Below are 72089 nucleotides of genomic sequence, written 5' to 3' on the forward strand. Positions count from 1 at the left end.
TGCTCTCTGAGAACTAGTCTCTTGCAATTTCCTGAATATGCCTTATTCTCTCTCACATTCAGGATTTAAATGTGCTTCTTGTTTTCCTTCTTTGTGTCCCCTGCTCCCCTTACAGGGCTAATTCCCACTTACACTCAGGGATTTAAATTGAATTACTCTTTCTGGAAGCCCTTCTTAACTCCCCACCATCTTCCTTCCCCCACCCCGCCACACCTGCACCTTACCTTCCTAGTCTGTGCAGGTATCTGCTTTCCTCTAGCAACCTTTATATCTTGGTCCTATAATTGTCTTCCTCATCCACTAGGCCAATGAGAACTGTTTGAGGGCAAAGGTTGTCTTTGTATACTCTGACTGGATCATAACGGGTCCAAGGCAAGGTTTATTCAGTGCTTGCCTAGATTTGACTAGCAGAAGGAGCTCGTTTCTACTTCCGGTAAAGATCAGCTACTGGCTGAGGGTCCAGCCAGAGAATAAAATGATTCACTAGGAGCCAAATTGCCACTGTCTCCTTGAATGTACACTGCTTGCTGCTGTGTTCTGCCTGCTTGATGATAGCCTGAGCTGAGTCCAAGCTTGGCCTCCTTCAGGCACTGTGATTTAGCTTACCTCAGTAAAGGAGTTAGTTTTACTATTTCTCATATTTTCTCCTGGTGAGTGGGGCTCTGAATGTCTTTTCCTAACTTGCCTATTAGTTGAGACAGTTTTATAGCATGTCTCCTTACTAAATTGTAAACTATGGGGAGTACTGTATTTGGAATTAGGAAAAACTGGGTTTGGTTTAAGTTTGTGGGCTTTGTGATTTTGATGTCATTTTAACCTCCTTCCCTGAGCCTGTATCTCATCTGTAAAAAGGGGATGGCTCTGACCTATCTCACACGGTGGCTATGAGGACAAAATAAGACTGCATGTAAAAGTGCCTTGAAAACCTGTAAAATCAATTGCAAACGGAATTTTGTGTTAGCCCTGTATTCCTTCACGACATCTAGCAGCACCATGCCTTGCCCAAAGTATTAGTTGCTCAATACATTTTTGGTGAATGACCAAATGAATTGGCAAGAGAAATAACGCTATTGGTGGAAAAAAAGAACGTTTAATGGAATCAGGAAAAACAGATCACTTGGCAATAGAAACATCCATATGGTGAATGATAATTTAGAAGTTGGGCATTTATGAATAGTTTCAACCAAACCTGCAATCCTAATGTCTGATCTTTGTTTTGCTTATTTAAATTATTTTAGTTTTTAACATGATTTTGTCAGGTAAAACAAGCAGTTAAATCTGACTAGATGTTAAATATTTATTTCACAAAGCTGGATTTGCCCCAGGCAATACTGTGAGGTCGGCAAAAATGTACTCTGAAATCTTTCCTTCTTTGATGGTAACTTTACACCCCCAGCACTCCCCTCCTCCCACTGCAAAACCTACTCCTTGTTCTGTTTACCTCCAGGCACTTAGGACTTTATTATTCTTAGTTCCCAAGAAGCATTCTCCTTAAAGATGCCCTGGCTAATTTGCACTTGAAGAAAGGAATTCCTAGAGAAGTAGGCTACTTTTTTAATTGAAAGGAATTAATAAATAATTGTGATTTCGGGCATTAAATGGAGTACAAAGGCTTATCAGCCTCATTCAAATCACAGTGGTAGTTACTTCCCCTTCAGTTGTGGTCTCAACCCCGGAGGTATGTAGAAATGTCCAGAAAGCTTCTTAAGAATACTGAAAGCTGAGCCCCTACTCACAGATTCTAATTTAGTTGGACTAGGTTCAAACCTGAGCAAAGGTGTTTTTGTAAAAGCTCCCCAGGCAATTCTGTTGTGCAGTCTGAGTGGGGAAACCGCTGATTTAACCCTACATTGGCCCTGCCTTGACTGGTGTGGCCCAGTTGGTTGGGCTTCCTCTTGCAAAGCTTAGGGAAAGGTCTCGGATGGGGGCACGTGCCTGGGTTGTGGGTTTAGTCCCAGTTTAGGGCGGTTACGAGGGACAACCAACCAATTGATGCTTCTCTCTCACATTGATGTTTCTCTCCCTCTCTTTCTCCCTCCCTTCCCCTCTCTCTAAAAATAAATTAAAAAAAAACAAAAACCCTACATTGGCCCTGCTCTTGAGAAAAAGAAAAGCTGAATGCCATTTGAAGAATAAACCCTAAAGCAGGACCAGGGTGGAAGGACTATAAGAATCATTGATAAAGTGAACAGAAGGCTAAAAGTAGGCCAAGCAATTCCATAATAAACAAGTGCTTGGCAACACCAAAAGAAAAAGTAATATGTGGCTGATTTAGTCCCCACTCTCAAACGTCCAGGGCAAATGGCCTGGCCCTATTAGTGTTTAAATGTGCTTTCCAGATGGTTCCTGGGTATGACAGTAGATAAAAATCTCTGAGCTACCTCCAAATAGTTGTTGACTACCCAAGTCAGTAATTCTTCAGTAGATAACTTTACATAGAAGATGAATGATTTTATTACAAATGAGATGTGTCATGTATTTACATTTTACTGAGCACCTGGAGTTAAGCATTTGTTACTAAGTTGTTTGTTTTACAGAGCAACACCAGAATGGACAAAGGGTGAGTTCACATTGTGTAGCTGGATCATCTTTGCTTAAGCTTTGGCCTCCTCAGTCATCCCAGAGCAGCCCTTGCTGTTGATAACACAACAAAGTCCTTATTATAATATAATGTTTCTAATCACTGCTTGGTTTGCCTTTGTTGTATTTCCCTGCTTCAAAGGTGGTCCTTCAGAAAAGTGGATAGAGAACATGGGCCACCTTTTACCCAGCAGTTGTTTTTTTTCTGAACACATTCTTAAAACAAAACGTGCTGCAGAAACATCTTTGGTGTTCTGAGCAAGCAGTGTCTCCTATTTTTAGGGAAAATCGCACCCATGGATAGCAAGGCTTCCAAGAGTGTCTATCTATTGACAAGCCCCTGCTCTGAGATGTCTGGAGAAAAAAAATCAAGGACTTAGGGGAATCCCTTTGATCAAAGAAATGGAAACAGGTCACACTCTGCCATTTTAGAGAAATAGGGAAATGGAATTTAGAAAAACCAGTCCTCATTGTTTGTATTTCTTCCTTATGCACATATGTACCTTTATAAATACCTACAAATTTATTTACTTGATTAAAAGAAGGCCAATCATAATTATACCTCACTCGGCAGCATTGTAAAGTTTAACTAGGTTTCTAGTGTATGAATTGAACTCACAAGATGAAAGATTCTAATACAGCATATGGAATATGTGCTGAGTGCCCAATCTAGTTTAGTCTGATAATGGCCATAACTCTATAGTGCCCTACACTGAGTGTCTCAATTGTGGTTTCAGTGAATTCAACCTTGAAAAATGTATTTTTATGCTGAGAATGTGTTTAACATTTGAGTGTGTAGAATATATGCTTATGCTCTAGCTGGCCCCAATTACTTGATTCTTGATGTAAATGATGTTTACAAAGCAATATGGGAGTTTTTTCTTCTTTTAAATCGGTCCGAGGGGCCAAGAAGACACAAAGTTATCGTCCTCACACATCATATAATAATATTTAAGTTGGTTTGTGCCACAAAATGTAAATGTTAAATTAAAAAATCACTATTAAAATCACATATCCATATTAAGATGTGCTATTTGGTGAGGATTGACCTGGAACAAAGTAAAATGAGATTGTAAAATGTCAACAGGAAGATTATTGTTAATCAATGAAATATATATATATATTCCAATATAACTCACTTGAGGATATTTCACAGAAAAGTTAAATAGTAGATTGGACCACTGGTCCATTGAAAGTGAGCTAGAGCTCAAGAGCCAAGGGTCTGTGCTTTTAGAACTAACAAGTCTCAAGAGAGTGAGGGGCCTATTAGATAACCATGTCAGATGAGGGATTATTATTACTAGAACATAGTTGAATATTAACATGACTTGGCTATCCTTTATGTTACTTCTAAAAGTTTAACTTTATGTAGCAAAACATTGCCTTTCAGCTGCACTAATATTTGTAATTTAAAAAATAGCTAGTACTTCTAAGGAATATTATTCACGAATTAGAACACGGCCCACTTTTTTTCTGTTTTGAGAAGTCCTTGATTAAAATGCAAATCTTCCCAGAAGAGGTACTTTGGGGCCATTATTAGCTGGTCCATCCATACACCCTTCTTAGGAATATAACTGCATGCATTAGAACAACCTTGTTCATAACCCTGAAAAGTAGCCAGTTAATCCTCCCTTGTAAAGATAAGGCATTATTTTATTTGTATTCAATGAAATATTCAATTCAGTAAGTATTTACTCTGCATTTACACATCTTGTGAAATGTGAGACATAGTAAAGGAGAGTTTAATGTTTTAGGATACCTTTCCTGGTCTTAAAAGAGTTTATAGTCTCATATCAGGCAGCAAGGACAATATGGTACATTCAAACAGACAGGAGTCCATCTTCCCACTTTCAGGTCTCTATCTCCCTTTTTTGTGGCCCTGGAGCCTAGTTTCCACTAGAGCCTTGCTCTTAGCTGGCTCATCAAACATCACAAAGCTGATAGTGTCCCAAGATGGTACGTTTTCTAGGAGGATTTGCATTTTAACCAAGTACTTTTCAAGACAAAAACAAAGTTAGCTTGTGTAAACAAAATTAGAAAATTGATTTATTCTTAGGGTTCTTACTGGTCTATCTTAAATTATAGGATACAAACTGCTTTTACTCCACCCACAGTCCTGTCACTCCTCTGCTTTCCTTTCCTTTTTATTGAATTTATTGGGGTGACACTGGTTAACAAAATTAAATAGGTTTCAGGTGCACAATTCCACAACACATTATCTATACACTGTATCGTGTGTTCACCACTTCAAGTTTCTGTCCATCACCATTTATACTCTGGTTTCTCTTCAGAGTGTACAGATCTTTTGCCTTTCACTCCCCTGCTTTGAAAAGCCCAGCTTGCTTGCTGGTTTCCATGCTGTCTATCCTAGCTTACAGGGTAGACTGCAAAATTTTTGACTTTTTGTGCCAGGCACTCTTGAGCCTCATCTTCCTTACTTCCAACCAGACATCCTACTTTCCAGCTCCACTGCACTTTCCATATTTCTATAAACAGGCCAGGCCCTCTCACAGCTCTCTTTTTCCTTGTTTCTACTTCTCAGAATGACCTTTACCCTCTCTCCTCTTGTCTTTTTGGCCACTCCCACTTTGAAACTCAGTATAAACTTCAATTCCTTTGTAAAATTCTATTACAAATTTGCCCCAAATTTCTTGTTTCACCTGTTTCCACAGCACTTTGTACATCGGTTGATAGTACTGTTATGGAAATTAGTTTTGCAACTATCTTCCCCCACTGGCTTCTCAATGGCAGGGACTTTAAATAGTTTCTGGCATATAAAGTCTTTCAATATGTGCTTGTTGAACGTTTCTGCGGTTAGAGTGATCAACAGGTTGGCAAATTTAGTTTTATTTGACATCGTGTTCTCTGCATCCCCCGCAATGCCCAACGGGATGTTTCCAAGGTTAATTGTTGCTAATTTAACCAGATTTAGAGGTTTGTTCTCATGAGAAATCCATTTTAAAATTTTCGCTCATGGAATACATTGGTAGAAAACATTGACTTTTGCCTATAATCTCCTAAAAATTTTTCTTTGAGCTGAGATTTGGTAAAATAAGTGGCTTTCAGTCTGTAACCTACTAGGTTAATGATGATGGAATTGGAGTTGGTCCTGGGAATTGTGTTGTATATGTGTGTGTGTGTGTGTGTGTGTGTGTGTGTGTGTGTGTGTGTTGGGGGGGTTGTTATCTTCCTGTTTCTTGGCCTTAGAATGGGCCCTTAACTCTGGTCAGTCATCTTAGAAAATATTCCTGGTAGGAAGTTAAAACGGTTTGTAGCTACATTACTGAGAAAGGGATCACAACTCAGGCTCTATCCAGTATTGGGTCACTGGTGTCCTTGACATAAAAGAGAAACAATTTATAGCTCAACCGAATAAAAAGCTCCTTTTCTTGCTATCTAAACTATTTCTTTTCCTTTCCTATCTTAACCTCGTGACATTCCTCCCTAGCAGTACACATAATGGCATGATTATGTTTTTCTACACTTCAGGTTACTCCCTCCCTGGCCTTGCAACCCCTCCTTATTCCTTTATCTCTTTCAAAGTTTCCATTCTCCCTTCTCTTACTTTTTATTTCCTCCCTTTCTCCATCCCCCTCTCCCTCCTCCCCTATTTTCCCAGCTAGCTCACCCCGCCCCTCACAGTCACCACCTTCCCTCCCCTTCAGGCTCCTTCCCGCTCCATCTCTCATCACCTTTCTCCCCCCGCCTCCACCCACGCCGGCCTCGCGTTCATAAAGCTCCAATCAGGAGCTCCGAAGGTGTCTCAAGGGCCCGCCCCTCCTCCTGGTCCACTTCTCTTACCCCCCTGTCCCCCCTCCCCCCCAGTCCTGCGGACCTGGGGGCTTCAGGATCTGGGCGCTATGAAAAGTGTCTCCTCAGACACTTCCGGTAAGGGCGCTGCGGCGCGAAGCTTCCCGCGGGACCGTAAAGGAGAGGGTGGGAGTTATCCGTGGGACGGGGGAGGACAGCGCTCCCTGGGAAACGGGGCGGCAGAGCGAGAGCAGAAATCGAGCGACAGCCCAGGAGCCGGAGCATCTCCGGCTCCTCTGCCACCGCTTTCCCGCCGCCTCGCTGCCAACCAGCTCCCCTAACCCCTGGAGCCCGCAGTGCCTCTCTCCACCCCACTCCTACCCTCCCGACAGGCACCGCCCCGCCCTCACTGCCGCGTGACCGGAAGTGGCGCCATCTTTAGCTTCTTGTGCTATTGACAATAACAAGCCTTGGCTCTCTTCCCCCTCCCCCCAACCACGGCATCTCCCCTCCCAAAGAGAGGGAGAAAAGGAGGAGGAGCTGCAGCCTCAGAGACTCACTGAGTCGCCCCAGCAGAAAGGGGGGGGGGAGAGACCTAAAAGCAGTAAAGGGGGACGGCACGGCCGTTTACCTGTCTGCTTTCTCATTCGCTCTCCCCCCTTGTTCGGCTCACTCCTGGTGTCAGCCTATCCGCCTTCCCAAACCCTCCCATTCCCCCGGTGTAGCCCCCCCTTCACTTTCCTCTCGTCCTCTGTGTTTCTCCTCTTCTTTTTTCCCTTCCCCCTCTACCATTGCCACCTTCTCTCATACACGCACGCAGGCATATAAACGAAGGTTTTTGATGCTCCTCTGCCTGTTGACCCCGCTATTTTCATGTTTCCAACAGGTTTTTCTTCCCCCAATCCCTCAGCTGCTGCTGCTGCTCAGGAGGTCAGATCTGCCACTGATGGTAATACCAGCACCACTCCGCCCACCTCTGCCAAGAAGAGAAAGTTAAACAGCAGCAGCAGTAGCGGCAGTAACAGTAGTAACGAGAGAGAAGACTTTGATTCCACCTCTCCCTCTTCTTCCACTCCTCCTTTGCAACCTAGGGATTCGGCATCCCCTTCAACCTCGTCTTTCTGCGTGGGGGTTTCGTTGGCTGCTTCCAGCCACGTTCCGATACCGAAGAAGCTGCGTTTTGAAGACACCCTGGAGTTTGTAGGGTTTGATGCGAAGATGGCTGAGGAATCCTCCTCGTCCTCCTCCTCATCTTCACCAACTGCTGCAACATCTCAGCAGCAGCAACTTAAAAATAAGAGTATATTCATCTCTTCTGTGGCTTCGGTGCACCACGCAAATGGCCTGGCTAAATCTTCTACCACCGTCTCTAGCTTTGCTAACAGCAAGCCTGGCTCTGCTAAGAAGTTAGTGATCAAGAACTTTAAAGGTAACCAAGGCCAAAATCCGTAATCACCTACTAAGGATTTGACACTTGAGCGGTCACGTGCTCTATTTATGTTAATATATTAAAAGTATAGAGGTGGCCTAATGTTTTATGCATAATCAATGAGGTGGAGGGAGGTCCCTTTTTGGGTGGAGGGTTCATTTTCCGGGGGTGGTTGGTATCCTTGTGCTGAAGCATACAGCGAGTGCTTCTGTGCAGGATTTTGAGGTCTGTCTCAGCCTATTGTATCTAATCTGTTACTCCTTACAACATTGACAATCGGTATGAGTGATCCGGATTTTACAGGTGAGAAATTTGTATTTTAAAGAGCTTTATTTATTTCAGGTGCATAGTTAGTCTTGGCACTGCTGGGATTTTTATTTTTATGCTTCAGTAGGCCACATTCTCCAGTCCCTAGAAATGCAGGTAGTGATGATGATCTTTTCATACTCAAAGATTTATAGTTAGATTTATGATGTTGAATACTATGTTCTTGAAACTAATTGTGAAACAATATTTGGAGAAAAATATTTATGATCTCTGCGTTTCTTTCCAAAGGTAGGGTTTGGAAGTGAAAAATACTGTGTGTACACGAAAGTAGTAACTCTGTGTACCACTACTCAAGATAGGAACAATTACTATATCTGTATTTCACCATTAAAATGGGTTTTAAAGTACTGACTGCACGTTTTCGGAAAATTTGTTCATTTTTGTGTTTAAGATATGATATTGAGGGTATTATGGATGCAACATTTTATATTGATACAAATATAAAATTAGCAATTTAAAAGATGTCAACCTGAGCTGAATTACTTTGCATCTGTTGACTGTGTTTGTATTTTCCTGACTTTTTCAACACTTAACTGGCAGGTAATAGATGCTAAACTGTTTCTTAAATGGAGAAGTAAATGAATGAACTAAAATAACATTTACCAGATAAGTGCCTTGTGACTAAATGTCAGTATTGAGAAAATTAAATTTTTCATGCTTATGTTTTCAACATTAGTGTGGAAATCAGGAATATACTCTATTTTGTCTCAAGCAGAAGTTTATAATGTTGTTTATTTTTAACCTTTTCTCTATTACTCCTCTCCCATTCCCAGGCTCTCAAGAGTGTTGTAATCTTCCTGATTTAATAGTAGACCTTTCTGAAGTAACTATAAGTTGCAATTGACTAATGTCTTCACTGTTTCACTTAAAATATATTGATTTAACAGCCGAGAATTTTTAAAGAGATGAGAGCTATGATCCTAATTGCATTTGCGTACTGGTTTCAGAGATTTGTTTGGATTTTTTTTCTCTCCCTCTTAAACTAAACACACATTATTAAGACATTTGGATGGTTTACTTTTTAAAAAATACTCGTTCCTGGTACAGAAAATTTAAAGCCATTCTGAAAATGCTACATAGGTTCTGGAATCACTTGGGTGTTTTAATTTTTTTTTTAAATTTCACTATGCTCATAAATGTAGTTTAAATTCAAACCTGAATTAAAAATGATTCTCTCTATTTCTATAGATGCTGCATAAATGTGGGGGTTAAACAGACTTAGAATAGGACCCCAATTTTGCCACTGACTGGCTATGGTGACCTTGGACAAACCTTACTAAATAAATCTTCCAGCCTCAGTTTTCTCAGTTGCAAAACAGGGATAATACCTTGCTCGGGGCATTATTAGGAAAATTAAAATGCTTATAAAGTACCTTGTACATAATAGGTACTCAGTATTTTAAATCTCAAGTACAAAATTCATGTTGACTGACTTGAGTTTTATACATGATGAAATAAGATAAGGATTGCTATATTTTATCTTCCATTCTTGAATTTTTATTTTTTGAAGCAATATAGTCAATAGGAGACAGGAAACCTCACCTTCAATTTTAATAAGTGAGTCAAAATGACTTAAATAATATTCTGGCATTTCAAATTTTATTCTTTATACTAAGCCTAAATACAGTGGTTACTTTAATATTTAAGCATAACAATTATAAATATCACAATTTACCCTTAAAAGTAGTAATATTATTGTATTTTATGGATCTTTCTGTTGCTCTATTCTACATATTATTCTCATATCAACCTTTTATATACTATCTAGATAAGCCTAAATTACCAGAAAACTACACAGATGAAACATGGCAGAAATTAAAAGAAGCAGTGGAAGCCATCCAGAATAGTACTTCAATTAAGTACAATTTAGAAGAACTCTATCAGGTACGTATTAATGCGGATAACCAGATTTGGTGAGCATAAATGGAGGTGGATATATGTGGCTTTTACTTTCTTTTTTAACAATTTTTAATTTTTTAACTTTTTCAATTATAGGTTATATTTAACATTATTTTGCATTAGTTTCAGGTATATACATAGTGGTTAGAAAGTCATATACTTTATAAAGTGTTCCTCCTGATACGGGTTCTTATGTCACCTTTTGGTTCCCTAATTACGATTTCTTAATTAATTTATGCATACTTTAATAAACTATGGGTACAGTCATATTGGTATAAATTGGGCTTATTTTGGACCCTTCTGATTAGGATTTACAATTAGGAGTATTTTGGTGTAATAGAGATTTTATCTATGCCTGAATCTCAAAGATGATCTCGAGTGACATATTCTGTTGTGGTTCTTCTTGCTAAGTTGTGTTACTTATCAATAGGAAAGGCTTCAAGAAATGCAGATATTCTCCATGTATGTACTTTTTCCTACCTCTTACCTATTAGCCTTTTGCTATTTCTTCTTTTTATGTTTGTCTTACCTCCTGGGCTACAAGACACACGTTAGCCAAAAAATGAGCTGCAGGTTGTAGCCCCCAATTTGGTGTGAGGTTCAGTTTTGTTTCTGTTGCTTAACAAATGGGTCTGTACTTGAAGTATATAATTTAAATCTATTAAGAACAATTACTGATTTACACTTCTTGCTACCAAGATATCTTACCTTACTATATTTTTGACAACCAATTCAAGAAGTTTCTTTCCATTATAGCATCTATAGTTTTGTATAAAAAAATATTTCAGAGTCTAGTAGCTTTGAGTTTTTTTTTAATCCTTACCAAGGCTGAGGTATATATTTGTTGGTTTTAGAGAGAAAGGAAGGTAGAGAGAGTAAAACAGAAAGAAAAAAAGAAAAACATCGATTGGTTGCCTCCCATATGCTCCCCGACTAGGGATGGAACCTGCAACCTAGGTACGTGCCCTGACTGGAAATTGAACCTCCAACCCTTTGGTACATGGGGATGATGCTCCAACCTAACTGAGCCACCTGGTCAGGGCAGTAGCTTGAGTTTTGTATGAATGAGTACCTTATAAGAATTTATGTTTAGTTTATCAGAATTCGTAATTTTCATCTATTTTAGTTGCGAGGTAGTACGGTGATGGATAAACCCTGGATTAGGAGTAAGAAGATAGGCGTTTGGGATCTAGTTTTGACTGCTATTACCCTTGTGATCTTGGGCAAGGAACTAAGCCTCCCTCAGCTTCATTTTTCTCCTCTGTAAAATAGGGGAAAGAATGCCTGTCCTGTTTACCTCATGGGGTTGCTTATAAGAATCCAATAAAATGAAAAACACCTTGATATGCACTATGATATAGAAGTATAAGTCAAACTTTTCCATAAGCCACAGTGTGGCTTTTTCATTTATAATTGTCAATTGAGACCGCCAATTTCTGTTGCTGTAAAAATTAAATGAGTCAATGCATGCAAAACATTCAGAACAATGCCCAACGTGGTAATAATGCTATGTAATACCATAAGCATTATGCGCCCAAAGTCATATGTTGCCAGAGCAGGGGACTCAAACTAAGATGCCCAAGTTTCTAGTTCAGTGCACTTTCCCTACCATGCTACCTCGCTAATATACCACAGCACTTCAAATACCTCTGTAGTGCAGTGTTTAAAGAAAATAAATAGTTTTACTGTAGGAGGAAAAAACTCTTGTCATCAAATAAGTTTATTTTTTTATTTGTGCATATGTAGGGTGTTTATTTGGATACACTGTGTAGACTGTCTTTAATTTCAATAATGTGTTAAGTTGTATAGTTCATATTTATGACGTATTGATTGTGGTTGTTAATTTACTTTGTTACTTTACCTTGACTATTTTTCTAGAGCTTTCAGAATCAAAAGTATTTTTCCTGATAAATTGATTCTGTTAAATGCATTTGTGTTTCAAGAGCGCATAGCTTATATTTTTTTGTTTTTTTTCTTTCTTGTACTTCAGAATTGTTACCTGCTGTTGTTCAGTTGCATTTCTCTAGCCTACAATCAGTGTTGTAACTTTTCAATATTTGCATTTTGCATAGTAATTTACTACATCTGCTATAATAAATTCAAAAGCATTTGTGTCTAGCTCTTTGTTGTTTTTGATCATAATTTATAAATGTTCCTTTGGATTCTCATAACGATTATTTTGAGATGTTAAAGATCAAAAACAAGGATAAAGGGATAAAGGGAGTAAAATTATTTCATACCATCTGGATTTCAGGTGTTTGATTTTGACTGGTTGAAATGTAATTTAAAAGTACTCTTCTAAAATTGAAACAATATACAAGTATGTAGTATACCAAACAAAAGTTCTCCAGACCTTATTTCCCATCCCATCCTCTTTTCTGTCCCTGATATAACCATTTATTTGGCATATATTTATGCAGAACTTTTTTTCTGTCTATGCAAAACCATTTTTCTTTAAAGCTTAAGCATGAAAGTCCCTGGTGTGAATTGCATGCACTGCTTCCTAAGTTTTTAATTTCTGGAAAAAAACGTGCTCTTCTGAGTGCATTTTCAGTAAGCAAAGGTTTAAAATTGTTTTTTAAATGAGAATTATACCTGAGTATAAAAATTGTCTTTCCTTGACAACTCTGAACCCTGCAAGAGTGAGACAGTGGTTAATATTGTTTTGGTTTGGATTTTTTTTTTGTTTGCTTGCTTGTTTTTAATCAACTACAGATAAGAGTATGGTTAAATGCACAGCTTTAGAGTTGATCAGCCCACTTTAAATTAGATCTGCCACTCATGATAACTTTGGGAGAGTTACTTCTCTTAAGCCTTGGTTTCCTCATTTGCAAAATGGGGGAAATTAACACAACCTATATGGCATGGTTGTTTAATTACAAATAGAAGTACTGGATAAAAGTACATCATCATTGATGATGATGGTGATGATGATGATGATGAATATTTGTCTTTTAAAAATATATCTTTATCTTAGATTACATTTTATTATACAGCTCTAAAGCCACACATTTTCAGATTGTAAATCCACACTGAGCCAGAACAGCTGGCTGCTACATAGTTTATATTCTAAATATGTGTTAGTAGAGACCATTAGCCAAATTGAAAAAATAAAAGAAAAAGAGAGGAGCTCTCTAGGAACAGTGTCCCTCTGCACTTTCTCAAGAACGCATCTTGGCCCTGGCCGGGTGGCTTAGTTGGTTGGAGCATCGTCTTGTGCACTGAAAGGTTGCAGGTTCGATTCCTGGTCAGGGCACATACCTAGGTTACAGGTTCAATCTCAGTCGGAGCACGTTTGGGAAGCAAATGATCATCTCGATGTTTCTCTCACATCAAAGTTTCTCTCTCCCTCTCTGTTTCTTTCTCTCTCTCTCTAGTCTCTTCCATGAGAACATATCACCAAGAAACCCTGCTTGAACCTAAAAAAATAATCAGTGTAAATATCCTTGGGTAAGGGTAAAAATTGTATCTTGTTTTTACATGTGGTAGCATAATAATTGGAATTCTGGTATTGGCGTGTGACTTTTTTACTAGTAATGTTTTTATTTTTTAAGTTTTTAATATTTTGAAATTATATTTTATTGATTATGCTGTTACAACTGTCCCTATTTTTCCCCCTCTTCCCTCCCCCTTAACCCAGCCCCCCTTACTCCCTCAGGCAATGCTCACACCGTTGTTCATGTCCATGGACCACGCATGCAAGTACTGTGGCTACTCCATTTCCTGTTCTGTACTTTAGATCCCCATGGTTATTCTCTTAACAACCTACTTGTGCTTCTTAATCCCCTCACCTTTTCACTTATGGCCCACACCCCATCTGGCAGCCATCAAAATGCTCTCTGTATCCATCATTCTGTCTGTTCTTCTTGTTTGCTTAGTGTGTTTTTTAGATTCAGTTGTTGATAGATGTGTATTTATTTCCATTTTACTATTCATAGTTTTGAATTTCTTTGTCTTAAATATGTCCCTTTAATATTTCATATAATAATGGTTTGGTGATGATGAATTCCTTTAATTTTTTTCTGTCCAGGAAGCTCTTTATCTGCCCTTCTAGTCTAAATGATAGCTTTGCTGGATAGAGTAATCTTGGTTGTAGGTCCTTGCTTTTCATCACTTTGAATACTTCTGGCCAGTCCCTTCTTGCCTGCAAAGTTTCTTCTGAGACTAACAGGAATTCCTTTGTAGATAACTCTCTTCTTTTTTTTTTTTACTGCTTTTAAGATTGTCTCTTTATCTTTAACCTTTGGTATTTTAATTATGATGTGACTTGGTGTTGTCTTCTCTTGGTCCAACTTGTCTGGGACTCTGTGCTTCTTGCTCTTGCATCTCTATTTCCTTCACCAAATTAGGGAAGTTTTCTTTCATTATTTTTTCAAATAGATTTCCAATTTCTTGATCTTTTTCTTCTCCTTCTGGCACCCCTATACTGGAAATATCAGAATGCTAGAAGTTGTTTCAGAGGCTGCTTACAGTATCCTTATTTCCTTTGGTTCTCTTTTCTTGTTTTGATTGATTGTTTTTGCTTCTTTATATTCCAAATCATTGATTTGTTTCTCAGCTTCATCCACTCTACTGTTGTTTCCCTGTAAATTGTGCTTTATTTCAGTTAGTGCATCCTTTGTTCCTGACTGTATCTTTTTTCTGCTCTTGAGGTCCTCACTGAGTTTCTTGAGCATCTTTATAACCAGTGTTTCAAACCCTGCTTCTGATGGATTACTTCCATTTTATTTAGGTATTTTTCTGGAGTTTTGATCTATTTCATTTGGGCCATGTTTCTTTGTCTCTTCTTGTAGTTGAGCCTTGGTTGCTGTTGGCAGGTCAATGGAGCCCTGCCTTAGCTATAAAGCAATCTGAGATGGCTGCTACTTGTGCTGCGCTTGGAGATTCCAAGGCAAAGCCAAGCTGTGAATCTAGGGTGGCTGCTGCTAGTGGTGTGCCTGGGGCCACTTAGCAAGAAGTATGAGGGCTGGGGACTCACTGAAGCTAGCTGTTGCTTGTTTGATAGGATTTAGGCAGTTGTGAAGCATGAACCACAACCAATCATTTATATGGAAAAGCAGTTTGGGTGGGCCCCTAAGTTGGGTGGAATGGAGTCTCTGGGGATCTGCAGGGGTGGGGCAAACAGTGTTAGCCAGGTTGATGGAGTGTTAGATAGGGCACCTGCCTGCTGGCTCTGTGGCTGTGGAGGGAGGGTTCAGAAAGGGACTATAGCCTTTGCCAGCCTTTCTGTCAGGGAGAAAGCTGTCCCCCAACTCCCACCTTGATGCCAGATACTTCAGTTCCTCCCTGTATGCCACTGGTGCCTTTCAAGCTGCTACCCCGGTGCTGGAGCTCAGAGGGAGTGAGTCTGAGTGAGTCCGTGTGTGGGTTCTTTAAGGGGAACTGCTTGGGATTCCTGAAGTTCTTCTACCGACTCAATCCCCGCTGTTTTTTGCAGCCAGGAATTGTGGGGACTTATCTTCCTGGCATTGGAACTTGGGCTGTGCAGCCTGGTGTGGGGCTGGGACTCCTCGCTCCTGAGTTATATCCCTCCCGAATTTTTATCAATCACATGTGGATGTGGGATCAGCCTGTTCTGTGCCTCTTGACTCTCCTACCAGTCTGGTTGGACATTGTTTCTTTAATTCCATAGTTGTCAGACTTCCATTCAACTCAATTTCTGATGGTTCTGAGTTTTGGTTGTTCTATAATTTAGTTGTAATTTTGATGTGGTTCAACGAGGCAAGCCGTGTTTACCTATGCTGCCATTTTGACTGGAATTCCCAGTAATATTTTAAATAATAGGGTTGTTGTCCTTATGTTGTGAGGCTTTGTATGAATAACTGTGTAGTGTTTTTAAATCATCTACCATTCTTAGAGGTGGCTACATACTTCTATGTTGCTTCAATTTTTATATATGAAAGTGTAAAATTTATTTATTTTTCAATCTTCACTGAAGGACATGCTTAGAGAGAGGAGAAGGGAGAAAAACATCGACGTGAGAGAAACATCAGTTGGTTACCTCTCATATGTGCCTCAACCTGGGAACGAACCCACTACATAGACATGGGCCCTGACCGGGAATTGAACCTGTGACCTTTTGATGTACAGGACGATCCTCCAACCAAGCCACACCTGCCAGGGTTGCATTTATTCTTAATATAAATGTGTAGCTATTATCTTCTAAGGCACGCCTAGTCCATACTTCAATTCTGGTTAAAATATTTTGTCTCTTAATTACAGGAACTCCTGTTCAGTTAGCTTTTTGTGAACTAAATCTTAAATAAGAACCTCTATTAATGATTCGTTTATCAAGAGATGACCACAAGACTGGGAGAAATAGTTCTTCCATCTGAGTATATAGGTTATTACCAATTGTAAAATGGTAATTGGTTGCTTAATTAAGCAGTCAATGGTTATAGGAGAGCAGTTAGATTCTTAGCAGAGGTAGATAGCTATCCTATATTGTATTCTATGTAAGTTTGTTTAACTTGTCACTCTGTTGGTGTTAAGCTTAGTCTATCAGATCATGTATTGCTTCTCATAGTTGACATATTAGTTTAAGGTCTACAACATAATGATTTGGCATTTGTATACCTTATGAAATGATCACTACAATGAGTCTAGTTACCATCTATCACTATACAGAGTTATTACAATATTATTGACTGTTCCCTATGCTGTATAGTACATCCCATGACTTACTTGTTTATAACTTGATGTTGTACTTCTTAATCCCCATCACCTTTTTCATTCATTACTCAAAGCTCTTTCCCTCTGGCAACTATCAGTTTCTCTGTAGGAGTCTGTTTCTGTTTTGTTTATTCATTTGTTTTGTTTTGATTTTCTACATATAAGTGAAATCATATGGTAGTTGTCTTTCTCCAACTTACTTCCCTTAGCATAATTTCCTCTAGGTCCATCCATATTGTCACAAATGGCAAGATTTCATTATTTTTATGGCTATTAATATTTCATTGTTTGTGTTTGTATACCAAATCTTCTTTATCCATTCATCTATTGACAAACGTCTAGGTTGTTTCAAAAGGAGACATACAGATGGCCAACAGATACATGAAAAGATGCTCAACGTCATTAGGGCGGTGATTTTCAACTGGTGTGCTGAAATAATTTTTAAAACATTCAATACCTGATTATTTAGTCAGAGGCACTGACCTTATTTCCCTTAGACTGTCAAATTTTTTAAAAATGTCAGCAGCCAACACAAAATAGCCATCCAGTGGGAATGAATAAAAAATTTTTTGTCAGATTGACAAAAAATATATTTTTTGGTGTGCTGCAGAATTTTAGTAATTAGTTTATGTGTGCCATGAGATGAAAAAGGTTGAAAATCTCTGCATTAGGGAAATGCAAAGTAAAACCACAATGAAATATCACTTCACACTTGTCAGAATGGCTGTTATCAAAAAGAAAACAAATAAATGTTGGCAAGGATGTGGAGAAAAGAGAACCCCCCTGCACTGTTGGGGAGAATGAAAATTGGTGCAGCCACTGTGGAAAGCAGTGTGGAGGTTCCTCAAAAAATTAAAAATGGACCTGCCATATGACCTAGCAATTTCATTTCTGGGTATTTATCCAAGGAAAATGAAAACACTAATTTGGAAAGATAGATGAACAGCTGTGTTCACTGCATTATTATGTATAATAGACAAAATATGGAAACAACCTTAGGTATCCATTGATAGATGAATGTATTGCTCCTTTATTACATTGTTAATCAATAATATCCCTTCCACTTTAAAAAATGTGCAACTACGAATTCTTAGGACTTGATAATGTAAGTCTTATTTAAGCCCCCTTTTTACTATTTGTAAAAATATAAAATAATTTAGGTTTCATTGTCTGGCTTCTTTTCTGCAAATTCTTAGTTTTTGATATATTTTGAGTATCTTATGTTAGCCATTTTTATTAGATGTAAAAAGAGTTAATTTAGATTTTATTGCTGTATCTGTTTTTGAAAAGTTTCATAATGTATTTTGTTTCTTTAAACATATGATTTGAAAAATAAGACACGACTCTTTAGGCCAATGGCCAGAGTTTATCACCCTGGTGGGAATTTAATATCTTTCTTATTTCTATCATTGTTAAAAAAGAACAATTTCTAGATTTCCTCCCTTACTATGTTTAATTTTTTATTTTTGCACTCTTTGTATTGTTTATCTGTATTTTAGTTTTCATTTTTTTAATTTAATATTTTTTCATTATCATTTATTCTCCTTATACACTCTTCCCCCCAGCAATCACCACTCCTCTTTATTTTTTATTCTACTTCTCACTTTCATTTCTACTCCTTTTGTCCCAAATATAATCTTCTTTGCCTTTGCTGTTTCTTAAGTCCTATATTCCCCAAAACATAAAATTTCACCTACTATAGTTTTGCATTTCATTTGCTCCATAACCTGTTTATATTGGATTGCCAAAATGTTTGTTCGGTTTGTTTTCATAAGCTGGCTCTAGTAGCACTTAGTTGTCTTTAACTTCTTTTGAAACAGTTTTGTTAGATTGCATTGTGACAGCTGTCATATCAGCGTGTGTTTAAAAAAAACTTATCAAAATTGCTGAATCTTTGTATGGCCATTTTAATATTGAAGATGAAGAAAATACACAACATTTTCAGCATATTATGCTTTATTCAAGAAAGGTAAAAATGCAACTGAAACACACACAAAAATGATCTGTGCAGTGTATGTAAAAGGTGCTGTGACTGATCAAACGTGTCAAAAATCGTTTTGTGAATTCTCGTGCTGGAGATTTCTTGCTGAACAGTGCTCCATGGACAGGTAGACCAGTGGAAGTTGATAGTGATCAAATCGAGACATTGAGAACAATCAGCATTATACCATGTGGGAAATAGCTGACATACTCAAAATATCCAAACCAAGTGTTAAAAATAATTTGCACCTGCTTGGTTATGTTAATCGTGTTGATGTTTGGGTTCCACATAAGTAAAAAATCCTTGGCAGTATTTCTGCATGTAATTCTCTACTTAAACGTAAGGAAAACATTCTGTTTTTAAAACAAATTATACATGCAATGAAAAGCAGATACTTTACATTAATGTGGAATGGAAGAGATCATGGGGCAAGTGAAATGAGTCACCACCAACCACACCAAAGGCCAGTCACCATCCAAAGAAGGTGATGTTGTCTATATGGAGGGATTGGAAGGAAGTTCTCTGTTATGAGTTCCTTCTAGAAAACCGAATGATTAATTCCAACAAGCACTGCTCCCAGTTAGACCAACTGAGTGCAGCACTTCATGAAATACATCCAGAATTAGTCAATAGAAAACACATAATCTTTCATCAGCATAATGCAAGGCTGCATGTTTCTTTAATGACTAGGCAAAAACTTACCGCTTGCCTGGGAAGTTCTGATTCATCTGCCATATTCACCAGATATTGCACTTTCAGATTTCCAGTTATTTCGGTCTTTACAAAATTGTCTTAATGGAAAAAATTTCAATTCCCTGGAACACTACAAAAGGCACCTGGAACAGCTCTTCGCTCAAAAAGATACAAAGTTTTGGGAAAATGGAATTATGAAGCTGCCTGAAAGATGGCAGAAGGTAGTGGAACAAAATAGTGGATATGTTGTTCAATGAAGGTATTGATGAAAATGAAAAATGTGCCTTTTATTTTTACTTTAAAACTGAACTAACTTTTAGGTCGACCCAGTGTTTTCTTTGGAGTGTTTTTTTTTTTCCAAGCATGCACATTTTTTTATGTGGCGGGTGCGGATTTGGGAGGGGAAGGGCTAGGATTTGCAGGAATAAAGGTCATAACCTAACTAGAATGTTTTTATTTTATACCTGATAACCTTCAAAAAGGATTTAAGATAGCATTTTTACCAGTAATGATTGTGAGCTTAAGTGAAAAGATATTTTATTTAAGGAACTTCTGTAACTATAATCTGTTTAATATAAATAGTTGCCTATGAACTGAGGTTAGTTTTGTAATAATTATACTAGATCAAACTTCCAGGGTTTTCCAAAGCTATACTGAAATTTAAAATAATTAGTACATTTCTAAAAGTGCATTTCAAAGATCTTGAAATAAAAGAGCTCTTCTCAAGCTCCTAACTAGTGATTTAACTTTCTTATTCATGTTTCATCCCAGCACCTAACAGGATACAGAATATTTAGCAAACACTCAACCCTTGTTGAATCAGTGACTGCTTATTGCATGCAAAGCTGGACAGAGGCCATGGGCTTATAGAGGACACTTAGTTCTTGCCCCTAAGGTGCTTATATTGTAGTAGGTTCACGAAATTAATTAGTAGTTTGTAACTAGCAGCTTTTGAAGAAATAAAAGAGAAAATATCAGAGTACATCATGCATTGTAATGGTTAAGTATAGTTTCAAGAGGATTTTGTTTCAATTACATACATTTTATATACAATGGATTAGGACATAAAATGTATATTTTATTGTGGCTTCTCAAAATTTTTTGAAAGCCACTGTTTTAGGCACACATGACTGCCCTAAACAAACCTTGCTTAAAAGTGACGAAAATGTTTAGGTCACAGGGTGTATAGAAGATTATAAACTGACATGAGACTAAAATGGTAAGATTAGGCCTTGGATGTCATGCTAAAATTTAAAAAAATCTGGTGTGGGAGTAGATAGGGTTTTGTTGGGCAAATATTTAGGCGTTTTTGAATACTTAATATACTTACCTCGTTCAAAGCCCCAAAAGTATTAGAGATTATGTAGTGAAAAGTTCCACTTCCACCCCAGCTTCCAACTCCCAGCTAGTTTCCCCCCCACAAACATTACTAGACGGAGGGTATCTTTCCAGAGATGTTTTATGTATGTGAAAACATATGAGTGTTTTTATTCATTTTCTCTTTATAGTAGGCCATGTACCACACTACAGTGTTCAGTTCTTTGTTTGTTTTTTACCTATTATGGAATTTCTCTGTAATAGTACGTGAAGAGCTTCGTAGAAGGTTCTCAAAGAAGGGAAATTACTAGATCTGGTCTGTATGTTAGGCAGTCAGGACTAAATTAGAGAAGCAAAGTGTCCTCTGCCAATGTGACTTTCAAAATTCACCTTAGATGTTCCTGCCATTCATGCTTTCCTTCCCTCTAACATCTTAAACCATCTTCCAGCTAAATACAGGTGAGGCTGTTTGCATATAAGGCCCAGTGTACTTCTCTATTTCTCACTAATCCCACTAGCTCCCTATCCATTTCCTCTGGGTCTTTGGGACTCTACTTCTTTACCTCTGCGCAGGAAGCCTTTTCTGACTTGCCCCTGCCCTAAAAACTGGATTAGGGGCCTCACTTTATGTTTATCCCCATCACAGCACCTAGCACAGTGTATTGTAATTGTATATTTTCTGGCCAGTTTTCTCCTTACACTATAAAAGCCTCTTCTATGTGCAGGACACATTGCTAATTATAGGTATGTTAGTTTTTTTTTTTGAGTATTTAATATATTTACCTGGTTCAAAGCCCAAAAAGTATTAAAGAACATAAAGAGATTTGAGTACATCATCTCTTTCAGTCACTAAGGAGAATTGGGGGACAGGATATACACATAAAGGCATATAGTATTGACTTAGTGACAGGTCAGTATGGTATGATTGGTGATAGTGCCAGGTGAGTCACTTGTTGCTGAGGTAATTAAAGGAAAGTTTTATTGGAAGAAGTAGGACCTAGTTGAGTGGTAAGGGAATATGATATCCTGTGTGAGAAGAGAAATAGATATTTGTGTTGAACTGTATGGGAGAGAGAGGAACGCAGCACGAGGCAATAGAGGAGGTACTGGAAGTGGGAAATGTGGAAAAGATAAAGTTGGAAGACAGTCTAAGCAGGGAAATGCGAAATGCTGAGAAAATATGTCATTCAAAAGGAGCATTGAGGTACAATGAGAAGAATACTACAGGAGGAAGGGGGAGAATCCACAGAGAACCAATATGAAGATAAAGGCACATGGATAAATAAAAAGACATCCTTCAGGCATCTGTGGCCTAGCCCAAGGCCCCATGGAAAGTAGCCTGTGGAGAAGACTCAGCCTTCTTATTCCTCCTTAGCTGCTGGATCTAATTGGATCGCTGTTCCCTAGTGAGGTATAGTGATTCCTTTCTTCCAATGGCATAAATGGTTTCCTTCTAGCTTTCTTTTCATTTGCTAATTCATTTATTGAACCTGCATACTGGCAATATGACTTGCAACTACATATTTATAAAATTCCGCTTTAACCAACAGAACTCAGAGGCTCTCTTAGAGTTAATTTTAATGGAATTTTTGCCTTCTGTGCGGTAAGAAAGGAATCCTGGTGTTATACTTAAGTCGTTACTAGTTGGAATTGTAGATTATATCAGAGTTCATCCAAAGAGTCTTACCATGGCTGTTGTTTTAATTTGAAAGCCTTTTGATATACATAACAGGAAACTCACTGAAATCTGGTTTGTCCTTTTAGAATCTGAGTATAAAAGAAGACCAATTTAACTATTAGAATGAAGTAAAATTATAGCCATTTCTTTAGTAAATAATATTTATTAAGTTGCTCAGATTTTAAAACCTGTATTTATTGAAATATTTTTAAAAATATTTTACTTCTTTACTTTTAGAGAGAGGGGATGGGAGGGAGAAAGAGCAGGAGAGAAACGTTGATGTGCGATTGGTTGCCTCTTGTCAGCCAGGGGACCTGGCCTGCAAGGCCAGCATGTGACTTGACTGGGAATCAAACCAGTGACCTTTCAGTTTGCAGTACATTGCCCAATCTGCTGAGCTGCACCAGTTAGGGCTGAAATATTTTAAAACTGAAATGCTGGAGAAAAAAATTTAGTGGTTAATTATGTCATACTTCTCATAAAACAAAAGTATAAATAAATTTTTATTAAATGGTGGTTGGACTGCCCAACACTTCTAATAAACAACTGGTGAAATTATTTTTTAAACTCAAAATGGATTTCTGCTTATGTAAACAATGGACATTTTAAAGAATGAGGCAGCATCTATATGTAGCAGTTGTTTTAAACTGAATGTCTTCATGGGGGAAACTTGGCTTGATTCCCCCATTTTTACAGCCATAATCAATATATTAATTTGTGTTTTTAGGTACAATACAACACTGGTTATGAAAAATTTACCACCACATTGATACTGTTGTTTTACTTTGTTTTTTAAATGATGCACAATCCTTTTAAATAAGCTTATGTGGTAAAAATACCAAAATAATAAGAAATTTGTGTAAATAATTGAGATCCCTCGCCCCATTCTTTCTTTTAACAAGTATGTGTTTAATCTTACAGGCTGTAGAAAATCTCTGTTCTTACAAGATTTCTGCAAACTTGTACAAACAGCTGAGACAGATTTGTGAAGATCACATCAAAGCACAGATTCACCAGTTCAGAGAATATCCTTTTAAGAACAAAACATCTTGTATTTTATCTTCTCCCTTCCTGTCCCTCACTGTTTAATCCAACTTGAAATGGAACACCCGTGTTTGTGGATTAGTTATTTTTATTTTGCTTCTAGAGAAAGAAGAAACAAATTTTTTATTTTTCAGCTTTAATTGGGGTCTAAATCTACTTCGTGGTATTAGTGTAAATAAGCTGTCCTTACATCTTACCTTTTTTGCCCTAACATATTTCCATTTGAGGAAAGATAATCTCCTAAGGAAACCATAAACTGAAAACACAGTGCTCAGTTATGCTTAAGACTTGTTTGTAAAGGTATTTTTAGTGAGACCTAATTTTTTTTTATAGTTTAAGAAATAGCATTGGTATTATATAATTTAGTGCTATTTAGTTTTCATTTAGTAGGTAGGGTATTCTGTATTTAAGACAAATGTGCTCTTACATTGCGTATGTATATTACTTGTACTGAGCACAGCTAAATATCCTTGACATATATCTTATGGATTCATTGGATAGTGTTCTTTTTCTAAAGAAGATCGATAGATGCTGGCAGAACCACTGTAGACAAATGGTAAGCTGGAAAAAGCTAAGTATTATAGTTTAAAATAAATTTCTTCAAATATAGAATGTTAGTTTTAAAGCCTTTGCAATAGGGGCCTGTCTCAACATCTGCTCTTGTTCTGAATTGGAAACTAATTTTGGTTTAGTTTTCTGTTTTAAAACTGCAAGTTACAAGTAAACAAGCATTTTAGGATGAGTTGCACCTCAGGATCATTTTTGTTTTTGTCACACTTAACCAAAAATTATCTCATTAAAAACATTACATATTTTCAGTCTTGATGAATATCCTACAAAAAAAATAGATTACTTGTGAAGATGCCTAATGGTCCTATATTTTAGCTTATTCATATCACAACTTTTACTTCCTCCCTAATCTGGTATTATTTTATACATTATGTTCTGCAAATTAAAAATCTTAAAATCCATCCCCCATCCCCAACCCCAAAAGTACAATTAAAGGCACCTTTACCCTGAGCACTGTTGCTGAGGAAGAATTATATGCATGTCCCCTTGATTCCCTGTTGTTTTGTTTTGTTTTATTTTTTGTGTTTTTTTTTATATTTTATTTATTTATTTTTAGAGAGAGGGGAAAGGAGAAAGAGAGGGAGAGAAACATCGATGTGTGGTTGCCTCTCACTTGAGCCCCCAACTGGGGACCTGACATGCAACCCAGGCATGTGCCCTGACTGGGAATCGAACCAGTGACACTTGGTTCACAGGCCAACGCTCAATCCATTGAGCCACAGCAGCCAGGGTCGATTCCCTGTTTTTTAGTTTCAGTTACTTCTGAAGTTGCAAAGAAGTCATAGGACCGTTTTAAGTGCCCCTTTTCTGGAAACTGCAGCAAGGATTAAGACAATAGAGTAGTGTAATAAAAATGGTGTGGGCATATCCTCAGGTAGTTCTGTTTAGCTATACATTTGATAGTAGTCTACTATAGCTATGCAAATCCTGCAATTTTATTCTTATTTTATTGAGAGCAAATATTTCAGCTTCACAAAGTATAAAAATTGCTTGATTTCTTTTTTTTATTTTATTGGCAGATCATGATCAGGAGCATTTTTTTGTTTCTGGATAGAACTTACGTTCTTCAGAATTCAATGCTACCCTCCATTTGGTAAGGATGCTAGAAAAAATAAGAAAAAGTTTGTTACAAATCATAGTCAAATCTTATTTACACTAATTGAAGAAAGTAAATGATACTGTGACTATTCTAAAAATTCACATATGGCTTCTAAACTTGTATTTATAGCAGTTTTACCTTATTAATTTATGTGTTACCTATGCTAATACTGGAGATAGCTAACATTCCCTGAGCCTATATAATACTTTATGAAGAAGGTTTTTTTTTAAGGGAATTAAAGGTTGCTCTGAACTATCTATGAGTGTGTATTATTTTGTTGCTGATCAAGAGTTCACTCATTATCTTTTAACATTATTATTATGGAAAATTCCATGTATACATGAAAATAGAATAGTATTATATAATGAGCTCTTCCCCCAACCATGTCTCTAACATCTACCTACAGCGATGATCAGAGTTTGCTGATTTTTGAGTACTAAAGCCAGATTACAAATGATCATTTAAGGCTTCATTATCAGTACAATGAAGACCATTTTATAATTTTGAACTAATTTTGTCTCAATTTGACCAAGGAAGAAATCTCCCAAAGGAGATAATATAACAAAACTTAGTTATGGAAAAAAGACAGGGGTTTAGCTTTAGTTATCATTAAAGACAAAATCAGTTGCTTGTAAATTTTAGTTTAATAATGTTATTTAAAATTAAATGTGTGGATTTTATCCTTTTACAATTGCTGCTTCAAAGCCTGGAGCCCTAATTAACATGTGATGAGAAGTTAAGTACAGGTCTCCAGAAGTGGTATCATTGTTAATTAATTTAGATTGTATATATTTTTATTTTAGGGACATGGGACTGGAGTTATTTAGAGCCCATATTATAAGTGATCAGAAAGTCCAGAATAAGACCATTGATGGCATCCTCCTGTTGATTGAGAGGGAGAGGAATGGTGAAGCAATTGATAGGAGTTTACTCCGAAGCCTTTTAAGCATGCTCTCTGATTTGCAAGTAAGTTAACTACTTCACTTACTACAGAGCTGATGGCTATCTGTAGTTTGATATGTACAAACCAGATTCGTAGTGCTGTTCACATAGGGGACATTCAATACATATTTAATGAATAAATGACCTCCTTTATTTTGTTTTTCCCTCCCAGATTTATCAGGATTCTTTTGAACAACGATTTTTGGAAGAAACTAACCGGCTTTACGCAGCCGAAGGCCAAAAATTAATGCAGGAAAGAGAGGTATTTAAAAGCCATGATTAATAAATACACTGTGTCTCACAATATTACCTTACTCAGAGAACACAAGCTGCCCTTTTCATTTATCTTCCCATGCTGTGGTGCTTTTCTCTCACTTAGGTGCTCCTTTCTTTTCTCTCTTCTTAAAGGCCAGAATTCTGGATCATAAACTCTACCTATAATTTTACGTATGAGTCAACCCTGTCACATTTGACAGGGCTGCTCCCAGGATCTTTTGGACTTGACATTTTCTGAATGATCTATGGGGAGGAAAACAATAATATAAAAAACTATCTTTGTAGGTTCCTGAATATCTTCATCATGTTAACAAACGTCTAGAAGAAGAAGCTGACAGACTTATTACTTACTTAGATCAGACCACCCAGTAAGTATGACATGCTCTGCCTAATAACCTTAACGTCTGTTGCTGAATCACTTAAGGCACTTTAGGCATCCCCAAACATGTTAGTAACTATTTTCAGGTGTGACTCGAGATTTTAACAGTTGTTTTCATAATGCAAACTTCAAGTTGTTATCTTCCCTAGTTAATTAAATTTGATTAAGGATATGATTATTGGTTGTGTGTGTATGCTTAGTATTAGAAGCTGATGTTCTCTTTGAAATCTTCAGGATGATTAAAATTTAGTGGGCATTTGCAGGAGAAATTGTTTTTGTGCTTTCTTAAATATTACCAGGCAAGGAGTTCCTGTAAACAGCATAGATAATTTATTTACCTTCCAAATAAAAGCAGAGAAACTTGGAAAAAGCCAGCCGTGGCAAGACCTTGGAAATATTTATTTCAGAATGTAAATAAGGTTTTGAAATACGCAGTCTTTTCCTTCTTTTAGGCATAAAGTAGAGTGACTCTGAGCACCAACAAATTTATACATAGGATAAGAATATTAAAATGAACATAAAGTGAGCTATTTGATTTTTCTTGCCCAGAAGAGGCTCTTAAGTTTTTAGCAAAGTCAAATCTCAATAATTCTAAACATTTTTTTCCTTTTAGGAAATCATTAATTGCTACTGTAGAAAAACAACTTCTAGGTGAACACCTAACAGCAATTCTTCAGAAAGGTAATTGGCAATTTATAAATCAGATTGCTTTTAAAATGGTATCAGCAAATAGTTAGAAAAAAATTCTAATGATTGCCCTTTTAAAAGCTTGGTAGCATATGATGGCTGCATTTCTGAGGATGGGCACAACCCTTTTTTCCTGTTACAGTAAACTTTCAGAGGTGCCTCTTTCCTTAACTTAAAAGACACAGGAACTGAGATGAAAGGGATTCACCAATACTAGTAAAGAAAGAGTGGGCATTTGGGAATTCTTGACTTATTTTGTAACACTACATAAGGAAGGGCATTCCTTTTTGCATTAAAAAAGTGTTTTTGTTTGTAGCGTATAAAACCAAGCACTTTTACCAAGCACTGCTAAGTTAACTTAGCATATACTCTGCATTTACATTAGCATTGCCACAGATAGGCAAAAGTCTTACTTTTCTCTCCAGACATCTTTTTTTTTTTTTATAAAATGGATATGTTTTAAAACTTTAATATGGGTACACTGTTATTTCATTCTGAAAATCAAATACTTTAGGACCTCATTTAAACTTGGCCTATTAATGTATGGTTTTTGATATACTACAGGCCATGTCCAATACTTTGAAATACAGCTATGTGCACTAATGCCAGATAAAATATAGATACTGCACATATGAATATGATAATGTGCATTTGTGTAAACCAGTTTTTATAAATTGGCCTATACATCTGATCTACCATACAAAATGGTATAAACCTTTACACAATTATCTTTATTTTTATATAAGCTAAAGTTTCCTCTACTTAGTTTTCATTTGGAAAGGTGATTGTCTAGTTTGTTTTAATTCAAAGCAAATATCTATATTGAAATTCACAGACTAGCCATAGCTCAGAATAATATTGCAATAATAATTTAACTTAATTTTCATTAAAATACCTGACATTGCCCTGACTGATATAGCTCAGTTGCTTAACCATTTTCCCTCAAAGCATACTGTCACTGGTTCGATTACCGATTCCCAGTCAGGGCATATACCTGGGTTGTGGGGTTGGTCCCCAGTTGGGGTATGAATGAGAGGCAACCAGTTGACGTATCTCTCACATCGATGTTTCTCTCCCTCTCTCCCTCCCTCCCTTCCCCTCTCTCTAAAAATAAATAAATAAAATGTTTTTTAAAAGATAATACAATTTTAAAATAAAATAAAATATCTGACATTTTTGTTTACATTTTTAATACGACAATGTTTCAAATTTCAGGTTTAAATAACCTTCTTGATGAAAACCGAATTCAAGATTTATCTCTCTTGTATCAGCTCTTCAGTAGAGTTCGAGGTGGAGTTCAGGTTCTCCTGCAGCAGTGGATCGAGTACATTAAGGTATTAACAATTAACCTGTGAGTTTTTTCTCTGTCATAGCTTACAATCTATACACCCAGAGTGCATATTAGCAAGCATTTCTTATTTGTTAGATCCAAGATTCTTTAAGTAATAGGAATTTTGAGAGTAGTCAGCCTGAGAATGATAGCCATGTGGCAAATCAGGAATAAAACATTTACCTTCTTGATATTACCTTCTTGATACCTGCCATGATTTCTAGCTCCAGTGGTTAATAGCAGTGAATATGGAAAGAGGACATTTTAGGACCCACAATATCTTTCCTTTCTTAAATCTTACACTGAAGTCAGATTGCCATTTTCAAAAAACTTAAAGCTGACTTCTTTAAAAGTAGAGAAAAGAGAGCCTAGAGACTTAAAATCATACCCTATTATGATATTGTATACCCAGTGGTCATCCCTTTTCATGATACAGACGAATGGTATCAGTCTGAATGTTCTATCACTTAATTTTTTTTCTTTTCCTGACTTGAAAAACAGCTGTATGTCTTGGCTGGTGTGGCTCAGTGGATTGAGCACCAGCCTGCACACTGAAAGGTCATGGATTCCATTCCCAGTCAGGGCACATACCTGGCTTGTGAGACAGGTCCCTGGTTGGGGGCATGTATGAGAGGCATGTTTCTCTTCCTTTCTTTCTCCCTCCACCTCTCTGTAAAAAATAAAATCTTTTTTAAAATACAGCTTTATTTTACATTTTGAGATTTAAAAATTTGTATACCTACTTAAAATATGGTTTTGGGATTGTTTTCACTGTGGATAATTCAATTCTACTAAAAAGTGGTAATTTGTGTTGTTTAGGCATTTGGCAGCACTATTGTAATTAATCCTGAAAAAGATAAAACCATGGTTCAAGAATTGCTGGATTTTAAAGATAAGGTTGACCATATAATTGATATCTGTTTTCTGAAGAATGAAAAATTTATCAATGCCATGAAAGAAGCATTTGAAACATTCATTAACAAGAGACCAAACAAACCTGCCGAACTTATAGGTATTTTTCCAGTCTCTTTTTTTTTTCAGTTATTTAATGTTCTTCTTTTATTCATATAACTTTGAGTTGTAGTATATTAACACCATTCATTTGATGTTGCTTAGCTGGTAGTTTCTAAGAACCTGGATATGAGGAATAAGTCCATGAAGCTAAAGAATGGCTCAGAGACAACCTGTCAAACATAATGTTCTTTCATTATAAGACAGTATATTGAACCCCATTTACTTTTATTTGTGATATACTTGAGATCTGTTTTATAATCCCACAACAATTTAGAGGTGGGGCAGGGTGCTGTTTTTAGAGGCCCAAAGTTAGGAATACAAGAAAGGATAGCAGAAATTATAGTTGCCAGTGAGAAAAGGAGAATGTCCAGGAAAAAAAAAAAAAAAACAGACCTAATAACTTGAGCTCATTTGGTGTATGGGTGTTGTGTACTATAGTGTTTCTCAGGTTTTCCTGTCTAAGTCCCAGTTAATGTCAGAAGAGGAGGTACTCTGAGGTCTAGGGTCCTCTGCAAAAAAGAGGAAATTTCATTGGTCTACTTTTACTTAGAATTTTTGCAAATTTTCCCTCCAAATCTGTAATGTATGTGGTTTGTTTTAATAAAAACATAGTGTTTAAGATTGCTTACCATCATTATAAAATAGACACTAGTGGAAAGTACAATAGATCTGGAGCCAGAACACTTGGGTTTGAGTTAAGGCGGTGGTATTTATGAACTGTGACATTGTTTTTTAAAATGCATGTACATCTCTGAAGCATTGAAAAACTCAGTATATCATATTCCTGTTTGGGTATGTGTAACGCCTAATACCTTACAGGTACCTGTGATCACTAAACAACAAATTTTCGTCTCATTTTAGCTAAGTATGTAGATTCAAAACTTCGTGCTGGCAACAAAGAAGCTACAGATGAAGAACTTGAGAAAATGTTGGATAAAATTATGATCATATTTAGATTTATTTATGGTAAGTTTGTTTTTGTTTTCATATTTTTCTTTTAAAACAAAGCACTCAACAGAGAAATTAGCAAGTATAATCAACCTGGATGGAATATTATTTGGGAGTTAATGTAAATTTCTGCTTGGGATATTTAAAATTCTTTTATGTCCTTGCATTTAATTCATTGAGATACTTGAGGAACTTATTTAATTTCCCTGTGTCTTGACTTTTCCATTATTAGGAAACTTGATTTTTGTTACTTGTTTTAATCTCTATAGAGTATTGATGCTAAAGCTACTAGTTGACTGAAGCTTTTCTAAAGAAAATTTAATGCAGTGTCAATCATCTGTAGCAAAGAACTTTTAAAATATCTGATACAGATGTCTACCTCTAATGTGTCTTGCATTTAACAAACTTAGATTAAATATATAAATTTAAATAATGTGCAGTAATAGTGTGATTTATTAAACCCTTCAAAATAATTTTGTCAAAACTTTTTATTGGAATATTATGAGAGTTGTATTTTATTATTTAACATAGGCAAGGATGTTTTTGAAGCCTTCTATAAGAAAGATTTAGCCAAACGCCTATTGGTTGGGAAGAGCGCATCTGTAGATGCTGAAAAATCAATGCTGTCCAAACTTAAACATGGTATGTTTGTCATTTTTTTCTGTTCATTTTCTTCTTTGATTTCTGGGGGGAAATGCTAGCTTAATTTATACTATTTTGTCAATTATTCTATGTTCATATGATGAAAATGTAAATTGAGTAAGCTCACGAGTTTTCTAATCTATTGTTGGAAGCATACAGAGCTTTTGCAATTTTTTAAAAATAAGACATTGTTCTTTTTGTTATTTGTATAAAATTTTCCCATTTATTTTATGCCTAAGTAAGAGAGAAGGTCACTACAGAATTAAGGAGCTTAATTCTCAATTAGTGGGACATACACTTTGGAGAGTAGGGTTTGTTTTTTTTTTTATTCTTATAAATAGTTACAGATCATATTTCATGCTAAAGTAAGTTCTATATTCATGTTTTCTATTTTAAATTCTTTGTTCTTAACCACTTTGAAATATTAAAAATGTATAAATGTCTTTAATAGAATGTGGAGCTGCTTTCACCAGCAAACTTGAAGGAATGTTTAAAGACATGGAACTTTCTAAAGACATCATGATTCAGTTCAAACAGGTAAAAGTGAGTTAAACTCTTACTGAATTCCTTGAACATAAATATATTTAGTTATTTCTTTGCTGTGGTTTGTACTGAAAATGATAAATAGAAACATGTTTTTGTTGTAAATATTTTGTATCAACTTAAATCATATTCACAGTACTGTAGAGAAAAACATCACCAATGAAATATAAGTGTATTTGACCTACTTCAGTATTCTCAATGTACACCCAAGATAACACAAACATAGCAATAAAATATATTGAGCTGAAGTCAGGACTAGAAAAGCTATAGCTAGATAGTGAGAACAAGACTTTCTCCAGCATCTAATAATCACTGTTGATGATTCGCATGTTCAAAGCTGGCAATAGAGAGGGAGAAGTGCCAGAGTGGCTGTGTAAGGCCTTTGGGGACACTAGGAATGAAAAGCTAGAGCTACAGTTTCGAAGATGTTGTTCGAAAGTGTTTTTGAAACATTTAAGAGCATAGGTATAGTGACAGCAAATTGGATTTTCCTCTCTTAGGGTTTTAATCATGATTTCTTTACCACTATATCGCTACAGTGGGAAATGAGAGTTGAAGACTCAAGAGAAAGAGCAGGGTCAGTAGGATCGTGAGTCCTACAGCAGCTACAGGATCGGGTTTATCTGCTTTGCCCTTTCCCCTTTTTCTTCCTTCCCCACTTCAGGTCATCCCCTGCAAACAGGCAGTGGAGCAAGTGAAAAACCAGAGACTTGGGCTGGCTGGTGGGGTGAGGAATGGGGGTTGCTGCAAGGTGTTCCAAGCTACATAGGAGTTTCCAAAGATGGGGACTGCAGGTGGTATGGGGAAAACAATGGAGAAGAGAACCGATAACTGACCAGCTGTATATGAGAAACTACTGTAGTTGATAACGCCTCTAACAAGGTCACGTGATCCTGTGTGCCATTGTTACAAAATGTTAACCAGTGCACTTTTGTAGTACATTTAATATAGGCTTCATTTATAATCCTTTAATAGCTGCCTTTTATTTTAGATATGGTCAATATTTGCATGTAATTTTAATGGGGAGCTTCTTGAATAGGTTGTTATTATGACATGAAATGTATATACTTATAGTTTTAAGATCTTAGTATGTGTGTTTAATCTTATTGTAGTATATGCAGAACCAGAATGTACCTGGGAATATCGAATTAACTGTGAATATCCTGACAATGGGTTATTGGCCAACATATGTGCCTATGGAAGTGCATTTACCACCAGAGGTAAGAGTTACTGTTTAGGACTTAAGTTATAAGCACAGAAACACATGACACTTTCATTTTACTTGTCATTGAAAAATAGATACTTTTTATAAAAGTTTGCATCAGTAAACACACCGATACCAAGTTCCAACTGTTTTAATATTTTTCTCTTCTATTTATATTACTTTTTTTAATTTAATGATTTATTTATTTGTTTGTTTATTTTACTATTTTTAGAGAGAGGGGAAAGGAGAGAGAAAGGGAGAGAAACATCACTGTGTGGTTGCCTCTCACTTGCGCCCCCAACTGGGGACCTGACATGCAACCTAGTCATGTGCCCTGACTGGGAATTGGACCTTGGCTCGCAGGCCGACGCTATATTACTCTTTAACATCAGCGGTCCCCAACCTTTTTGGCACCAGGGACCAGTTTTGTAGAAGAAAATTTTCCCATGGACTGGGGGGTTGGGGTGCATCATGGTTTCAGGATGATTCAAGTGCATTACATTTATTGTATACTTTATTTCTATTATTATTACATTGTAATATTTAATGGAATAATCATACAACTCATCATAATGCAGAATCAGTGGGGCCCCTGAGCTTGTTTTCCTGCAACCAGACAGTCCCATCTGGGGGTGATGGGAAACAGTGGCACCCGAGGTGTGTTTCTTATGTCCAGTCTACTCTGTAATCTCATTTTGGTTGCTATGACTTCAGAAAACCCTGCTTCACAAAGATGGGATGTTAGAAATGGAAGCAGGCTTTTCAGTGCTTTTGTGGCAATCTCAGGATATTCCACCTGGACTTTAATCCAAAACATATGTAGATGAAGCTTTGCTTTGCTCACCCACTGCTTACCTCCTGCTGTGAGGCCTGGTTCCTAAGAGGCCATGGACCAGTAGCCATCTGTGGCCCGGGGGGCAGGGACCTGTCTTACATCAATATCATTAGAGCATAGCTAAAGATGCCAAGTTTCTGGGTTCAGAGCCAATTGCCCTGCCTCTTCTTTTAGTTCCCCAGGTTGCACTCACCACTCTATCCAGCTCTCAAAAATTCTTGCCTACATGGAGGTTGCTTTTCTGAGTGATGGGTGCTTGAGTAAATCCATCCTAACTCCTTGGGGAAATATCTAACTTAGGACCAAAGCTTAGAAAAGGGTTACAAGAAGGGGGATAAGTAGGGGAAGGGTTTAGTCAAAGAAAATGTGTGAGTGACTCATGGACATGGACAACGGGGAGGGATAAGATTGTGAGAGAAGGCGTGGGCTGGGTCTGGGGGAGCAACGAGGGAAAAAATGGGACAACTGTAATTGAAAACCAAAATAAAAATTCTATTAAAAAAATAAAGAATAGGGGTTACAGCTAGAGAGATAGATACTGAGGATCCTCCATGGAAGTAACTGTGCGAACCCAGTGTATAGATCTCCCTGATTAGGAAGGAGAACATAGAAACAAGAAGAGAAAGGCTGATGCAGAACTTTGGGAAGGGCTCACATTTGGCAGGTGGTCAGAAGAGGAACCTGTGAAGGAAACCAATGAAGAAGCAATAGTGAGATAAAGGAACCAGCATGGTATAGAGGCACAGAAAGCATTGGAGGTGAATGTTTCAAAAGAGGGGATGATTAAATGTTGCAGAGAAAGCAAGAGTGTGAAAACTGATAAATGCCATTAGGTTTGGTAGTTGGGGGATCATTACCTTACATCAGTGATCAGTAGACCTACTGGATAGTCTTTAAAACGTCCAGAAATATTATGCACGAGGTAAATATAAAGAGTGGTAAATGTGTGATATTGGAAACAGCTTAAATAAAGCTTTGTTTTATTTACTGTAGATGGTCAAACTTCAGGAGATTTTCAAGACATTTTATCTAGGCAAACACAGTGGCAGGAAACTTCAGTGGCAGTCGACCCTAGGACACTGTGTGCTAAAGGCTGAATTTAAAGAGGTAAATGGATGTTCCTCAGACTTAGTTTTCACGTTCAACTTTGATGTTGAGGTTATCCCTCTTAATTTGTCTAGAAACTTATCCTTAAAATATGCATGATAGTGATAGCTTATCACAGCTTTGTGTGCATGGTAAGAATGTGTTTTTTTCCACACTTTATTTCACCCTGCTGCAAAACCAAAAACAATAACCCTCTCTCCCACTCTTCACCCACCAGTGGATGCAGAATTCACTGCTACTTCTTAACAGGAAAGTTCTTTTATTATTGCTGGGGGCTAGAGAATAGAGTTCCTGCAGCTTTTCATAACTTAACCTGAATCAAAAAGTCAAAAGTGCCTTTGAAATAGTGATTTCTTGATGCTCATGATAAATATTTGTAATGCCACATAAGGAGGCTACGTTATTAACACATTGTGTACGGGTGGCGAGAATTCTCATAATTTCTAAAAGGCATTTAAATACCCTGGTACGCAATGTGTTAATTTTCATTACTTTATTGTTCAGTTTTAATTATAAGGCTTTAAAAAAAGACCTGTAGAAAGGTCACCTAATCTTTCCTCCTGTTTTAGGTAGGACCACATGTAAGCCGTACACTGAACATAATGGCTTTTCTGGATACTGTTAATCCATGTTTCTAAGTCCACTAAATGAGAAAAGTGCTCTCCTATAAGAGATTAGTTATTTGATTAATTTTAATGTGTTTAAAAAAAAAATGATGGCTAAACACTGCTGTTTCTTCAACAGGGTAAAAAAGAACTCCAGGTCTCTCTTTTCCAAACACTGGTGCTGCTAATGTTTAATGAAGGAGAGGAGTTCAGCTTAGAAGAGATCAAGCAGGCTACCGGAATAGGTTTGTGTTAACTCAGTTGATTAGCAAGCATTATTCAATGTCCACTATGTGTACTCCATAAGGTTCAGAGATTGGGCAGGGGGTGGATACAAAGGAATAATTCCTCTCCTCAGCACTCAGAATATGACCACTGGGAAAGGGAGAAATGAGACTTGAAATAATTTACAACTATTTAGTTCCAATGTGTTTGCGGACTAGGAATGTGTTAAGAATTCAGCAAAGCAAGAGATCACTGTGGACTGGTACAATTGGGAAAGCCTTCATGAAGGGGGTGGGGCTTGATCTGGGCCTTAAAGTTTTAGTTAGGAAAGAAGCATATGTTGCAAGGGGATATATTGGGAGAAAAGGCTTGGGGGTAGGAATGCGCACAGTGTGAGAAGGTGTCATGAAGAGTTTAACTGCAGCACAGAATAGGGAGATAAAAATGTAGGTAAGATAGGTGGAGCATGATCATGGAGAACCTTACAGGTCTAGCAAATGACACCTACATTGTGGTCACAGGTGTGTTGACATAATGGAAGTAAATTATATGGAGAGCTTACCTGGACTTGGTAGACAATAGGGCAGCTTGAGGATGAAAAGGTTCTGATCCAGAAACTAGTCGGGTAATTAGGGCATAAAATGAGAAGGAGCTTAGACTAGAACAAGGCCAGTGAGAATGGAGAAGAAACATTTCTAAGGAAGCAGCAGCTTACTAGATAAGTGGAGAATGAAGGAGAAGGAAGAGTCAAAGGTGATTCCAGGATTTTTTCCCAAATAGCTTAGTAACTTCACGTCTAACAGTTGGAAAGAGGACTCAGTTTTATGGGGAAGACGAATAAAAATCTGAACATACTGGAGTTGATGATAGTAAAAAAAGGACACTGTGTGGAGGTGTCCTTTAAATGTGGGACTGGAAAAAAGTGAGAAGTCATTTTTGAAGATTTGGCAGTTATCCATATGGAATGATGATTGAAGCCTTTAGAGGATGGCCAGGAAACAAGCCATTGGATGGAACAGAGAGGGAGTTGTGGGTGACCTTGGGATAAAAAGGAAACAATTTTAATGGAGGGATTGGGTGGAAGCTAGATTGAGGTTGAATGTAGCTGCTTTTGTTGATAAGGTAGTAATAAATGACTGAGACATTATTTCTTCTTCAGAGGATGGTGAGTTAAGGAGAACACTGCAGTCTTTGGCCTGTGGCAAAGCTAGAGTTCTGGCAAAAAATCCAAAAGGCAAAGATATTGAAGATGGTGACAAGTTCATTTGCAATGACGATTTCAAACACAAACTTTTCAGGATAAAGATCAATCAGATTCAAATGAAAGAAACGGTATTTGTTTTGCATTCTCTTCTTCCTGATGCACTGGAGTTAAATGTGTTCATAATAAAAATTTACAAAGATTTTATAATACCACCACTAACATTAATATTTTCTCTGCCTGTGTCTCTAGCTCAATATATTTCAGTATTTGATTTAGCAATTTTTTTATGGAGAGATGCATACAATTGGACCTGATACTCAACGTAATTTTATATCCTGCTTTTTTTGTTTACCATAAAACTTTTAGACTTTTCCCATACCATTAAATATCTTTATAAAATGGCAGTTGGCCGCACAATATTCTTTCACATGGCTATTATAATTTACCCAACCAATATACATTATTAGGCAATTAAATTAATAACTTTTTACTGTTATAAATAAAACTGTAATAAGCCTCTTTGTACCTAGATCTTAATCTCTCTGAGACTTCCTTTATGATAAATTCATGGAAATAGATATTTTGGATCAAAGAGTATGAACATTATAAGTCTGGATACATTATGTTACATTGTGTTCCAGAAAGGCTGGACCAATTTATAATCTGTCTAGCAGCATGACGGCCTGTCCTAACAGTGCCCTTGCAGCACTAAAGACTGTGTTGTCTTCTTTAAATCTGTCAACTTGCTTGATGAAAAATCTTGAATGATTTAGTATTTCTTTGATTAACAGTGAATATTTTGTTGGTTTTTGCCTTTTGATTTGTAAGAGACATTTATTAAGGAAATAATCAACTACAGCATTTCTTGAAACCAGTTGATTTCAGTTCCAATAGGTTTAATGCAGGGCTTGAGAAAAAGTTTTACTGTGGGACAGAGGTCAGTATCTCAAACAAGTTTCTCTCTTGTTCACATTCACATCAAAGGTATATTCCCTTAAAAGATCACTGTGTCCTTTTAAAACATTTATGCTGTATCAGAAAGGAACTACTGGCAAAAAGTCCCAGCTATTCTTTTGATTTAGGTACTAAAGAGGAACATTCTTGCTTTAGCATTAAAATTGGTAAACTGATTCCTAAACTCCTAATTTGTTAGTCTTGAATGGATATAAGCACTAATGGTGTACATTTATTATTTCTATATTACAAAAAAAATCTTTTTTTAAAGTTTGACTCCATGAACTCAGCTAGTTGGTACCATACTTTTGAGTTGGAAGTTAAGAGCTGATCATTTTAACAGAGAAGCTAATGTCATACAGACATTTAATCAGCAACCCCTTTTGGCACATTTAGAAGAATTCAAGGACAAAGTAAAGGAAAGTGATAAATTTGGAATCAACTAGTCTCTGCTTCTAGAAAAGCAACTCAAAGATGGTATTTTTCTGTTAACTAATATTGTCATTACTTAATAGGTACAGGGCAATGTAATTAGGACAGAAAGGAGTTATGTTTGTTGGTTTTTTCCTGTAATTTCCTGTAGTTATAACATTTCTGTAGATAATTCAGCATATGTAATGCATTAACAGTGTGCCGTGTTCCTAAAATGTACATTTGTGTAAGTAATCAAGTTTTACTTCAGATACATCCTAAGTTTAAAAGATTTTTTGTTAATAAAACTTTTTTGTTAGGTTGAGGAACAAGCAAGCACTACAGAAAGAGTATTTCAAGACAGACAGTATCAAATTGATGCTGCAATTGTTCGAATTATGAAGATGAGGAAGACACTCAGCCACAATCTCCTGGTTTCAGAAGTGTACAACCAGTTGAAATTTCCAGTAAAGGTAAGTGCTTCTGTGTATTCATATTGAGCTTGTTATATATAAAGAAGAACACATTTGATTTTCAAACACTAATCTTATAAATATAGATTAAAGCCTCAAGATCATTTGGAAGGTCAAAAGTTTCTTAATTATTTTATTTTATTTGAGAGAGAGGGGACGGGAGGGAGAAAGAAATCGAGAGAAACATCGATGTGAGAAAAAACATCAGTTAGTGGCCATCTGCAAGTGCCCTGGCTGGGGACAGAGCACAGAGCCCGCAACCCACAACCCACAACCTTGCAACCCAGGCATGTGCTTTGATGGGGAATCAAACCAGCAACCTTTCGGTTTTCAGTATGATGCCCAATCAACTGAGCCGTGCCTGCCAGGGCTTGAGGGTCAAAAGTTTTAATTTCTCGTGTTTATATATACATGGGTCCAAGGAATCATTGTTGGTGTATGTGAGCAACTGTGACAAAAGAGGAAAAACAATTTATAAAAGCTCTTATATCTAAAAGTTTACCTGTTAAATGAGTCAGTTTTTCAAGTCTATTCACTGTATTTCTTTGGAGCTTTTTTGTTATTTTTGTTATTTTTTTCTTTTTGAAATACATTGTTATACTGTAGGGAATATAGTCAATCGTCGTCGGCAGCCGTCCGTCTCGAGAGACGATGGTGTAGCTTCTTAAGAGTCTATCTGCACCGCCGAGAATGGCTGTGCAGTCCAACTTGGGAGTGACACGGTATCTGTCTCCTCCCGTGTTGAATCGACATCTTGCGATGACGCTGGAGTGTCCTCTCCAGTGAAGCTGAAGCTACAGAGCCTGGGCAGGGTGATATGGAGGGTCTGCTGTTGCCCATGCAGCAGACCCCCCCTCTCTTCGCAGCTGAAGGGTCCAAGGGAAAGACGGAGTCAATACAGCTTGGTTTCAGGTGCGCCGCAGGAGTTGCCGGTGTTGACTACAACGTCAAACCGCCTTAGGGACTCCGGCTCCGGATTTTCTGTCGGGGTTTACTCCCTTAGCCTTTCCCCTGAAGAGGTATGCCGCAAGGCAGCGGAGGTTTTTTGGAGTCAGAGTTTTCCTTCTCTGAATATAGTCAATAATATTGGAATAACTGTGTATGGTCCCAGGTGGGTACTGGAATTGCCAGGGCTATCACCTTGTAAATTATACAATTGTCTAACTACTGTGCTGTACATGTGAAATGAATATAAAATAATACTGAATGTCAACTGTAATTGAAATATATATACATATATATGTGTGTATATATATAGGTATGTACGTATATATACACACACAAACACACAGCTTGGTATTTGACAGATCTGTTATTTTAAATCTTTTGTTTAGTTAGCTTATGAATGGCCATTAGAAACTATACAGATAATTAGCCATCATTAACTATCTTTTTGAAAAGTTTAGCAATAGCTCTGACAAACTGAAATTGGTTATTAAATGGGTGCTCCAGTGTAAATTCCCAATAATAAAGAAACTTAGACAATGTGGTGGCTTACTGCACTGTTTTCCAAGTTTCAGAAGATTTCCAAATGAGATAATATATGAGGTCTGTCTGGAAAATGTCCAACCATTGTTAATATAACAAGAATGGTTTGTGTGACATCAATGTAACCTGACAGCTGAGGAGAGTGGACTGGAATGCGCATAACTGAATAATGACAACTTCACTGTACTAATCAGTGGAGGTGGAGATGCTGTTGAGTGAGCATGTGTGCTATGTGGTTGTCACATTCAAAATGAGCAAATAGAGCAACGAATCTGCATCAAATTTTTCATTAAGCTTGAACATTCCTCTATGGAAACTGTTCAGCTAAGTCAGAAGGCTGCAGCTGGTAACTGGCAATTTCATCACAACAATGCACTTTTGCTCATGCATCATGTCTAGTGCAGTTTTTTTGCAAAACATCAAATCACCCTGGTGACTCAGCTCTCTACAGCCCAAATTTGGTGTCCTGTGACTTCTGGCTTCTCCCAAAACTAAAATCACCTTTGAAAGGGAAGAGATTTCATACCATCCATAGATTCAGGAAAATATGATGGGGCAGCTGATGGTGATTAGGAGAACTGTGTGAGGTCCCAAGGTGCCTACTTTGAAGGGGGCTGAGGCGTCACTGTCCTGTGTACAATGTTTCTTGTGTCTTCTTCAAATAAATGTTTCTATTTTTCATATTAGATGGCTGGATACTTTCTAGACAGACCTCGTATATAAAAAACTTAGCACTGGGCCTGGCATATAATAACTGCTCAATAGCTGTTAAATGTTAATAAGGCAGGCTTTCTCTCTTTTCCAAACCTAACACTGCTTCCACGTTACCACACTTTCACCCTCATGCTCTAACATCCATTTCACCTCCAGCCAAAAAGATCACTGATCTTAGAGAAGGTAAGAGGACCAATATAGTAAATATTGCACTGCTATTCTAGGTTCACCATAATTTGGAGAAAGCCATTTTGATTTTAAAACCTTGGCATTACTGTGTGATAGTATGCCTGAAATTTTGACTGCCCCATCAGACTACTTTCCTTCTTTTTTTTTTTTAAGTATATTTTATTGATTATGTTGTTACAGTAGTCCCAATTTTTTTCTTCCCTTCACTCCCCTGCGTGCAGTATCCTCCTTCCCTCCAGCATTCCACCCCCCTTAATTTATGTCCATGGGTCGTGCATATAGTTCTTCTGATTCACCCTTTCCTATACTATTCTTAACTTCCCCCTGTCTGTTTTGTACCAACTGATTATGTTTCCTAATCCCTACACCATGTCCCCATTTCTCCCCCTTCCCCATTCCAGCTGATAACCCATACCTATGATTCTGTTTCTATTCTGGTTTGCTTAGTTGGATTTTGTTTTCATTTTTTATATTCTGTTGTTGATAGTTATGAGTTTGTTGTCATTTTGGTGTTCATAGTTTTGATCTTCTTTTCCTTAAGTCCCTTTGACATTTCATATAATAATGGCTTGGTGATGATGAACTCCTTTAGCTTTACCTTGTCTGAGAAGCACTTCATCTGCCCTTCCATTCCAAATGATAGCTTTGCTGGGTAGAGTAATTCCGGTTGCAGGTTGCTTTTCATCACATTGAATACTGCTTGCCAGTCCCTTCCTGCCTACAAAGTGTCCTCTGATAAATCAGCTGACAGTCCTATAGGCAGTCCTCTGTAGGCAACTCTCCACCTCTCTCTTGCTGCCCCCAGGACTCTCTTTAACTTTCACCTTTTGCATCTCAATCATGATGCATCCTGGTGTGGTCCCCTCTGGGTCCAGCTCACCCGGGACCCTCCATACTTACTGGACCTGTATGTCCATCTCCTTCACAAAATTTGGGAAGTTTTCCTCATTTTTATCAATTCATGCTTCCTCATTCTGCACTGGTTGATTGTTATTTTCTTCCTTATGTTCCAATTCATTGATTTGAACCTCAGTTTCCTTCCCTTCACCATTGGTTTTGTGTGGATTTTCCTTTGTTTCACTTAGCATAGCCTTTACTTCTTCTCTTATGCGTCTGCTGTACTCAAGCATATTTGTCAAGCCTGCGAGCATCTTTATCACCAGTGTTTTGAATTCTGCACCTGTTAGGTTGTCTATTTCCTCATCTGTTAGGTTGACTATCTCCTCATCACTTAGTTCTACCACTGGAACCTTGATCCGTTCCCTCGTTTGGGCCATACTTCTCTGTCTCCTCATTCTGACAGGCTCCTGTGTTTGTTTGCCCCCACGTCCCACATAGAGTTGTTGCTCCTGTTATGTTGTAAGGGGCGGAGCCTTAGGGATTCGTCACTACAGGGCAACCTGTTTCGTGTGGCGCTGTATGTGGGGGAGGGGTCTGAGAGGGATCAATGCTGCCTGCCCAGCACTCGCCCCTTTTCCAAGCACCTCTCCCACTTCCGCACCAGACTGGCGCCCCTCTAGCTGCTGCCCTGGCCCTCGTTCCCAGAGTGGGTGGGTCTGCGTTCTAGGACAGTGTGGGCCCTTTAAACAAGCATACTCTGCTGAGAGACCAGCAGTTTCTGCCTCCACCTCAGCCCTCACTGGTCTGCACAGTCAGGAGCAATGAGGCTTGATTTTCCCCGGTGCTGGGACCATGAGCTGTGAGGTCCAGTGAGGAGCTGGGAATGCCACCCGGGTGTCCCTCCTGACTTTCTAAAACGTGTGACTGTGCTTTCCATCTGCCTGCTGCTGCTGCCGCCACCACACTGCATCCTCTCTGCCCTGGCTTCGCCCCTCCTACTTCTCTGGATGAGTATTTCTTCTTTATATCTTTGTTTGCTGGACTTCCATGCAGTTTGATTTTCTGGAACTTCTGGTTGTTTCTTAATTTTGAAGTAGTTGTATTCCTTCTTAGTTGTGGAGGGAGACGCAGCGTGTCTGTCTGTGCCTCCATCTTGGCCAGAAGTCCTCTACTTTTCTTCTTTAAACTGCTTGATCAAGTGGCCATTTTACACAATATGAAAAACTATTAGCAAGCAAGATTATATTTTTTATAGGCTAGATACAAAAGACTGGAATTTTGTCATCTAAGAAGTAAGAATATAATGATGAAAACAAACTTGTAAGCTTTCTCAATTTTTTTAAAACTACAAGTAGGATTCAAAAATCCAAATCATTTATGGTAGGTAACAGTTAAATCTTACATCAAACCTGGAATATGAAGATCTGAATTATTAGGTGATACTTACCAAACCATTTGTTGTAGTAGTCTTGTAAATAGTGATTTCTTCAGTACATTTTTGTTCTTTAGTACATTTTTTTATTTAATGAAAATGAAGCCTGACTTTGAGAACTAGCTCTTGCCCAACTTTAAAGTCTACCTGTCTTCTCAAACTGTCTTGGCAAAATAGCATTCTATCTCCCTAAACTTACAGTGTATTTCTCATGTGAAGTTATGAGTTAGTCTTTTGTATTTGTGCAGAGAATAGCCTGTCTCTTAGATCTTTTTAAAATAGAAAAGTAATAGAAAGTGTTGTATAATAATATGACAGGGTGTGACAGTATGTGTATAGTTTAAAACATTTCTTAACCCAATTTATTTTTGTTATACTTGATCTTTTATAAATTGAGATTTTTAGAAAGTAAAAATTAAAAAAATAAGGAGATTTAAGTACATGAAATCAGTGACCCAAAACTTTTCTTTTTTTTTAATGGGGTGTTGGTAAATGGACTTGAGCCAATGCATATGAGCTTTGCACTGAAAATTTACCTTCTCTTACAGCCTGCTGATCTTAAGAAGAGAATAGAATCCTTAATCGACCGGGACTACATGGAGAGAGATAAAGAAAACCCAAATCAGTACAACTACATTGCATAAAATTTTGGCCTTGGAGCATTTTGTGTCTCATGCTGTAACCAGTGGATAAACATAACTTGTCGATCCTATATTGTTTGACTTCTTTTATACTACCAATGACCAAATGAAGCAGTGTAATGGAAATAGTTGAGTGGACATTTTCAGTGGTTAACATGCCCATTAAAAGAGTAATACTTAAAGAAGAATGTTGTTGAACTCTTTTGCATGTTATTTAGTATGATGTGCAGAAAACTCTTAAGAAAGTACTTGGTCTTCATGATTCCTCTTTGGAACTGGGGAAGAGGTCCCTATGGCTATTAAAAAAGTGGGATTCTTATACACCATTAATTATGAAGCAAAGGTTTATTTGCTTAAAATGTCATTTAAAGATACTTAAACTGCATGCAAACTTTATTTACTGTACAGAGTTCTGGATGTATTTATCAAATAGAAAAACCACCCTGGACTTGGTTGTTCACATGTTTTGTGATTTCCCTTGAAAGGAAAAATAAGTTGTCATAGCTATTGATATTTTACTAAGAAATGTTCTGTTACACTCAAAGAGATGTTTTGAAAAAAATTATTTGAAAACAAGTTTTCAAGTAGAGGGACAGTTGCTTATATAATTTCTTATATATATATACATCCTCAAATGTTCCATTTATGGTTATGGATGTGTATATGGCTTAGCCCTGAGTTTACTGTGCTGATTAACAGGTACTTATACAAATAGCTGGAATAGAAAATTGCTGATCATTTGTACTAGAAGAACGCAGTAGGAGAGAAAAATCCAACTCTTTCCTCATATTAAAAATGAATACAATATGAACATTGCAAAAGAGACCAAAACCCACATATTTTATAAATTTTTACATTAAAAATTCCATCCACTTGTTTTCCACTTCCTTTAGACTTTAATGTTGTTTGAACAGTTTTGTCTTTAATTTGGACCAATTGTAGATTGTTGCAGGCTTTTTAGGATTTAGCATTCCTATTTTTTCTACCAAAGTTTTTTTGGAAGCACCCTAACTCTTTGTTGGTAAATAAGCCTTTCCTGTCATTTTTATTCTAACTTCCTAAAGCCCTAGATATAAAGGTCCTCCCTCATTTTCTCCACACATCCCCTAGTTGGAGTTTCAAATTCTATATTATGCTGATCTTAATTCCTTTCAAAATTGTTTGAAGAGTTCTCATAACACTTGGACACGTACTTTTCAGGGGAAAGTCCTAGGATTGTTCAGACATAGAAAATAGCAAAAGTATTGTTCTTCAAATTGATAACGTAAGTAAAAGGCTTCTCTTTACCACCAGTGATTTTTTTTTTTTGGTGGGTTTTTTTTGTTTTGGGTTTATTTTCTTTCTTATTTTTCGTTAAAGTTTGAAATGAACTGCTCATGAAGGAAAAGCATAAAATTTTGTTCTGGTTTTTTAAAATCAGAACTGCTTTAATGCTTTTCACAGCAGTGTATTTCCTTCATCATTTGGAGCCATGAGGAGGAACACCTAGGGCCTAGCCAGAGACTTGGTTTTTGTGTCTGCTATCAGCGTTTTCTTGAGTTCTCAAAGACCCATAAACAGCTATTTGAACAAAGTTGTCTGTGTCTGATTGCATCAATGTGCACTGTTGTGTAACAATATGTGGTATGTCAAATGCCATCCAAATTCCTTTTGAATAGCTGTTACCTATGTATTCTCAGCTCTTCTGGCTTTCCTTATAAGAGCTCATCTGACAAGGAAATGCAACTATTTTGTGTGCCTTTCTCCACACCAGGCCATCTGCGTCAGTGTTCTAACTCATCCCTGTTCGTCTCTGAGATATGTAGACTGTTCCAGCAGACTTGGTAGTTACTCTTAAGGAATTTTTATGTAGAATCAGTCCTGTTAGGAGACTCTTTGCTTCACCTTCATCATCTTGAAAGCTGGTCCCTTCCCTCAGACTCTTTAATTTCTTGAAAACTTGATGCTAGTTCAGCTGAAAAATTGGCAAGACTATTATTAAAAAACAAGTTGAGGGGAGATGTTTAAGAACTTGAAAAGTAATTGCAAACATTGGATAATTGTGACTTTTTGGTTATTCTGTATCAATTGAATTTTTGTGCTCTTTTCCCTGTGTACGTGGTGGTTCTATTTTTCTCCAATAAAACTTTTATTTAAAAAAAGTTTCTAGAGAAGACCTTTAAAATTCAAATGTTGTAAGAAAGTTATAAAACCACTGACCTTAAAATCTTCCTAGTGATTTCTTTTACTGGATTCACATTTGTCAATTTTGTTATTTTTTCAATTTCTGTTTTCTTCTTGTGGTGATTTAGTAATAATGCCATAGGAATGTAACAGAATGGAAAAGGTATGGTAAATGGTGAGTAAAATTCCCAGGAATACTCAAGGTGGCTATACATTCTTAAATTTCATTTTAGGAAAATCAAGAATTATAAATGTTTCATTCAAATCCTCTAAGTCAAATAGTTGCATAAAGTCAATATGAAACTAGCCCAAATTTACATTGAGGGGAGAAAAAAAGGTTAAATACTTTGGTTTTAGTTACTCACAGTAAGGTGCTCCTTGAGAACTTTACCAAACCAGAAATCAAGAATCCTATTTGAGCCCAGTTCCTGAGTCTGCTGAAAGGCCTCAACACGGTACCTCACCATACTTTTGAAATTCTTATTTTGTACATGTGTGTACAGTTCAGGAAATCAGATTATTCTATTTAGGCATCTGCATCTCAATGTCAGAAATTGTTTGTCTTTTTTAATCAGCATTCATAAGTTTTTTTACAGTCACTGTTTTTTGTTTGTTTTAAAGACCATTCTGTTTAATGCTGTGAATGGCAGGAGTGTTATAAACATATTATGTTCTCATCTACATAAGATTGCCAAAACAAATTGTTCATTAAAAAGAAGAGAGCATTACTAATGGGAATTTGGATAATTACGTTTTATATGGTATTCATGTTAATGCTTAATATTTTTCAGTTTCCTACAAAAAATTTTGTTTTTGAATAATGAAGAGATACATTCACATGGAAGCACTTGGTTCAAATTTAACACTCTGTTCAGTTATTTTCTTTGCTATTAAAAAGGATATTTCTTTTCTGACCAGATACATAATATATTTTTATATTTAGCAATCCTTAGAATTTTTGTCTAGCGTGGTAAAAAATTAAATTAACTTTTCTTGTGTAGAACCTTTCTTGATGTAGAATATAAGAAGGCACTACAGAGACACATAAGAACTTAATAGTTTTGAAAACTATAAAAACATCCTCATATCCTCTAATTCTTGTAATAAAATCTTTTGAAACATTTCTTTAAAATAAACTTTTATTATAAAATACACATAATGTAAAATTTACCAGTTTAACCATTTTCAAGTGTACAATGACACTACATTCATTTCATGCAACCATCACCATTCTCTAGTTCCAGAATATTTTCATCATTCCAAAAGGAAACCTTTTATTCATTAAGCAGTAACTCCCCATGACCACTCCACCCAGCCTCTGGAAAACACTAATCTGCCTTCTATCTCTATGGGTTTGCCTAGTCTGAATATTTTATATCAATGGAACCATACAATATATGACCTTTTGTGTTTGTGTTTTGCCTAGCATGATGTTTTCAAGTTTTCTCCATGATGTAGCATGTTTCAGTACTTCATTTTATGGCTGAATAATAGTATGTATATACCACATTTTGTTCATTTTCTGTTGAAGGACATTTGGGTTGTTTCCTCCTTACGGCAATTGTGAAGGATGCTGTTACGAAGATTTGTATAAAGTATCGTATCGGCAGCCGTCCGTCTCGAGAGACGATGGTGTAGCTTCTTAAGAGTCTATCTGCACCGCCGAGAATGGTTGTGCAGTCCGACTCGGGAGTGACACGGTATCTGTCTCCTCCTGTGTTGAATCGATATCTTGCGATGACGCTGGAGTGTCCTCTCCAGTGAAGCTGAAGCTACAGAGCCTGGGCAGGGTGATATGGAGGGTCTGCTGTTGCCCATGCAGCAGACCCCCCCCTCTCTTCGCAGCTGAAGGGTCCAAGGGAAAGACGGAGTCAATACAGCTTGGCTTCAGGTGCGCCGCAGGAGTTGCCGGTGTTGACTACAACGTCAAACCGCCTTAGGGACTCCGGCTCCGGATTTTCTGTCGGGGTTTACTCCCTTAGCCTTTCCCCTGAAGAGGTATGCCGCAAGGCAGCGGAGGTTTTTTGGAGTCAGAGTTTTCCTTCTCTGATGTGTATAAAGTACCTATTTAATTTCCTGTTTTCAAGTTTGGGGTATATACCCAGGAATGCAATTGCTGGGTTATGTGGTAACTTTCACTTACTGAGGAACCACCAAACTTTTCCAAGTAGCTGCACCATTTTTACATTCCCACCAGCAATGTACAAGGGTTTCAATTTTCCCACACCCTCGTTGACACTTGTTCTTTTCTGTTTTTCCTATTACAGCTTTCCTAGTGGCTATAATTTCTGAATTTCATTTCCTTAATGACTAATGATGAGCATCTCTTCATGTACTTGTTGACCATGTGTACATTTCCTTTGTAGAAGTATCTGTTCGAGTTTTTTTGGCTATTTTTTAAATGGTTGGTTTGTCTTATGTTGTTGAATTGTAAGAGTCCTTTATATATTAGGGATACTAGACCCTTAGCAGATATAATGGTTTGCTAATAGTTTCTCCTGTGGGTTGTTTTTTCACTCACTTGGTAGTGCCTTTTTAAAAATTTATTTTTCAATTATAGTTGACTTAATAGTATCTTGATGCACAAAGGTTTTAATTCTAATGCAGTTTAATATACCTATTTTCTTTTGTGTCTTGTGCATTTGATGTCATAGCTAAGAAACCATCACCAAATCTGAATTCATGATCATTTGCACCTATATTTCCTTGTAAGAGTTTTTGGTTTCATTTCTTACATTTAGGTCTTCATTCTCATTTGAGTTAATTTTTGCTTATGGTATCAAATAAGCATCCCAATTTATTCTTTTGTATGTGGCTATCCAATTGTCCCAGCACCATTTGTTGAAGAGACTATTCTTTCCCCCTTTGAATGGTCTTGTCACCCTTGTTGAAACTCAATTGGCCATATGTCTGAGGTTTTATGTCTGGGCTCTTGTCTATTCCATTGATTTATGTATCGATTGTTATGCCAGTGCTACACTGTTTTATTTATTTATTTATTTATTTATATTTTGGTGGGTACCCCCGCTCTGTAACAATTCCCCCCACTCAGACTTAAAACCCTTTATAATCTTCTAAAGGACAATGTGCAAAGGTATCGTGCTCCTCTAGCTGCTTCAAGCTGGACATGGTAGTTGTCCTACCCACCCTTGGGTCCAGAAATCCCTAATAAAAGAGTGGGGGTGTGGAGGGGAGGATTACTACTTATTTTTAGTAAGTTTTGAAATTAGGAAGTGTGACTCTTCCACTTCTTTTACAAGACTGTCTTTAGCTATTTGGGACCCTTGCTCTGCTATATGGATTTCAGGATCAACATTTTTATTTAAAAAAAAAGGCATTGGGATTTTTAAAAATCCTCACCCAAGGATATGTTTTAGAAAGGGGAAGGAGGGGGACGGGGGAGGGAGAGAGAGAGAAACATCGGTTGCCTCGCATACTGCCCTGACCGGGGATCAAACCTGCAACCTTTTGGTATATGGGATGACACTCCAACCAGCTGGTCCACCCGACCAGGGCCCATTGGGATTTTGATATGGATCGCTTTGGAAGTATTACCATCTTAATATTAAGTCTTCCAGACCATGAACACAAAGTGTCTTTTCATTTTTTTAAACCATTTGTTTTAGTTCTTTAAAAAAATGTTTCAATAATATTTTGTGCTTTCATCGTACATTCCTTACATTTCCCTGGTTAAATACATTCCTCCATATGTTCTTTTGGTGCTGTGTAAATGGAATTTTCTTCATTTACTTTTCACATTTTTAATTGCTAATGTATACAATTTTGGTGTGTTAATCTTGTACCCTGCAAGTTTGCTGAATTTGTTACTAGCTCTAATGTGTTGTGGAGTTTCAACGTTTTTCTATGTGTAGCATCTGTGTTGTCTATGACAACAATTTTCAAAGTGTGCTGTGGCACACCAAGAATTTTTAAAACATTTAATTACTAAGGGGAAAAATGGTTGGAAATCACTGGTCTGTGAATAGAGGTAGTTTTACTTCTTCCTTTCCAATTGGGTATGTTTTCTTTCTCTGACTGGAGCTTCCAATGCAATATTGAATAGAAATGGCTAAAGCTGGCATCCTTGTCCCTCATCTTAGGGGGAAAGCTTTCAGTCTTTTGCGATTGAGTTTATTAGCTACGGGTGTTTCATAAATGCCCTTGATCGTGTTGAGGAAGATACCCTTCTATTAGCAGTTTTCTAAGCGTTTCTATCACTAAAGAATGTTGGATTTTGTCAAATGCTTTTTCTGCATCCATTGAGATGATCATGGAGTTTTTTCCCCCCTAGTTCTATTAAATTGGCGTACAGTAGCTCCCCCTCTTATCCACGGATTCACTTCCATGGTTTCAGGTACCCACAGTCAACCACAGTTTTAAAAATTCATAAGTTTTAAATGATGTACCTTTCTGAGTAGCATGATGAAATCTTGCACCATCCCACTCCCTCCTACCCACGACATGAATCATCCTTTTTTCTGGTGTATCCACACTGTGTACACTGCCTATTAGTCACTTAGTAGCCGTCAATGTTACAGGAACCACTGTCATGGTATCACATGCTTGTGTCCAAGTAACCCTTATTTTACTTAATGACCCCCAAGTGCAAGACTAGTGACGCTGGCAATTTGGATATGCCAAAGAGAAGCCAAAAAGTGCTTCCTTTAAATGAAAAGGAATATTTGTTCAGGGAGAAAAAAAAAAACATAGTCTATACAGGGTTTGATACTATCTAGTTTCAGGCATCCACTGGAGGTCTTAGAACATATACCCCATGGGTAAGGGGGACTACCTTATTACATTGATTAGTTTTCATGTTAAAACCAACCTTACATTGCTTACGTAAATCCCATTTGATTGTGGTGTATAATCCTTTTGATACGTTGCTGGTTTTGGTCGGCTGGTATTTTGTTGAGGATTTTTGCATCTGTTTTCCTAAGGGATATTGGTGTGTAGTGTTCTTGTGGTGCCTTTGGCTTTGCTACCAGGGTAGTGTTGGCCTCATAGAATGAGTTGCAAAGTATTTGTTCCTCTTTGGGGGTGGGGTGGGGGGGTGGAGACTTTGAGAAAGATTGGTGTTAATTCTTCTTTAAATATTTAATAGAATTCACCAGTGAAGCCATCTGGTCCTGGGCTTTATGGGGAAGTTCATGATTATTGATTCTCTTATAAGTCTGTTCAGATTTTGTTTTTTCTTGAATATGTTTTAGTATTTTGCTTGTTTCTAGGAATTTGTCAATTTCACCTGTTATCTAATTTGTTGGTGTACAGTGGTTCATAGCATTCTTCTATAATCCTTTTCATTTCTTTAAGGTTGATAGTAATGTCCTGCTTTCACTTCAGATTTTAGTAATTTGAGCCTATCCTCTTTTTTTCTTAGTCTAGTTAAAAGTTTGTCAATTTCATTGGTTATCTCTTTATTTTATTTTTTAATTATTGTTTATATTCAATATTATTTTGTATTGGTTTCAGGTGACAACATAGTGGTTAGACAATCATAAACTTTACACAGTATTCTCCCTCATATTGCCAGTACCCACCCAGCACCATACATAGTTATCACAACATTATTGACGTATTCCCTATTCTGTACTTTACATCCCCGTGACTATTTTGTAACTACCAATTTTTAATTCTTAATCCTTTCATTTCTTTGACCTCCCCCCAGCAACCATTAATCTGTTCTCTGTGTCTATGAGCCTGTTTCAATTTTGTTCGTGTATTTTGTTCTTTAGATTCCACATATATCTGCATTCCCACCAAAAGTGCACAAGGGTTCCTTTTTCTCCATGTCGTTGCCAACACTTGCCATTTGTGGATTTATTGATGATAGATTATTGATATTTTCAAAAAAACTTTTGACTTTGTTGGTTTTTTGTTCTATATTTCATTTATTTCCACTCTGATCTTTGTTATTTACTTCCTTCTGCTAGTTCGGTGATTTACTTTGCTCTCCTTTTTTAGTTTCTTAAGGTGTAAAGTTAGTTTATTTTTTTTTTTTAATATTTTATTTATTTATTTATTTATTTTTTTTTTTATTTTGGTTTTTCAATTACAGTTGTCCCCTTTTCCCCCAATTTCTCTCCCCCACCCAGCCCACCCCCTCTCCCGCAATCATATCCCTCCCCGCTGTCCATGTCCATGAGTCCTTCATACAGGCTCTTTGATTAAACCCTTCCCTTACTTATCCCCCTTCTCTCCCTCTCCCCTCCCCCCTATTGACTGCTACTCTGCTTTTTGTTCTATTTAGTTCCTTTGTCTGTGTTGTTCTTTAGTTTCCTGTATTAGGTGATATCATGTGGTATTTTTCTTTCTTTGCCTGGCTTATTTCACTAAGCATAATTCTCTCTAGTTCCATCCATGTTGTTGCAAATGGTAGGAGTTCCTTCTTTCTTTCTGCTACATAGTATTCCATTGTGTAAATGTACCACAGTTTTTTGATCCACTCATCTACAGATGGGCACTTAGGTTGTTTCCAGCACTTAGCTATTGTAAACAGTGCTGCTATGAACATAGGGGTGCATAAGTTCTTTTGAATTGGTGTTTCAAGATTCTTCGGGTATAATCCTAGTAGTGGAGTCGCTGGTTCAAAAGGCAGTTCCATTTTTAATCTTTTGAGGTAATTCCATACTGTTCTCCATAGTGGTTGCACCAGTCTGCATTCCCACCAACAGTGCAGTAGGGTTCCCGTTTCTCCACATCCTCGCCAGCACTTGTTGCTTGTTGATTTGTTGATGATGGCCATAAAGTTAGTTTATTGATTTGAAATCTTTCCTTTTTTAGTGTAGGCATTTATAGCTATAAATTTTTCTCTGGGCACTGCTTTGCTGCATTTTGTAAGTTTTGGTGTGTTGTTTTTATTTTCATTCATTTCTCAAAGTATTTTCTAATCTCTATTGTGATTTTTTCTTTAATCCATTGGTTAAGAGTTTGCTGTTTAATTTCCACATACTGTGAAAATTTCGGGGTTTTTTTCTGTTACTGATTTCTAATTATGTCCCATCGTGGTCAGAGAAAATACTATATATAATTTCAGTCTTTAAAATTTATTGAGACTTGTTTTGTGGTCTAACATATGATTTATCCTGGAGAATGTTTGATGTGGACTTAATAATAGGTATTGTGCAATTTTCTGTGGTGTGCGCTATATATGTTTGCTAAATCAGACAAGTTTATGGTGTTAAGTTTTCTATTTCCTTATTGATATTCTGGCTAGTTATTTTATCCATTATTGAAAGCTGGAGTATTGAATTTTCCACCTATTATCGTAGAACTGTATTTTTCTCTTCAGTTCTATCTTTGCTTAATATGTATTGGGACTCAAGTGTGTAAATGTATATGATTGTTATGTCTTGATGGATTGGCTTTTAATTTACAGGGGTGAGCAAAAGTAGGTTTGCAGTTTGTATGGTAAATAATACAATAATTAATAAATCATAATATAAGAATAAACTTTCGCATACTCACAACTGTAAACCTACTTTTGTCCACCCTGTATATTGTTCTTTGTCCCTTGTAATGATACAGTTTTTTACTTAAAAATCTATTTTGTTTGGTATTAGCAGAACCACCTTTGCTCTATTTTGAGTACTATTTGCATGAAATGTCTTTTTCCATTCTTTCTCTTTCAACCAATTTGTGTCTTGGGATGCAAAGTGAGTCTCTAATGGACAGCCTATAGTTAATGTTTTTAAATACAGTCTTTCGGGACTGGGAAGATGGTGGAGGAGTGAGGGGAGGCTGCGCTTTCAGGCTCCCGAGACCCGTCTGCAGTTTGGGCTAATTGCAGACAGAACATCTCAGTGAACAGCTGGACACTGGCAGGAGTCGAGCCTAGACACTGCTGGATTAGAGAAAATCCATCTGGAAAAACCTGTTTAGTGAGGATAGCGGAGGAAAAGAGGACGAAACGGGATTCCTGACTGGGGCGGCTGCCCGAGCTGCGGCTGGAAGTACACAAAGGCTTTTTGGCAACCACAGGTTGCCCCGGAGAGGAGTCGGGAGGAGAGCGGATCTCTGCCCGCTGGCAGAGACAGGACTTGACCAAGTGGCACTGGCGCTGAAGGACAGGAGACAGCGTGCTGCCAGGCAAGTGAGAACATAATTCTCCTTTATATTTTTCCCTAGTGGACTGCGGAGAGGGGTGGAAAGTTTGGGGGCGGTAGGCCATTCATGAGAAGCACAGGCGCAGAGACGCACTCGTCCACTCCCCAACCCTCCCCTCGGGTGAGCACAGGGAAGTGCCCTCATTCACTGGCCCAGGTGCGTGGGGCTGTGAGTCCAGGTGCCCCTCGGACACTCCCCAACAGACATAAGATCAGTGCCCCAATGGGCACAGGGAGGGCCCACTGAACACGCAGAAGACCGTGCGCAGACACCCCTAGCCAGCTCCAGTGGGCGCCAGGCCCCAGGCCGGAACACAGAACACTTGCTCAGGCTCTGCTCATGCCAGCCCAGACAGCTGAGGGAAGGCAGGTGGCTGCGGCACAGGAACAGCGGCAGCAACGACTCACAGAGGCTCACTTCCACTGTGCACAAGTGTCCAGGGCCCCACCCTAAGAGGAGAGAGACGAACTCCCAGAGCTCGGCTCAGCAGGACTAAGGGCAGGAGGTGCGAGCAGGAAAACACCTCGGCCCGGCTACAATAGGCGCCAATCGCGGAGCCTCACCGTGCGTGCACGGCGCGCACGCAAGGACACCTCAGCTGGCTCCAGCAGACGGCAAAGGAGTGTGCCATGCCGGCCGCCGCAGGCGCACAACATTGCTGCAAGGAACGAGAACCTCTGAACCGCCACATTAGACCAGCTGTGGACACAGAAAAAGAAGACGACACACCAAGGCTGAACTGAATAAAAACATTCCTTTTTTTTTTTTTTCCCTTCCTTAAAAAAAAGGAAAAGGGAGGAGAGGAGGGGAGGGAGAAGAAGGGAAGGAAAAACAAAACAAAAAAAAAAACCACTATATCTCTAATGTGTTCTATATAATCTCTCCTTTTCATTCTTCCTTTTTAATCGTTGTTTATTTGTTTGTGTGTCTAATTTAGCCCCATTTTCACTCTAAATAAATAGAATATAATTACTATATAAATACAATCCTACTTTCTTACTACATTCTGCATTCTTCCATCCCTTTCTTCTATTTTTATTAACATATAATGTAAATATTACCTACTGGCTTGCATAGTCTCAACTATTATTAATCTATCATCCCCTCTATCAAAAATCATATTTTTCCTCCCTAAAAACAACTCTTATCTATTTTTATTATAGTATAAAAACTCTAATCTCTTTATATTTATATTAATACTGGCTCGTTGGCTGACGATAGCAGGATAGAGGGTAGGGGATTTTTTGAGGGTGTGGGTCTCCTGCCTGAGCTGTGTGTATGTTTTTAACAGCATCTCCACAAAAGAACTCAAGACAAAGTAGATAGAGTGACTCTCAATCAACTAGCCAGAAGGAAGTTCCTACCAAAGAACATTTGAAATATAACCAGACAGCATAAACAAACGACATAAAGGGTAAACCAAGAACATCAGGCTGAGGAGATCAAAGAGACTGCACCACTGAAAACCCCAGATCTCCTATAAAGAATCTCACACCACAAAGGTGGGAAGTCAAAGAAGACCATCCCCCAAAAAATAAAAACAAGAAGAATCCAACATGGTAAGACGCAAAAATAACCCCTCAATGAAAAGAAAAGAGGAATCCTCAGAAAGAGAGGTAGATGAAATAGACATAGCCCAAATGTCAGACATGGAATTCAAAACAATGGTGGTAAAGAAGCTCAATATAGTCGACAACCTTAAAAACAACTATGACAACCTCCAAGGAAGTTACCAGCAGCTCCAAGAAAATTACAGGGAACTTGCAGAGAACTACACCAGCATAAAAAAAGACATAGAAACTGTTAACAAGAACCAGGAAGAAATGAAGAATTCAATCTCTGAAATGAAAAACACAGTAGAATCAGTCAAAAGCAGACTAAACGAAGCAGAAGATCGGATTAGTAAGTTAGAAGATAATGTAGAGAAAAACTCCCAGACAATATAGCAAAATGAAAAAAGATTGAAAAAATATGAACAAGATGTAAGGGAATTACAGGATAGCATGAGAAGAAATAATATCAGGATCATCGGAATTAGAGAGGGAGAAGAAAAAGAACATGGAATTGAAAAACTGATAAGAGAAATAGTGACAAAAAATTTTCCAAACCTGATGAGAGAAAAAGTTATACAAGTTCAGGAAGCACAGAGAGTTCCAATGAAGAGAAACCCTAAAAAACCCACTCCAAGGCACATCATAATTAAAATGACAACATTCCAAGACAAAGAGAGAATCCTAAAAGCAGCAAGAGAAAAAACAGCAAATAACATACAAGGGAGCTTCGATAAGGCTATCAACTGATTTCTCAACAGAAACATTACAAGCCAGAAGGGAATGGTCAAAAATATTTCAAGCAATGAAAAACAAAGGCCTACAACCAAGAATACTCTACCCAGCAAGGCTCTCATTCAAAATAGAAGGTGAAATAAGGAGTTTCTCAGACAAAGGAAGACTAAAAGAATACATCTCCAGCAAACCAGCATTGCAAGAAATGCTAAAGGGAGTGTTTTAAGAAAACAGAAGAAAAAAAAAAAAGAGGAGAGGAACAGAATCACAAAGGTAAATGAATAAATACATGTCAATAATAACCTTAAATGTAAATGGATTAAATGCTCCATTTAAAAAACATAGGGTAACGGAATGGATAAGAAAACAGGACCCGACTTCTAGGAAGATGGCTGCGAAGTAGGGACAGTGTTCTCAGCTCGCTCTTGTTAGGGAGAGACTCCAGGAACGAATGCGGAGAGGAGTGACTGAGTGAGTGTGGATCTCCAATAGCTTGAACAGGGAGGAGAGCATGGGAGCAGTGTGGAGGGGTTGGAGGGGTTTGCCACACACTGCAAGCTGAGTCATTCTGGGATTTGGTGCGTCTGCAGTACTGACCCGGAGAATTCACTAACCAAGAGCTGCTTGGAAGCTCCCCCTGCTAGGGGCACACGGATGGGTGAATTCTTGTAGGGAGTTGGGGAGAGGATTTGGCCAAAAAAGCCAGAGGAGGGAGAGAACAGTGAACGACCAGGACTGGGAGAAACTGTGTGATCTGAGTCTAGAGGGAAACCTCCTCAGCTGCAGCCTCTGACGGAAAACTCGGCACTCCGGGTGTGCACAGCACCTGTGCTAGGGCCCTATTGGGGCAAGGAGAAGGGCCACACAGAAAGACTGCTGCGGAACTCCAGACCGGGGGAGAACTGAGCAATCGCACTAGAATCCCACAGAACAAAAGGCGGGTTTGGGGCCAGGAGAGAAATAGGACGCACAGGGTGTGTAAGTAGGGAAGAGAGTGGAGGCGGTGGTTCTGGAGTGGAGACAGTTTTAGGGCGGGGAGAGGGGCCGAAGGGAAAGGCTGCTGCGGAGCTCCAGACTGGGGGAGAACTCCTGGGTAGGAGAGCGCTGCGCTGACCGACCACACTAGAATCCTACAAAACAAAGGAACGGTGCTGGGGCGGGAAGAAAGATAGAGCACGCAGGCCTATAGACAGGGAAGCCAGCGGAAGCTGTAGCTCGGAATAGAGACAGTTTGGGGGCAAGGAGAAAAGCACACACGGGAAAGCTGCTGCGGAGCTCCAGACTAGGGGAGAGGCCCTGGGCAGGAAAGTGCCACTGGGCCCGGCGCTTTGACCGACTGTGTCAGAGTCCTGCAAAATGGGGCGACGATCTTGAGACAGGGAGAGAGGTGGAGTGCGCAAGTATATAGACAGGGAAGAGAGCAGAAGCTGTGGCCTGGGAATAGAGACACGACTGGAGGCAGGGTGGGGATTGCTGGGGGGCACAGACTGGATCAACGGGGGGAGGGAGTGGCTGGACAAGCCTGAGGAGGGCTGAGGGCGCCTCAGGAGGGGACAACTGAACGCAGCTCACAGCAGAGCGGCGGTAGGCCCATGAATAAAAGACTAGCAATCCCAGAATCAAACAGAACCCTCCCACAGCCAGCCAATCAACCAGAAAAGATTTGAAACTCGTGGAATTTTGAATAGCAGCGGACTCAGGAAGGAAGGAAGGAAAACCAAAAAATACAAACAAACCAAGATACCCAGAGATTGTGCTTAAAAGTTGAATTGAGTTAAAATCCTCTCATTCTTTTATTTCTCACTCTCTCTCTGACCCCCAGTCCTTTCTTATTCTCTCTCCTTTTCTCCCTTCCTCTTCCATCCCTTCTCTCCCCTTAGCATGTCTCCCCTTCATCCTATTCTCAGTTAATTTTTAAATTTTAAGTTCTCTCCCTTTCTCTCCCCTTTCTCTGCACTAAGCACCTTCAATTTCATTAAATTTCTTTCTTTATTTTGTCCCCCTTCAATCTACATTCACTTTTCTTTCATCCCTTGCCTTTATTTTCCTTCTCTCCCTATAAATATTCTTTCTCTCTCCCTATTCCACTTTATATTCTAATCTGTTAATATTCAAATTATAATTCTAATCTATCCCCCTCTCCCTTCACCCTCCCATTCTTACCCCTTCTCTCTTTCCACCCCATCCCCTCACTTCTTTCTCTCCCTCTTGTATTTCTCTCCTTCATCCTATCTTCTGTCAACTTTTCAATTTCAATCTTTCCCTCTCTAATATCTCCTCTTCCTCGTGATATCCTTCCCTCCTCTGTGTTCTTTCCTTCCCCCATCCTCTTGCTTTCACATCTCTTATTCCTATCTCTATATATTTTCTCTTTCTCTCTATCTTGCAATTTTATATCATGTTTTAATCTCCTAATCTTTTTTATAATATATAATTTTTTTAAAAAAATAATAAATCAACCCCCCCTTCTTCCTCTGCTTCTTCTTGTGTTCTTTCTCCTACCCTTCTCTCCTCTACTTTCTCTCTCTTTTTCCTCTCTCCCTTCCTGTCTTGCTATTTTCTACTCTATATTTTTATTCTTGAAAAATTCTTTCTCAATCTGTTTCCTACCTTCTACCCTCCTCAGCCCTCTCTTTCAATTTCTGGCTCTCTGTCTGCCTGGATGTCTGTTGTGTCTATCCTCCCTCCCACACTAATCATATAGCATATACCGATTATATAATCCTAATACTATACACTTCCACTTTCTCACTCCACACTGTAACCCTCTCCTCCTTTTCAAACATACAGTGTAACTGTTAATTGCTGTCTTACATAACCTTGATCCCAATTGCTAATATTATTACTCTATCAAATTCCAGCTCAAAAATTACCCTTCCTTCATTTAAAACAACTCTTACCTGTTTCTCCTATGAAATAAGACTCCCAATTCCTCCACAAGTATATTAATACGGGTTCATTTGCAGCCTATAGAGAGATTGTAGTTGGGGGAGATATTGGAGGGTGTGGGTTTCTTGCCTGGGTTGTGTGATTAGGTTTTAGCAGCACCTCCACAAAAGATCTCAAGACAAGGTGGGCAGAGTGACTCTCAATCAACTAACCAGAGAAAAAGACCCACCAAAGAGTACCTGAAATACAACCAGACACATTAAAGAAATAACATCAAGGACAACACAGACGGAGATCCAAGAGGGCGGAAGAGTAAGTGGAAGCTACACTAACCGCCTCCCAGGACCAGCCAGTATTCACTCAGCCGCAGTAAAGCAGACAGACCATTCCCATCCAAGTGGCGTCAGCCTGAGGGGAAATAAAAGCCCTGCCTACAGGAATTAAGCTGCCACATCCATGGTCCTTAAGCCCGACGGCTAATCACAGATTGAGTAGATTAACAACTAAAGAAGACAGACAAAGGCAGTAGATTACTGGAAGTCTCCAATAGGCTGCCTAGGGCCAGTCTGGTACATGAACTGACACTACCAGAGGCAGATCCAGGAAGAGCAGATCATTCTAAGAAAGCACCAACAAACAATAGGAATCACAAAAATGGGGAGACAGAGAAACAACCCCCCATCAAAAGGAAAGGTAGAATCCCTAGAGAGAGTGCTAAATGAAATAGAGGGGAGCAAAATATCAGATACAGAATTCAAAACATGGATTATGGAGAAGCTGAATGAGTTCAGTGGAAACTACAAAGAACTCCAGGGAAACTACAAGGAACTCCAGAAAACCTTCAAGGAACTCACAGAGAATTACACGAGCATGAAAAGGACATAGAAGGTATCAATAAGAGCCAGGAGGAAATGAAGAATAGGACCTCTGAATTGCAGAACACAGTAGAAGGAATTAAAAGCAGGCTAGAGGAAGCAGAAGATCGGATCAGCGAGCTGGAGGACAACGTACACAAAAACACCCAGATAATGCAACAAAATGAAAAAAGGCTGAACAAGACTGAAGAGGTTCTAAGACAGCTGCAGGACAACATGAAAGGTAATAATATCCATATCATAGGAATTCCAGAAGGAGAAGAAAAGCAAGGGATAGAAAACCTCTTTGAAAAACTAATGACAGAAAACTTTCCTCACATGAGGAGAGAAAAAGTCACGCAAGTCCAGGAAGCACAAAGGGTCCCAATGAAGATGAACCCCAACAGGCCCACCTCAAGACACATCATAATTAAAATGGCAACATTCAAAGACAAAGAGAGAATCCTAAAAGCTGCAAGAAAGAATCACCTAATAACATACAAGGGAGCTCCAATAAGGCTATCCTCAGATTTCTCAGCAGAAACACTACAAGCCAGAAGGGAATGGCAAAAAATATTCCAAGCAATGAAAAACAAAGGCCTACAACCTAGAATACTCTACGAAGCAAAGTTCTCATTCAAAATGGAGGGTGAAATATGGAGCTTCCAAGACAAAATAAGGCTAAAAGAATACATCTCCACCAAACCAGCAATGCAAGACATGCTAAAGGGTCTGCTTTAAGAGGATAAAGAAACAGAGAGAGACAGAGAAGAAAACGAGTACAAAGGGGGAAAATGACAATGAATAAGTACTTATCGGTAATAACCTTAAATGTAAATGGATTAAATGCTCCAATTAAAAGACATAGGGTAGCTGAATGGATTAGAAAGAATGACCCACATATATGCTGTCCAAGAGACACACCTTAGAACAAAAGATCTACACAGACTGAAAGTAAAGGGATGGAAAAAGTATTTCAAGCAAATGGACATGAAAAGGAAGCATGGGTAGCAATACTTATGTCAGACAAAACAGATTTCACAGCAAAGTCCATAAAAAGAGACAAAGAAGGGCATTTCATAATACTTAAGGGAAAAATTCATCAAGAAGATATAACTCTTATAAATATATATGCACCCAACTTAGGAGCACCCAAATATATAAGGAAAATTTCGAAAGACTCCAAGAAAGATATAGACAGCAACACACTCATAGTAGGGGACTTTAATACCCCATTGTCAACAATGGACAGATCTTTGAAGCAAAGAAACACTAAAGATATTGAGGCACTGAACAACACTCTAGATCAAATGGACTTAGTCGATATATATAGAAGTTTTCACCCCAAAGAAGCAAAATATACATACTTCTCAAGTGCACATGGAACATTTTCAAAGATAGACCACATGGTAGGACACAAAACAAGCCTTAACAAATTCAAGAAAATGGAAATTATATCAAGCATCTTCTCAGATCACAATGCCTTAAAATTGGAAATAAACCTCAAGGTAAAAACTCAAAAACATTCAAACTCATGGAGAATGAATAACATGCTATTAAATAATGAATGGGTTAACAATGACATCAAGGAAGAAATCAAAAAGTTTCTGGAAACCAATGATAATGAACATACAACAACCCAAAACCTATGGGATACAGTGAAAGCAGTACTAAGAGGAAAGTTCATAGCAATACACGCCTACCTAAAAAAGCTAGAAGAATCTCTAATAAAAAATTTAACCCTACAGCTAAAAGAACTAGAGGACGAACAATAAGCAAAGCCCAGATCAAGTAGAAGGAAGGAAATCATCAAGATCAGGGCACCATTAAATGACATAGAGTCTAAACTAACAATTCAAAAGATCAACAAAAGTAGGAGCTGGTTCTTTGAAAAGATAAACAAAATTGACAAGCCTTTAACCAGGCTCATCAAGAAAAAAAGAGAGAGGACCCAAATAAATAAAATCAGAAACGAAAGAGGAGAAATCACAACTGATACCACAGAAATACAAAGGATTATAAGAAATTATTACGAACAACTGTATGGCAAGAAATTTGACAACCTAGAGGAAATGGACAGATTCCTGGAAAACTACAGTCTGCCCAAACTGAATCAAGAAGAAGCAGAAAGTCTGAATAGACCAATAACAGCTAGCGAAATTGAAGCAGTAATCAAAAAACTCCCAGCACACAAAAGCCCTGGACCGGATGGCTTCACAAGTGAATTCCACAAAACATTTAGGAAAGAACTAACTCCTATCCTCCTCAGACTATTCCAAAAGATACAAGAAGAGGGAAGACTCCCAAACTCGTTCTATGAAGCCAGTATAACCCTAATTCCAAAACCAGGTCAAGACACAACAAAGAAAGAAAACTACAGACCAATATCGCTGATGAACATAGATGCTAAAATCCTCAACAAAATATTGGCAAACCGGATCCAGCAACACATTAGAAAGATTATACACCACGATCAAGTAGGATTCATCCCAGGGATGCAAGGATGGTTTAATATTCGCAAATCAATAAACGTGATACACCACATAAACAAAATGAAAGACAAAAACCACATGATCATATCAATAGATGCAGAAAAAGCATTTGATAAAGTACAACAGCCATTTATGATAAAAACTCTCAGCAAAATGGGAATAGAGGGAACATACCTCAACATAATAAAGGCCATATATGAGAAACCTGAAGCCAACATCATACTCAATGGGCAAAATCTGAGAGCATTCCCCCTGAGATCAGGAACAAGACAAGGATGTCCGCTCTCTCCACTCCTATTCAACATAGTCTTGGAAGTTCTAGCCACAGCAATCAGACAAGAAAGAGAAATAAAAGGCATCCAAATTGGAAAAGAGGAAGTAAAACTGTCATTATTTGCAGATGACATGAGAGTGTACATAGAAAATCCTTTTGACTCCACAAAAAAACTACTCAATCTAATAAGTGAATTCGGCAAAATAGCAGGATACAAAGTCAATATCAAGAAATCGAAGGCATTTTTATACACCAACAATAAAAACTCAGAGATAGAAACTGAAAGAAAAATCCCATTTACCATAGCAACAAGAAAAATAAAATACCTAGGAATAAACTTAACCAAAGAGGTAAAAGACCTGTTCTCAGAAAACTACATAACACTGAAGAAAGAAATTAAAGAAGATACAAATAAATGGAAGCATCTACCATGCTCATGGATGGAAAGAATCAACATCATCAAAATGGCCATACTACCCAAAGCAATTTACAGATTCAATGCAATCCCTATTAAAATACCAATGACATATTTCACAGACCTAGAACAAATACTTCAAAAATTTATATGGAACCAAAAAAGAGCCCGAATACCCACAGCAATTTTGAGGAAGAACACAGTAGGAGGAATCACAATATCTGAAATCAAACTATACTACAAGGCCACGGTAATCAGAACAGTCTGGTACTGGCATAAAAACAGACATATAGATCAATGGAACAGAATAGAGAGCCCAGAAATAAACCCAGGTTCATATGGTCAACTAATATTTGACAAAGGGGGAAAGAACATCAAATGGAGTGAAAAGAGCCTCTTCAACAAATGGTGTTGGGAGAACTGGACAGGGACATGCAAAAAAATGAAACTAGACCACCAGCTCACACCATACACCAGAATAAAGTCAAAATGGATCAAAGACTTAAATGTAAGCCATGATACCATAAAAGTCCTGGAGGAAAAAATAGGCAGGAAAATTTCAGATATCCCGCGTAGCAAATTTTTCACTGATATATCTCCTAAGGCAAGAGAAATAAAGGAAAGAATAAACAAATGGGACTACATCAAACTAAAAAGTTTCTGCTCAGCTAAAGAAAACATCAGCAAGATGAAAAGAAAACCAACCATATGGGAAAATATATTCGCCAATGACATCTCAGACAAGGGATTGATCTCCAAAATATATAAAGAACTCATACGACTCAACACCAAGAAGACAGACAACCCAATTAAAAAATGGGCCAACGACCTGAACAAACACTTCTTCAAAGAAGACATACAGAGGGCCCATAGACATATGAAAGTATGCTCTTCATCACTAGCCATCAGAGAGATGCAAATAAAAACCACAATGAGATACCACCTCACACCAGTCAGAATGGCCATCATCAACAAATCAACAAACAACTTGTGCTGGCGAGGATGAGACGAAATGGGAACCCTGGTGCATTGCTGGTGGGAATGCAGACTGGTGCAGCCACTATGGAAAACAGTTTGGGATTTCCTAAAAAAACTAAAAATGGAACTGCCTTTTGAACCAGCAATTCCATTGCTAGGATTATGTCTAAAAAATCCCGAAACACCAATTCAAAAGAACCTATGCACTCCAATGTTCATAGCAGCACTATTTACAATAGCCAAGTGCTGGAAACAACCTAAATGCCCATCTGTAGATGAGTGGATCAAAAAACTGTGGTACATTTACAGGTGTCTTAGAACCTCTTCAGTCTTGTTCAGCCTTTTTTCATTTTGTTGCATTATCTGGGTGTTTTTGTGTACGTTGTCCTCCAGCTTGCTGATCTGATCTTCTGCTTCCTCTAGTCTGCTTTTAATTCCTTCTACTGTGTTCTTCAATTCAGAGATCGTATTCTTCATTTCCTCCTGGCTCTTATTGATAGCTTCTATATCGTTTTTCATGCTCGTGTAATTGTCTGTGAGTTCCTTGTAGTTTTTCTGGAGTTCCTTGTAGTTTCCCTGGAGTTCTTTGTCCTTTCCGCTGAGCTCATTCAGCTTCTCCATAATCCATGTTTTGAATTCCATATCTGATAGTTTGCTCCCCTCTATTTCATTTAGCACTCTTTCTGGGGATTCTACCTTTCCTTTTGATGGGAGGTTGTTTCTCTGTCTCCCCATTTTTGTGACTCCTATTGTTGGTTGGTGCTTCTTAGAATTATCTGCACTTCCTGGATCTGCCTCTGGTGGCGTCAGATCATTTAGCAGTCTGGCCCTAGGCAGCCTGTTGGAGACTCCAAGGGATCTACCGCTGTTGTCTGTCTTCTTTAATTGTTAATCTATTCAATCTGTGATTAGCTGTCAGGCTTAAGGACCGTGGGTATGGCAGCTTAATTCCTGTAGGCAGGGCTTTTATTTCCCCTCAGGCTGACACCACTTGGAGGGGAATGGTCTACCCGCAGTACTGGGGATGAGTCAGCACTGGGACCCAGTCGGCTGCTTCTCCAGTTCTCCCCTCAAAGCCACCATGCCAAACTCTCCCCAAGTGTCTCCAGTCCTCTCTGCCTTCCCTCTGCTTGAGCCCAGGGTAAGTGGTGGCCAAAATATTTTGGTATGTGATCCACTTAACAGTTCTTTTTCTCCTGCTGTTTCTCTCCGGCTAGCAAGAAACCCTGTGGCTTTTCGCTTTTCACAGCTGATACTATTTTACTTTCCACTCTGTTGCTGTAGGCTTGGAAGCCCAGCTGGGGGTTTAGACCCTGCCCTTCTCAGGGGGAATCCCTGGCTGCTGAGCTGTTTCTCAGTCCCTTCAGCAGCCACCCGTGTGAGCCCAGCCAGCCCTTCCGCATCTCCGCACTCCCTACCGGTCAAGTTGTGATGTAGCGGCCTTTTCTGTCTCTCCGTGGTTATAAGACTTCTTTCCAGCTAGTGTTCGGTTGGTTATTCCAGATGATTTCTCCAAAATTAAGTTGTAAATCCAGACTGGTCCTGGGAGGAGGTTAGTGTAGCTTCCACTTACTCCTCCGCCATCTTGGATCTCCCTACCCGAAGAATCTTGAAACACCAATTCAAAAGAACTTATGCACCCCTATGTTCATTGCAGCACTGTTTACAATAGCTAAGTGCTGGAAACAACCTAAGTGCCCATCTGTAGATGAGTGGATCAAAAAACTGTGGTACATTTACACAATGGAATACTATGTAGCAGGGAGAAAGAAGGAACTCCTGCCATTTGCAACAACATGGATGGAACTAGAGAGAATTATGCTCAGTGAAATAAGCCAGGCAAAGAAAGAAAAATACCATATGATATCACCTAATACAGGAAACTAAAGAACAACACAAACAAATGAACTAAATAGAACAAAGAGCAGAATAGCAGTCAATAGGGAGGCGGGGGGAGGGAGAGAAGGGGGATAAGTAAGGGAAGGGCTTAGTCAAAGAACGTGTATAAATGACTCATGGATACGGACAACGGGGAGGGATATGATTGCGGGAGGCGGGTGGGCTGGGTGGAGGAGAGACATGGGGAAAAATGGGACAACTGTAATTGAAAAACCAAAAATTAAAAAAAAAAATACAGTCTTTCAACCTCTGCCATTTTAAATTTGAGACTTGAATTCATTTACATCTGAAATAATTACTGAAAAGAAAACTTCTGCCATTTTTCTCCTTGTTTGCTACATATCTTATTTTGTTTCTCAATACTCTTATACTGCCTTCTTTTGTGTTTAAATTTTTTTTTCAGTTCATCATTTTGATTTCCTTTTCGGTACTTTCTCTGTATGTATTTTAGTTATTTTTCTTAGTGGTTACCCTGGGGATTTCAAATGCTATCTTAAATTTATAACAAACTAGTATGAATTAATAACATCTTAGCTTCAGTAATATTTTAAAATTCTGCTCCTATACACCTCCACCACTCCTCCTTTATGTTGTTATTGTCACAAATTACATCTTTGTACATTGTGTATTCATTATCATAGAAAGAAAATATTTTTCATGCTTCTTGATCAGTCTTAAGTAGCCAATGTGGCATTAAGTTGAAAACAATATAAATATCAAGGAGTGAGTTTTTAGGTATTCAACTGTTTTATGTTGACTAAGTCCCTGCTGTGCATACAATTTTCTTATTTTTTTAATTGACCTTCTTTTAAAGATTTAATTAATTTATTTTTAGAGAGGGAGAGAAACATCAACGTGTGGTTACCTCTCGCGCGCCCCCAACCAAGGACCCGGCCCACAACCCAGGCATATGCCCCTACTGGGAATCAAACCGGCGACCTTTTGGTTCACAGGCCAGTGCTTAATCCACTGAGCCACACCAGCCAGGGATAAAATTATTTTCTTATTCATCACTATATGTCAGAAGTTATCTTTAAAATATTTTGCAGACAGTAAGTGCTTTTAAGTACAAAGACATCTATTCCATTGTTTATTGATTTCTTTAACTCATTGGTGTGTTTATGTCTTGTGAAAATATTTTTTAAAATTATTAGTTGTCTGAAAATTCTTCAAAATGATGAACATTATAACTGAAATTTGCTAGAGTTTTAAAGACAACACAAAAGCAAAGGCAAATTTTCTTAGAATCAGACCTATATGGTGAATGACACTTCTGTCCTAAAACACTAACTGCAATACAGGCTGTGGAATTGGCATCTTTCAAAGACCTGTTTCTAATGCTTCTTTGAGCTAAGGAGCTCTGATTATGAGACAGAAAGATACTGTATATTTTCCCCTTTTATCTAACTTCCAAAAATATTAAATTTGTAGAATACTTTATAAAATGTCTAAGAATACTGAGTGTCTTGCTTAACATGGTTTTACATTTGATTATTTTAAGAGGAAATTAGGTATAAATAGGTAGGACAAGAGTAGCATGAAAGCCTCAAGGCTCTTAAATGCATGGGCCTATATTAACCTTCTCACCCTACTTTTATGTAGGCAGTAATAAACAGAGGGTCATTTCCTTCACAATTGAAGTTGACTAGAAAAGTTAATTGTTCTAGACAAGTATATATTCATATAATCCCCACATAAAACAGATCATTAGGTTCTATCATCTAAGAATGTGTATTTTGGGGCTATCAAGTTTTAGTATAATGCTAGAACAGTCTGTCCATTTAATTTCTAATTCATTGCTCCAAAGCAGACCATTAAAATGTGCTATTTAGATTAAAGGAGTGGGTGGGGTACAAGAAACAATGATGATCAAAGTAGCTGTCATCTTCAGAACAATTTTCTCAAAGAAGGTAAAAATAAGTTTGGCACTTAAATACTTCATTAGTATGAAGCTAACATGGAAGATAGGGAGAGTTTGGAATTTAAGTGTATTACAGTCTGGTCAAGACGGCAGCATAGGCAGAAATGACTCACCTCTTGCACAACCACATCAAAATTATAACTAAAATAAAGAACAACCATCATTCAGAACCATCAGAAATTGAGTTGAATGGAAGTAGGACAACTACAGAGTTAAAAGAAACCACATCCAACCAGACTGGTAAGAGGGGTGCAGATGTAGAACGGGCTGGTCCCACATCCATGTGTGATGGTGGATAAAATTATTGGAGGGATGTCTTGGGAGCCAGGAGTCCCAGTTGAACACCAGCATTCCCCTCCCGACCCAGGGTTCCAGTGTCAGGAAGATAAGTCCCACAACTTTTGGCTGCAAAAAAAAAACAGGGAATTGAGCCAGTGGAAGAAACTGCTCCAAGGAGTTCCTTTTAAAGAACCCACACATGGACACACACAGACTCACTCTCTCTGAGCTCCAGCACTGAGGTAGCAACTTGAAAGGCACCAGGGGAATACTGGGAGAAATTTGGGTGTCTGTCATCAAGGCAAGCAGAAGCCATAGTCCCTTTTCTGATCCCTCCCTCCATAGAGCCACTGAGCTGGCAAGTGGGTGCCATATCTGAGACTCCATCAAACTGGCTAACACTGTTTGACCCACATTGGAGATCCCCAGAGACTCCACTGCACCCAACTTAAGGGTCCACCCAGACTGCCTTTCCATATTAATGGCTGGTCATGGCTCACAATGCAGAACTTCCTAAATCCTCTCAAACAAGCAACAGCTGGCCTCAGCCCCAGGCCCAGCACTAGCAGCAGCCAGCCTAGATTCACAGCTTGGCTTTGCCTGGGAATCTCCAAACCTAGCTTAGGTAGCAGCCATCTCAGATTGCTTTATAGCTCAGGCAGGATTCCCCTGGGCAAAACACAGGTGGGGGATGACATTGGCCTGCACCATCTGGGAAACCCCAGGGCCAGCGTACCCAGTGGACAGCTACAGACCATGTCAGAACACCACCATTCTGCCCCCATACAACTGATCCTCTATGGAGGGTGGAGGTTGCTGGTAACTGGTCACAGCCAATCCTTGCAGCTGACTGGCCTGGCTAAATCCCTCCCACTGATCTACCAACAGCAACCAAGGCTCAGCTACAAGAGGAGGGTGTACTCAGCCCACACAAAGGGCACACCTTGAGTACCCAGTTTGGGTGATAAGGGAAGCTGTGCCACTGTACCCTACAGGACATCTACTACATTAGGTCACACTACCAAGACACGGAGTCAAAGCAGCTCTACCTAATACATAGAAAAAAACGTAGGGAGGCTGCCAAAATGAGGAGAGAAAAAATACGGTCCAAATGAAAGAACAGATCAAAACTCCAGAAAAAGAGCTAAATATGGAGATAAACAATCTGTCAGATGCAGAGTTCAAAACATTGATTATAAGGATGCTCAAGGAATTGGGTATGGACCTCAGCAGCATAAAAAAGATTCAGTCAGAAATGAAAGATACACTAACTGAAATAAAGAACAATTTATGACTTCCGACCAAGATGGAGGCCTAGACAGACACGCCGCCTCTCCCTCCACAATTAAGAAGGAATACAACTACTTCAAAACTAAAGACAACTAGAAGTTCCAGAAAATGGAGCTCCATGGAAGTCCGACAAACAAAGATATAAAGAAGAAACACTCATCCAGACAGGTAGGAGGGGTGGAACCGGGACAGAGAGGACGTGGTGTGGTGGTGGCAGCAGCAGCAGCGGCAGCAGCAGGCTGGTGGAAAGCACAATCACACATTTTAAAAAGTTGGGAGGGACACCTGGGGAACGCTCCTAGCACCAGGCCAGACTGCGGAGCTTACAGTCCCAGCGTCGGGGAAAATCAGGCCTCATTGCTTTTGACTGTGCAAACGAGTCGGGATTGGGGCAGAGGAAGAAACTGCCGGTCTCTCAGTAGAGTCCACTTTTTTAAAGGGCCTCCACAGTCCTAGAACGTCCACAGACCCACCCACGCTGAGAACAACATCCAGGGTAACAGCTAGAGAGGCACCAGTCCCATATGAAGTGGGAGAAGTGCCTGGAAAAGGCGCGAGTGCTGAGCAAGCAGCATTGTTCCCTCTCAGAACCCTCCCCCACATAAAGCGCAACAACGTGGTGAAATGGGTCTCCCTGTATTGACAAATACCTAAGGCTTCGCCCCTTACAACATAACAGGAGAGACAGCCCTACCTAAGACACAGAGACAAACAAACACAGGAGCCTGTCAAGACGAGGAGACAGAGAAGTATGGCCCAAGAGGGGGAATAGATCAAGGTTCCAGTGGGAGAACTAAGTGATGAGGAGATAGCCAACCTAACAAACAAGGAGATAGCCAGCCTAATAGATGCAGAGTTCAAAACACTGGTGATAAAGCTGCTCACAGGTTTGACAAATACGCTTAAGTACGTCAAACTCATAAGGGAAGAAGTGAAGGCTATGCTAAATAAAACGAAGGAAAAACCACACAAAACCAATGGTGAAGGGAAGGAAACCAGGGTTCAAATAAATGATTTGGAACATAAGGAAGGAAAAAACAGTCAACCAGTACAGAATGAGGAAACAAGAATTATAGAAAAATGAGGAAAGGCTTAGAAATCTCTGGGACAACTTTAAACATGCCAACATCTGAACCATAGGGGTACCAGAAGGAGAAGAGGAAGAACAAGAAATTGAAAACTTATATGAGAAAATAATGAAGGAAAACTCCCTGAATTTGGCAAAGGAAATAGATATACAAGTCAAGGATGCACAGAGAGTTCCAAACATGGTAGACCCAAAGAAGACCGCACCAAGACACATCATCATTAAAACTGAGAAAGTTCAAGATGAAGAGAGAATCTTAAAAGCCACAAGAGAAAAGCAGAGAGTTACCTACAAAGGGATGCCTATAAGACTTCCAGTTGATTTCTCAAAAGAAACCTTGTAGGCAAGAAGGGACTGGCAAGAAATATTCAAGGTGATAAAAAGCAACAACTTACAACCAATATTACTCTATCCAGCAAAGCTATCATCTGGAATGGAATGCAGATAAAGTGCTTCCCAGACAAGGTAAAGCTGAAGGAATTCATCATCACCAAGTCATTATTATATGAAATGTCAAAGAGACTTATTTAAGAAAAAGAACATCAACACTGTGAGCATTAAAATGACCACAAACTCACAACTATCAACAACTCTATCTAAAAAATAAAAACAAAAACAAACTAAGCAAACAACGAGGACAGGAACAGAATCATAGGTATGGGGATCATTTGGAGGGTTATTAGCTGGGAGGGGGCGGGGGGAAATGGTGCAGGAATTAAGAAGCATAATTGTGTCAAATGTCTTGCAACTGGACGTCTTTCCAATAAGAAAGTCTTGCAGATATAGAGACTGGTTTGTAGGTTATGTTGCATAAATTAACATGTGTGTTCTGTTTCATAGGGCATAAGCCTATAATCTAATTTCCTAAGTGATTGTCCGTATGTATAGGTCTCACTTAATCCTGTCTGCATTGCTGCCTCCTAAGACTCAACGGTTTGGCTGAACTAAGTGGCTGGGTTGGTGAAGCATGGGGTGGTCTGTGGGCTTCACTTTAAAACTGGTTTCTTTTCTATCCTAAAAGCTTGGAGAGAAAGG

At 38.3% G+C, this 72089-nt stretch overlaps 1 protein-coding gene across 4 annotated transcripts; it reads left to right on the forward strand.

Moving 5' to 3' along the window:
* The first annotated feature begins 6387 nt into the window (after nt 1-6387).
* On the forward strand, nt 6388-44193 carry CUL4B (cullin 4B). 4 transcript variants are annotated; one of them, XM_090263969.1, is made up of 21 exons: nt 6388-6468; nt 7217-7759; nt 9855-9970; nt 23248-23351; nt 23857-23926; nt 24960-25033; nt 25843-26005; nt 26154-26243; nt 26543-26625; nt 27250-27317; nt 28539-28657; nt 29473-29665; nt 30529-30633; nt 31147-31257; nt 31709-31794; nt 32913-33020; nt 34833-34946; nt 35691-35796; nt 36936-37108; nt 38666-38818; nt 44030-44193. In XM_090263969.1, exons 1-21 carry the CDS (start codon nt 6441-6443, stop codon nt 44123-44125), a joined length of 2703 nt encoding a protein of 900 aa, XP_090120095.1. In that variant the 5' UTR covers nt 6388-6440; the 3' UTR covers nt 44126-44193. The 4 variants fall into 4 exon arrangements, with proteins under 4 accessions (XP_090120095.1, XP_090120094.1, XP_090120096.1 ...); XM_090263968.1 differs by having other exon boundaries at nt 6398-6468; nt 31709-31800; XM_090263970.1 differs by lacking the exons at nt 6388-6468; nt 7217-7759 and adding an exon at nt 7954-8062 and having other exon boundaries at nt 31709-31800.
* Nucleotides 44194-72089: the final 27896 nt, after the last annotated feature.

The sequence above is a fragment of the Furipterus horrens genome, unplaced genomic scaffold (assembly GCF_987537825.1).
Source record: "Furipterus horrens unplaced genomic scaffold, mFurHor1.1.pri manual_scaffold_17, whole genome shotgun sequence".
NCBI lineage: Eukaryota > Metazoa > Chordata > Mammalia > Chiroptera > Furipteridae > Furipterus > Furipterus horrens.

Coding starts and splice junctions, on each gene's coding strand:
- CUL4B (XM_090263968.1), top strand. CDS start 6,441: ATGAAAAGTGTCTCCTCAGACACTTCCG. Junction 29,666..30,528: donor CAAACCTGCCGAACTTATAG/GTATTTTTCCAG, acceptor GTCTCATTTTAG/CTAAGTATGTAGATTCAAAA. Junction 35,797..36,935: donor CAAGCAGGCTACCGGAATAG/GTTTGTGTTAAC, acceptor TTTCTTCTTCAG/AGGATGGTGAGTTAAGGAGA.